This window comes from Grampus griseus, assembly GCF_964374135.1.
Source record: "Grampus griseus genome assembly, chromosome: X".
NCBI lineage: Eukaryota > Metazoa > Chordata > Mammalia > Artiodactyla > Delphinidae > Grampus > Grampus griseus.
Window position 1 is genome coordinate 18,258,591 of NC_138999.1, and position 72,089 is coordinate 18,330,679.

At 39.3% G+C, this 72,089-nt stretch overlaps 1 protein-coding gene and 2 pseudogenes across 5 annotated transcripts; 1 reads left to right on the forward strand and 2 right to left on the reverse strand.

Moving 5' to 3' along the window:
• Positions 1–13,647: 13,647 nt before the first annotated feature.
• LOC309839469 (nudC domain-containing protein 2-like) lies at positions 13,648–18,835 on the reverse strand (annotated as a pseudogene). Its single transcript has 2 exons — positions 18,673–18,835; positions 13,648–14,159 (listed from the first exon to the last, which is right to left on the reverse strand). The product of its transcript is annotated as a nudC domain-containing protein 2-like (transcript).
• Positions 18,730–58,034, forward strand: LOC309839192 (membrane-bound transcription factor site-2 protease). Of its 3 annotated transcripts, XM_082680840.1 has the most exons (12): positions 18,730–18,908; positions 21,758–21,906; positions 23,658–23,883; positions 33,431–33,534; positions 35,245–35,372; positions 43,380–43,498; positions 43,928–43,984; positions 44,426–44,606; positions 52,945–53,039; positions 53,405–53,600; positions 55,112–55,187; positions 56,536–58,034. In XM_082680840.1, the coding sequence occupies exons 1-12, from the start codon at positions 18,834–18,836 to the stop codon at positions 56,756–56,758; spliced, it is 1,629 nt and encodes a 542-aa protein (XP_082536966.1). In that variant the 5' UTR covers positions 18,730–18,833; the 3' UTR covers positions 56,759–58,034. The 3 variants fall into 3 exon arrangements, with proteins under 3 accessions (XP_082536966.1, XP_082536967.1, XP_082536965.1); XM_082680841.1 differs by lacking the exon at positions 43,928–43,984; XM_082680839.1 differs by lacking the exons at positions 43,380–43,498; positions 43,928–43,984; positions 44,426–44,606; ... (2 more) ...; positions 55,112–55,187; positions 56,536–58,034 and adding an exon at positions 38,006–39,593.
• Positions 28,203–29,891, reverse strand: LOC309839412 (heterogeneous nuclear ribonucleoprotein A1-like; annotated as a pseudogene). The gene is made up of 2 exons: positions 29,887–29,891; positions 28,203–29,115 (listed from the first exon to the last, which is right to left on the reverse strand). The product of its transcript is annotated as a heterogeneous nuclear ribonucleoprotein A1-like (transcript).
• Positions 58,035–72,089: the final 14,055 nt, after the last annotated feature.

A 72,089-nucleotide genomic window follows, 5' to 3' on the forward strand; every position in this document is an offset into this window, starting at 1 on the left:
GTGAGCTGAACTGCCACTAACCCACAGACCCGAGAGCATGAAAATAATATTTCTTTTGGTAAGCCACTGAGATTTGGGATTGTTATATGGCAAAAACTGACTAAAATACAAAACCATGGCAAAGTTTTCCAGAGGGGAATGACATGGTCATCGTTATAATTTAGAACACTCCCTGGCTCCATTATGGAGAACAGACTAAAGGAGAGAGGACCAGTTGGAAGCGGCGTAGAGACCATTTGGGACATGGTTTTGTTAATCGAGAGAGAAATGATGGTGGCCTTGCCTAGGGTGTCAGTGGGAGGGGACAGAGAGAAGTGCTAATACCTGTTTAGTATTCCTTTTGTGCAGTATTCTTGTTTTGTGGGGCTTTCTCTTTCTAACATAAAACCTATTTTCCTCTAAGACCAAGATAAGCACAATCTCTCTAATACATTAGAGCTCAACAGCCTATTTAGCAGTCGAGCTTCATTTGTTCATTCGGGTATTCATTCTACTGCCATTTGTTGAATGCCTGCTGTGTGAATAATAAGATATGACATCCCTGCCATCCCAGCACCCACAGTTCAGGAAGCAGAGACAGACACGTAAACAAATAATTGCAATAATATGTTGGAAGTACTATAATAAAAGTGAGAATAAAACCTACAGGAACATAGAGGAGAGTACGATCCTTTACTTTATTAATGTTCCTGGAGACATTTATATTCATTCATGTGGGCAGGGGGTTTTGTCTGTTTTATTCACTAAAATATCTCAGGTACCTAAAAGAAAATGCCTAGCACCCATAATTAGTAGATGGTTAATAAATATTTGGGTTTTGTGCTTAGTTTCCTAGACTTTGGCTCAGATTCACCCTCTGTCTCTCTCCGGTCTGGACTACCTCAGATAGCATTCCCCGGGGAACCGAGTTGATGGTCAATAGTTGTGAGTAGCAAAGAGAGTGTAGGAGGAAAACTGAGAAGACATCGCACTGGGCCACCAGGAGGCTGCTATTGACTTTTGAGGGCAGAGTTTTGATAGAGTGCTGGGGTAGGAGACCACACTGTAAGAGCAAGTGTCCTCATCCTGCTTTCTTGGTTTTAAGTTCTCCATCAGTGGGGATTAGCCTACTCGCCATATGCACTGTAGATGTGGGAAGGAAGGTACACAGAAGAAGGGCTAGAAGGATGGCTACTCCTTAATGGCATTTACCTTAACGAATTCACCCTGGTCTATGTCTGGCCCTCAGTTGTTACTCTCTATGAGCTTTCTCTCAGAGATCCTGATTCATGCTAACCACAAGGGACTAAATATTATGCACTAATATCCTTCATGATTAATTTTTATTGAGAAATATGACTATTGTGTGGACTTTTTTTATTCTTAGCTGTCTGACCAGTATACTTTTTCCTTTAAACAAGCTATATGGGATGTCTGTTTGTCAGAAGGTGGCTTGAGGTATATGGAATTAGAGCAAAGAAAGAGGGTTTAAATGTTAAAATACAATCAGGTTTTTCTTAACCTGCCTTAATTTCATGGTTTGAAGTGTCAGACATTTTGGGGGGTATTTATTGAGACTCCCAGAACCTAAGGTGTACTAACGAGTACACAGGCTACAGCTGGCCCTAAAGCACTGTCGGCTACCCATCCTGAACACTGCTATCCAGAAAGAGCTAGGACTTAGTTTAGTGCACTTCATTCAGTAGGTTTTAGAGAATGTCTCCCCAGGACAGTGCATAGAAAGGCACTGCCCATGTCTACCTAGCTCACCCTGTTGTTTTCTAGGCTCCATTGCTGGCCACCCTTGTTTCTGATTCACACTTGGGTCTCCATGAAACCTCTGTAGGGAATTCACTACATCAAGGCCATGGGACCTTCCCACGTGGAATGTTTTAATACAGCAGGGTAGAATAGGCAAATACAATTTGTTAAGAAAGAAAAACAAACAAAAAAACAGCAAGTGAAGTAGTGCTAAATAAATAAAATTTGGCTGGCTCTTCTTATAAAGCTGGTCGTAGTACTACAATAATGGCACACTGATTTTAATTGGGGGTTACACCTCCATGACAAGGGATTAGGGAAAATTTCACAAGTATTTGTTTGAACAATCTTTGGTCTTCCAATGAACCACAAAGTAAGAAATCATTCTGTCAGTGGTGTATTCACCTTTACATCTCCCCCAACTAACCCCTAATTAAGCAGTTTCAAGATAAAATTACATGGCACTGAATAAAATGTAAGCACAAGCTTACATTTTAAGCTTATCACAATAAGCTTTGATTCTTGTCAAAATCAAGGTAAACAGTATCACTATAGATCACTCTTTTTGTCGAAAATCAGCCTAACCCAGGCACTTACTGCTCTACAGGTTATTGGAACAGAGTAGCTGTTTTCTTTTCTTCCCCCCCACCCCCGCTGCATTGGGTCTTGCTGATGTGCGCGGGCTTTCTCTCTGGTTGCGGCAAGTGGGGGCTACTCTTCATTGCGGTGTGCGGACTTCTCACTGTGGTGGCTTCTCTTGTTGCGGAGCACAGGTTCTAGGCGCCTGGGCTTCAGTAATTGCAGCATACGGGCCCTAGAGTGCGGGCACTTCATTAGTTGTGGCTCACGGGCTCTAGAGCGCAGGCTCAGTAGTTGTGGCACACGGGCTTAGTTGCTACACGGCATGTGGGATCTTCCTGGACCAGGGATTGAACCTGTGTCCCCTGCATTGGCAGGCGGATTCTTAACCACTGTGCCACCAGGGAAGTCCCCAGAGTAGCCATTTTCAATGGATGGTTACATCAGAATCAACTGGTAGAGGGAGAACAGCTATCTCTTACAACTTTTAACACCCTAACCAGAAAAGGAAGTCCTTTCATATTTGTTTAAATCCCTTGGTTTGTTAGTGTTGCTACTAAAATTGGTACATGGTTTCCAGTTTGTCGTTTTTCTTTTAAGGTATCTGTCTTCTTCAGATATCTGGTTATTTTGGCCTATGAACGTACATTCCCTTAGAGGTACTAGCTACTTGGCCTGGTAATATCTACAGGTAATGACTGAAGGCCAGCCCCTAATCTGGGTCAGCTCCAAAGTTCAAGGGAAGTAGCAAAAAAAAAAGTACTCCCTATAAGCAAAGCCTCAAGGAAGGCACTAAATATATTATGTGCTGGGGACAGGATGGTGAAATAGAGTCAGTCGCCTGTTAACTCTCGTCCCACCAAACAAATTCTTGGGCTAGAGGTACACCTTTGAACCCACTTGGAGAAGGCAGCCTCCATCAGCTATGAGGGTCTGTAGGGAGTGCACCCTGCCCTCAGCCACTCCGCACCCCAGAAGTGCCTCGGCTCTACTTAAATTACTCCCCTGACCCCACTGCAACCACAGCTGCATGGCTGTGTGTGTGTCCCTCAGAAGTCCTGCGTTTGCTTTTTTTTTTTTAACATCTTTATTGGAGTATAATTGCTTTACAGTGGTGTGTTAGTTTCTGCTTTATAACAAAGTGAATCAGTTATACATACGTTCCCAAATCTCTTCCCTCTTGCGTCTCCCTCCCTCCCACCCTCCCTATCCCACCCCTCTAGGTGATCACAAAGCACAGAGCTGATCTCCATGTGCTATGCGGCTGCTTCCCACTAGCTATCTATTTTACGTTTGGTAGTGTATATATGTCCATGCCACTCTCTCACTTTGTCCCAGCTTACCCCTCCCCTTCCCCATATCCTCAAGTCCATTCTCTAGTAGGTCTGTGTCTTTATTCCCGTCTTATCCCTAGGTCCTTCATGACCCTTTTTTTTTCCTTAGATTCCATATATATGTGTTAGCATACGGTATTTGTTTTTCTCTTTCTGACTTACTTCACTCTGTATGACAGACTCTAGGTCCATCCACCTCAACACAAATAACTCAATTTCATTTCTTCTTATGGCTGAGTAATATTCCATTGTATATATGTGCCACATCTTCTTTTTTTTTTTTTTTTGCGGTATGCGGGCCTCTCACTGTTGTGGCCTCTCCCGTTGCGGAGCACAGGCTCCGGACGCACAGGCTCAGCGGCCATGGCTCACGGGCCCAGCTGCTCCGCGGCATGTGGGATCTTCCCGGACCGGGGCACGAACCCATGTCCCCTGCACCGGCAGACGGACTCCCAACAACTGCGCCACCAGGGAAGCCCGCCACATCTTCTTTATCCATTCGTCTGTCGATGGACACTTAGGTTGCTTCCATGTCCTGGCTATTGTAAATAAGAGCTGCAATGAACATTTTGGTACATGACTCTTTTTGAATTCTGGTTTTCTCAGGGTATATGCCCAGTAGTGGGATTGCTGGGTCGTATGGTAGTTCTATTTGTAGTTTTTTTAAGGAACCTCCATACTGTTCTCCATGGTGGCTGTATCAATTTACATTCCCACCTGCCAGGAGCCCTGAAAGTGTCCCAGCCTGGGCCCATCTCATATACTAATTTCTCAGCTGGGGGTGGGGGCTGCCAGACCACACAACTAGTGTAAATACAGAAAGAAAACCACCTGAGGAAAGGTGGTGATTATTAGTTCCTATGGAGCTTCTACATGTGTGGGGTTTTTTTATACATATATGTGTATTTTTTTTTCCTCCACTCAAAGCTCAGGCAAGGGCAGACAAGCTTCTTTGTTTTCTGCCTCAGCTGATGGATGGCTTTGCTTTCTACTCCACTGTAGCCTAATCAGGGTCCCAAGTCTGTACAAGGTTTTTAGTTCCAATTCCCCATCTTGTCTGTGCCCAGAGCCTTTTCTCTGTACCCCAAAAGCTGTTAAAACCCAAACCCAAAGTTACGAGTACTTGGTTACAAAGATGGGCGTACTCTCTTCCTCTTCCAGGAAAAATGAAGTGTCAGCAGCCACTCACCATGGGCAACTGTAGGTCTGGCTCTGATTTTGGCCCTTCAGTTTTTCCCTTACTATCCTAACTATGCATTTAAAAGGATGCTTGCCTTATTTTATCTGCCACTTCTAGGTGGATAAAAGGGATAAAAAAGGATAAAAGGAGCAGAAAGGCTTGCAGATTATCCAAACTGCCACATGGCCGAAATGCAGGTGGTGTCGAAGCTGAGGGAGCCTGTAAACATGGGCGTGTCCACACTCTATCCTCAGAGAGTCCCAGTCTTGCATCCGGCCAGGGGCCAGGGTCAGGGGTACTTTGAAGACACACCCCCACACCAAGCAATTCTGGTGTGTGAACCGGCTTAAGAACCACTGGAACACAAAATCACAAGCTTGGATAATCATATCATGTGAGGAGACTGTTTATATTTTGCAGGAAAACATGCTTTGCCTATTTTTCAAAAGAAATGAAAAATTTATTGGCATCTACAAAGATAAAATGCTTTTGCTACAGAGGATTGCCTTTGGGTGGTTAGTTCTTTTTACAGCCAGTTGGATGCAGAAGACCCTGTTGGAATTATGTATCATTATATAGTGTACAATTCCATTTTCTAAAAGGGTAAGAAAAAATAGATGTTTACCTCATATTTCCTGCTTGAAAACTCCTTGGCCAAAATTTTGCTGGGCTCTGAGAACATTTTAAAACTTTTATAGCATTTGCTTTGCCCTGTCAATATGCTGAAAACCAGTATCAGAGATTTTGACCTTTGGCAGTGTTTTAGCTGAATGAATAATAATTCAGCAATTTTTAATTGTGTCACAGATAAGATAACTAATTAGATGAAAATTTTCAAGTGCCAAGTACAACTGCTATCTAATTTGCCGTTCTTACCAAAACCCATTAAATCTGAATAGATAAAATGTCCACTGTGAATATTGTACAGAATATTGTACAGAATTTGTACAGAAGGTACAAATGAAATTTTTCAAGTCACCTATCAGAATTATTTTGACACAATTTATGCTTTATGTAAAAGTAATAAAAATCTAAATTTAAAAATTAGCTTTCTGTAAATTTTATTAGTTATCAAAAAATATTAGAAAATAAATGCAGAATTTTCTTCTCAGTTATTTTATGCTGACAATCCTCATTATCATATCTAAGCAATGTGTTCTTGCCCCAAATTGAAGCAATCAGAAATCTATATTCCATATACTATGTGTTTTATATATGATATCTCATTTATTCCCTGCAAGAACCCCCTGCTCATATTATCCACATTTTACAAATGAGAAATGAATTTGCAAGACCGCACAACTAATAGGTAGCAGAGTTGCAATTTGAACCCAGGCCACTGAACTCTAGAGCCTATATGCTTAACAACAAAACTGCATGGCTCTTAAATTTAAAAACTAAAAAACAAAAACACACAAGCAAGAAACCTACTTAAGGAACATTCTAGGATCACAGTGTTTAACATCAAGTTTTGTAGGCTCGATCCCTCCAAATATATCCCAAATCCAATTACCTCTCACTGCCTTCACTGCTTCTCACTGGGACATTTCAGTAAGGGACCTCAGTGGCCCTCATGGCACAGTGTTGGTCTTGGGATCAGGAGTATAGACATCACCTGGAAACTGGTTAGAAATGCAGATTCTCTGCCCTCCAAGTCCCAGACCTGCTGACTCAGAAAGTCTGGGGGTGGGACTGGCGAGCTGTGTTTTCACAAGTCCTCCAGTGGAGTTTGATGCGCCCTCAAGTTTAACAACTGGCTTAACAGAATGATGCATTCGTCCAGTCTTCTGACAGCTTTGCCTACTTCAGACGGTCTCTACTGAACGATCCATCTTCTAAGAGAGAGAGTGTTCTATCTTTATGGAATAAAGTTTCACCTTCAAGAACACAGTGATCTTCTTGAATTCTTCTCAAATATGTTCCTCCTGCAACAGCTGAACTGGATCTGCACACATCCAAAACCTCAGGCCTCTGACCCTGATAATTTCCAAGGCTTCATGTACCCAGTCTATGCATAGAATCTTTTATACTGAAGCAGAGTTTAACACCAAAAATAATTTTAAAGGATTTCTGATGTCTGCTTGTGCCCCTCAAAGAATGTTAAAGGTGACTAAGATTAAAGGACTGAAAATATCAAGTCCGTACATGTCAATAATATACAATAAATTTGGGGGAAACATTTTTTTAATTTTAAAAATATCAAGTCTAGACAAGGACAGGGAGCAGCCAGAACTCTCTTGCATTGCTGGTGGAAATGTACATTAGTACATCTGCTTTGAAAAACTGTTTGGCAACAAATACTAAAGATGGAGATATGTCCACTCTAGGATCCAGTAATTCCACACCTGGACATATACCCAACACAAATGCGTGATTACGTCCACCATCACATATATACAAGAATGTTCATAGCATTGTTATTCGTAATAGCCAAAGACTAAAGACACCCAAATGTTCATCAAGTATATAGTCCAGAAAAATAATTTGTGAAATACTTCACAATGGTAAAAAAATAATAACCTGCTTTGCTACCTACAACAATATTGATCAGTCTTACAGATGTAATGTTGAGTGAAAGAAGGCAGACACAAAAGAGTACCTACCATATGATTCCATTCTTATGAAGTTAAGTAAACAGACAAAAACTAATCTATGGTGAGAGAAAGCAGAAGAGTGATCATTTCCTGAGTGCTGGATTGGGAAGGGGATGAGGAAGAGCTGTGGGGCGCTGGTATGTTCTGTATCTTCATCTGGGTGGTGGTTACACAGGTGTAGACATATGTAAAAATTCATCAAGCTCAATCCTTAAGATTTGTGCGCATGACTGTATATGAGTAACATCTCAAAATAAAAGAAAAATGTGAAATCAGTGAAGATCATGAAAGTGGATCCAGATCATAATTGACAGCAACAGCCCTAGAGTCAGCTTTCCTCTCCTCCCCGATTCCCTCACACACATACTTGCTACAGTCCCTCTGACTGACCAAATCCCCAACCTCTCTCTGACATCCAGCCCTTAGTTTGTCCTTTATCTCTCCCTTCTTTTAACCTTAACTCCAGGTTTGACTTGGCTTTCTACTAAATCCTTTTCTCTTGTCGATCTCTCAGGACCATCCCTTTCTAAGTCCATCTCGTTCTCCCAATTCCGCATCCTGAAAAATCTGAAATAGGACAGCAAGGACAAAATTCTCTTTACTAGATAGTTACAGGGAGAGAAGTAGAGAATGCTCAGCCAGTAATGTATCTTTTCCTCTCTCACACCCTCAGTTATGAAGTTAATTGAACTTTCCTAGGGCAGGAATACCACTGAGTAATTATTTCTTTTGAATGATAGTGGGCACCAGTACAAACAACTGGCTTCTCACGTAAGAGGCAGTAAACTTTGGTCTTGCTCTTCTTAGCAATATCTACTAGCCTATACCAGGAATTCCATGCAGTGTGTTTGTGTGTGTTTGTTTGTTTGTTTGTTTTGCTGGAGACTGTAAAAGTAAAGTTGGGAATTAGCATGGCTTCTGGAGAATAGTAGAAAAGCCAAGTTGCAGTTTCCTAAAATATGAATATTGGCAGCACATGTCAACTTTGAAAGGAACTGGTCATAGGCACAGAGTACAGAGGTAATCAATAGCACTTCCCTGGTGTAAGTTCCCAATGTTAAATTTATAGTCTTAGACCATTTTTTTCTCCCCCTGGTATCTGAGAATATCTGGGGTTTGGCAAATATATTCTCAAAGGTCTGTAGTAACTTATCCTTTTAGAACAGGCCCACAGGAGGTAACCAGGAGCAGGGGGCGGGGGGGAGTAGGGAATTATTATTTAATGGGTTCAGAGTTTCTGTTTCCGATGATGGAAAATTTCTGGAAATAGACAGTGGTGATGGTTACATACCATTGTGAATGTACTTAATGCCACTGAACTGTACACGTTAAAATGGTTATTTTTTAATAATATTTATTTATTTGGCTGTGCCGGGTCTTAGTTGCAGCACGCAGGATCTTCGTTGTGGCATGTGGGATCTTTAGTTGCAGCATGCGGGATCTTTTTATGTTATGTATATTTTACCACCATTTTTTAAAAAAACTGGTCCATAGGGACTTCCATTTCCAGCAATATAGCATATTAGTCATCCTGAAAAAACCCTCCTGGGACAAAAATACATAAAGCATTGGATAAAGTACTGTAAATATTTCATAAGTGTGTAGTAGAGGTAGTGGAAAGTAAGGGAAATCCTCAGAGGTTTTTGTTTTCTTTTTTTTAAAGGCAAGATGAAAAAACATAAATCCAGAGAGGTGAGATCTAAAGTTGGTGTCTGCCCTGCTGTCATCTGCTGACCTTAGCTATATGAGTGGGCCTTCAGTAGGGGTAGAAGATAAAGCTCAGAGACTTGGAAACTGGACCCTTGGTGAATGAACTAGAACAGACCAACCACTCCCAGAATGTGACCTTAACGAAACTTGCCTCTCTTGGCCTTGGCTATAAATAGAGGAGAAAAAAAGTCTCCCATGTAGTTTTCTGATTACAAACTGGACTCTAGTAGGTTTGAAGCCCATACGTCTTGGTCATTCCTATTGCTCCCAGATCAGTCTTCTTTTCTACCACCTTTTTTAAAATTTGAAAAATTATCATAGATCAATTTTTGGGGTAGAACACCCCAATTCATTCACCTGTTCTTCATATGATATATTTTTCAGACCTCTTATCCCCCTAACAGTATCCCTTTGGGTATTTTCTAGCTTGTTCCAGTATCTCCTTAAGGAGATAGTCATAATGGAAAATAGTAACAGATTTAGCTCAACCGACAGACTAGAATGGAACTATTACCACTCATGATTGACATTTTGGTTATCTACCACTGAATAACAAATTAGCCTAAAACTTAGTGGCTTGAAATGACAACAGTTATCATCTCACTGTTTCTGTGGGGCAGGAATTTGGTTGTGGCTTAGCTGGGTCCTCTGGCTCAGGGTCTCTCACAAAGTAGCAGTCAAGTTGTTGGCAGGGGCAGCAGTCATCTCAAGGCTCAACCAGGGAAGGATCTGCTTCAAAGCTCACTCTTGTGGTTTTGCATAGGATTTAGTTTCTTGAGGCTGTTGGTCTGGGGGCCTCAGTTCCTTGCTGTCTGTTGGCTGGAGGCCACCCTCAGTTCCTTGCCACGTGGGCCTTTCATCAGAGCAGCTCACAGCATAGTAATTTGCTTCATCAGAGTGAGAAAGTGAGGAGAGCCAGAGAGAGAGAAAGGAAGACAGAAGTCACAGTCTTTTATAACCTAATCATGGAAGTGACATTCCATCATTTTTACCATATTCAGTTTGTTAGAAGCATGTCACTAGGTCCAGCCCACACACAAAGGGAGGGGATTACACAAGGCGTGATTACCAAGAGGCAGTGACCATTGGAAGCCATTTCAGAAGCAGCCTACTACAACTGGACATCAACTTCTAATCTGAAACCTAAAATTGTGACCTACATTAAGGATTTAGATTTAAGTGACCCCAGGTTAGTGAGGTCCTTAGGTACTTGGAAAAGTAAATGCCAATTATCTCTGGAGAAACTTACCTCAAGCTCAGGTATTAAGTACTTCCACTAGATAGAGTTCCAACAAACATGAGTTTGCAATAAAAAAGAAAAAAAATGCAAGTCACCATGAATGACAATTAGCAGAAACAAAGAATCAGATCTGCCAATGCTACAGATACTGCAATTATCAGATACACAGTATATAACAAGCATGTTTAATCTGTACAATTAAAAATATGGCTAAGGAACAAGAGAAAGCAAAAAATAGTAAATCAGATTTGAAACAAAAACAAATATAATTTCTAGAAATGAAAAATAAAATAAAATAATTGAAATCAGAAAATCAATAGATGGGTCAAAACAGCAGATTAGACACAACTGAATGAAGTAAGATATAATGAACTGAAAGATAGATTTCAAGGAATTACCGGGACTTCCCTGGCAGTCCAGCAGTTAAGACTCCACACTTCCAATGCTATCCCTGGCTGGGAACTAGGATCCCACATGCTGTGTGGCACAGCCAAAAAAAAAAGAAAGAAAGAAAGAAAGAAATTACCCAGAATGCAGCAAGGTAAAGACATGGAAAATGTTAAAGGAAAATAGACATGGAGGATAGAGAAGCTGTTACATCCAATCAGACTTTCAAAATGAGATGAACAAGGGAGAGAGAACATTCAAAGAGAAGATGGCTGAGAATTTGCCAAGTTTGATGAAGATGACAAATCTTAAAATTCAGATGACAAATCTTAAACTGTGCTGGTCTTTCAGCTCCACACCCAGGCTTCTATTCCCTGTAAGGCAGCACTGGGGTTGGGTGTCCACAATGCTTTTCCAGGCTCTTCTAGCAGCTGGCTTCCTCCTAGGTTCCACCAATAAGAAATGCTGGTATGTGATCAAAAGGTAGGAGGAGGGTAACAGCAGGAGTTCCTCTTTCTCTCTCTCTCTCTCTCTCTCTCTCTCTCTCTCTTTTCTCTTCCTTTTACTCCTTCTGGTCCCAAGCCCTTAGCAACAGCCACCCATCCATCCCCAATAGCATAGCTGTTCCTGAGATGGTGGCCACCTGCTCCACCCTCCTAGGTTCTGGTAACATAACCTCCTCCTTTTGGTGCCTTGAACCCTAGGGATGTGCTAGCTATTAACACTTTCTGCTTTCTAATCTCCAGGCTACCTGACCTTTGTTCCTCTTTCAATCTCCCAATACACGTGTAGCCGATTCCCTTATCAAATCCTCTCTGTTTTGAAGTACCTAGCAGGGCTTTTGTTCTCCTGCCTGGACCCTGATTCATATGACGAATTCCAAGCAAGTTAGACAAAAGAAATCTACACCTAGACACACCAAAGTCAAACTCAGATCAGTAGAAAGAAACTAGAAAGAAGACAGATTGCCTAAAAGAAGTGACAGTTGGACTAACAATAGACTTCTCAACAGCAGCAATGGAAGCCAGAAAATAAGTCACATTCTCAAAATGCTGAATGAAAACAACTTTCAGTCTAGAATTATATGCCCTATAGAACTATTATCTACAAATAAGAGGGAAATCAAAATATGTTCAGAGAAGCAGTAAGAGATTAATTTTAGAGCCTGCTGAGTTAAATAACAGGGATGTACTTATGTTTAGTTTACGCCTTGGGATTTGGGCCCTCAACTTTGCCTTTGGAAGTCCAAAATAATAGACTTTATGAGAAGGCTTTAAGAAGAGAATTCCTAGGACTTCCCTGGCAGTGCAGTGGTTAAGACTCAGTGCTTCCAGTGCAGGGGCCGCGGGTTCGATCTCTGGTCAGGGCTGTGCGGTGCGGCCAAAAAAAAAAAAGTAGAGAATTCCTTATAGTTCTATGTCTAGGGAAGCTAAAATTAAAGAAAAATCTTATTGACAGTATCACTACAGACCACAAATCAGCATGCTTTTTCCTTTAAGGACCAGATAGTTAATATTTTAGGCTTTGTGGGCCATTAGGTCTCTGTCACAACTACTCAGATCTGTTGTTGTGATGCAAAGCTGCCAAAGGTAATGCAAACAAAGGAGCATGGCTGTTTTCCAATAAAACTTTATTTACAAAACAGGCAGAGGGCTGGATTTGATCCCCAGGCCATAATTTGACAATTCCTGCTACAGACTATGAACTATTTTCAGTAGTTGAAGATGATGGATTTTTCATATTTGCTGAAGCTATAAATCCTAGTTGTTAAGTTCCTTCTAGAAAATATGGTATTGAAAAACTTCCTGAATTGTATTCTGCTATGAACAAAAAGGCAATAGTATTGAATGTGCCATTATACCTTGGACATCAGACACTTGGATATGCAAAAATGACTATAAATCATATTTAAGTCTAACAGTATTGTAGATTAATAATGAATTCAACTCTGATTCTGTTCAATTGTTGAGAGATTGTTGAGGCCTCCCTCACACAGCTATCAACAGAATGCATTCTGACTGAAAAACTACTTGTAGGGTGGAAAATCAGTTTCAAAATGTGTCAATTGTTATGGATAATAGAACAAGCATGGTAAAGGCTAAGAGTGATTTAGGAATCATAAGCATACAGTGTTTTGTTCATATAACCTTCAGTACTGTAATCTGAAAGCAATTATAACTGTCTATAAGCAGAAAGATAGTGGGCCACTGCCTCATACTTCAGTCAAAGACAAAAATACATGATGTACAAAGGTTATTTTTTTTTCCTAGAAAAGTTTATTGAACATTATTCCTGCATCACACTTATTGAAAGAAAAACTTAATTTTCCCTGAAGGCACCCTGTCATTTCACATGATCTATACCCTAAAGTTTCTTGTATTAAAAATACAGGTTAGGGCTTTCCTGGTGGCGCAGTGGTTGGGAGTCCGCCTGTCGATGCAGGGGACACGGGTTCGTGCCCCCGTCCGGGAAGATCCCACATGCCGCGGAGCGGCTGGGCCCGTGAGCCATGGCCGCTGAGCCTGCGCGTCCGGAGCCTGTGCTCCGCAACGGGAGAGGCCACAGCAGTGAGAGGCCCGCGTACCGCAAAAAAAAAAAAAAACAAAAAAAAAACAGGTTAAATATGAGATTAGTAAACCGCAGCATATGAAAGTTCATGCTGAGCAAAAACAAGTCCAAAAAAAAAGCTACCATATATCAATAGAATAGTTCCTACAGTATTTGTTTCCTATGTAAATCATATTTGAATGCAATTTTCAGAACCATATTTAAATATATTTTGCAATTTGTTAACTGTAGGCGTCCACATTTTTCTTCCACCACATAATCTGTTCCTTTGATTAAGCTGGCAACATTTGCTAGGATCCACAAAATGCAGCAAGTTCACAGATATTTCTCAAGATTTGAGAAACCTGGTCCACCTTTAGTGTAGTTTCCTGAGATTTCTGCTCCGCTGAAGTTAAAACGAGGATTTTCTTTCTGGAAGCTTTTTCTGCATTTGGTCTTGCACCCAAGGATCAGCTGCATACTCAGATTCCAGAATAGAAGTCCAACAATTTGCTGCATCTCTCTTTGTAAGAACAATACGGACCATTTTTCTACCCTCCAGAGTCCACGGGTTCCCTCATCAGCTATTGTAGAATCAAAGAGTTTGCCCTTGAGGATCTCGTGGCCACCCACGGCCAGCGCCACATGCCGGCTCTGCGGGCCGCACTGGATATCCTGAGCGCGAGTGCCTGGCGACACCTGAACTTCAATGAACACCTCCTCCAAGATCTGGTACCACTGGCCCCACGGCGTTCTGCATGGAACCGCCCCACTGCGCTCCTCAAACAGGGCTGACACACTCCAGTCGCCTCCTGGCCCTGGTGGCCATCCAAAGGTTTTTGAATCGCCTTGTCATATATTTAACAAGATGTTTAAACAAGATGGAATAGCAGCTACTACGTGTTTAAAAGCCATCTAGAGCAAAACTAAAATAACATGCTTTTTAGATGAAAACAATGTGTCAACTTATTAAAACTGCTTGCAGAGAAAAATACTTTGCTTTCTGGAACCTGAGGAAGAAGTCATCAAACTGATGACTTCAGAGTACAAGTATTTCTTACATGACAGTGGCTGAAAAGATTCTCTTATCATTCTACTCCAGGAAGATGCTGAGACTGGTGTACATGAAATGAAACTGAAATATAAATGGAAAACCCCAGATGACTGGTTTCTTGAAGGCCAACTGTATTGCTCCTTTGCCGCAGTTTTAGAACCAAGGTTTAAGGACAAATTTTATTCACATGACCGTGTAAAGCAGCAGTTGCAGGCAAATATTGTGTGTGTGTGTGTGTGTGTGTGCGCGTGTGTGTGTGTGTGTGTGTATTTGGAGTAAAAAATATAAGCGTGGATAATACTTTCAGCAAAGATTCAAAAAAAATTTTCTTCACCTGGGACTAGAAGCTTCCGTCTGTGGGACTGCTTCAACCAAACTGCACCATCATCAGCAACCACACCAAGCTGAGGATATAAAATAGAGATGAGGGACTTCCCTGGCCGTCCAATGGTTAAGACTCAGCATTTCCACTGCAGAGGGTGTGGGTTCGATCCCTGGTTGGGAAACTAAGATCCCACATGCCGTGCGGCGCGGCCAAAAAAAAAAACCGACATGAGCCTTTATCTTAGTTAGTTCCTATTAAAGAGAAGGGAAAGCTTAATAATTTTGTGGCAGCATCAATACTAGCAGTATCCCATAATGGCAGCACTAACCAAACATTTTCTGTTACACTGCCCTCCATAGATGAAAGAGAGCATCTATTTATGTGGTAGATGGCACTACTGTTCAGTTCCAGGTATATTTTTCTCTACTTCTAGGTATACGGAGGATTACACTCCTTCTGCCCTTTAAATTAGGAACAGCTATTTCACTAGTTTTGGCTCATGAAGCTGGAGTGGAAGGAACGTGTGCATGTCTGGGCCATAGCATTTCGCAGCCAGTGGTAAACACTCTAGTCCTCTCTCTGCTGCATTAAATCCTGAGCCTCACTTTGAGAACTGGGCATGATAAAATGGAGTCTCCATCAGTCTACCAACCCCTGTTGGATATGCAGCACAAACAAAAAATAAATCTTTCTCATTTTAAGCCTGTGGGATTTTAGGGCTTATTTCCTAAGCATAACCTAGCTTATCCTGACTGGTGTAAGTTAGTGTCATAAACATATAGTATAATGACCCCAGAAGCAAACTATCAGCTTACATTGATGAGAAGTAAATACTCCTGAAGGGGATGTCAAACTCTAAAAATCTGAATACTTACATTTTAACAACAAAATTATAATATTTTAATATCTAATTTTTATATTTCATGTTGATTCTGGTATCTCAGAAGTTTATTATATAATGGTGATATTCTGCTTCAGCCAAATACTGATTTTTAACATGTAGCTGGTTTTTGTTTGTTTTCAGCCGTGCCATGTGGCATGTGGCATCTTAGTTCCCTAACCAGGGATCGAACCCGTGCCCCCTGCAGGGGAAGCATGGAGTCTTAACCACTGGACAGCCAGGGAAGTCCCTAACATGTAGCTGTTTTGCATTCAGCCAAAATGTATTTTTGGTGCCTCTCTAAAAAAATATACTAAATAGGGCTTCCCTGGTGGCGCAGTGGTTGAGAGTCCGCCTGCCGATGCAGGGGACACGGGTTCGTGCCCCGGTCCGGGAAGATCCCACATGCCACGGAGCGGCTGGGCCCGTGAGCCATGGCCGCTGAGCCTGCGCGTCCGGAGCCTGTGCTCCGCAACGGGAGAGGCCACAACAGTGAGAGGCCCGCGTACCGCAAAAAATAAATAAATAAATAAACAAACAAACAAATAAATATATATATATACACTAAATAAAAATGATATGAATAAAAGCCTGGCTGTGCGTCCTTCAAGTTAGTTACTTGACAGAAACCTGAAACTATTTGTAAATTAGGTCACATTTCTTCTAAGGAGGAATACCTTGATCTTATGGAATACAGGTGTTTTTTGCTGCCACCTTGCATCCTAGGTCTCGTCTCTTCTGCTGCCACCAGCTGGCTTCCACTACTGATAAATTCCAGAAACCAGCAGGATTCTATTCAGTGTTTTTTTTTTAATTGTGGGGGAAGGGAATGTATTTTTTTTTAATTAATTTATTTATTTTTGGCTGTGTTGGGTCTTCGTTTCTGTGCGAGGGCTTTCTCTAGTTGCGGCGAGTGGGGGCCACTCTTCATTGCGGTGCGCGGGCCTCTCACTTTCGCGGCCTCTCTTGCTGTGGAGCACAGGCTCCAGACGCGCAGGCTCAGTAGTTGTGGCTCACGGGCCCAGTTGCTCCGCGGCATGTGGGATCTTCCCAGACCAGGGCTCGAACCCGTGTCCCCTGCACTGGCAGGCAGACTCTCAACCACTGCACCACCAGGGAAGCCCCAGTGTTTTGTTTTGACTGCTGGGTCCCTGATGAGAACACCAAGTCAGTTGAACAAGTAAAATTTTAGGTTGGGAACAGAAAAACACAATCAACTCATTTCCTACATATTTTGGGTAATCAGCCACACAGTAACTGGTTTTTGTCCCAGCAAGTGGTCCAGACAAGGCTTCAGGCTAACAAAAGAGAAGACATTTTAATTCTTAAGTAAATTTTCTCATCCTAGGAAAGAACAGTGTTAAAAGCTACAGTCATTATACAAGAGCAAACAAAGGTCAGTTCAAATACAATAGTGTACCAACAGTCTTAGTGTAGTTTTAAGCTTTAATAACTTCAGAAGTACAAACTCTATGAACTTACACAAAACATCACTTGAAAAATAAAATTATTTAAATTTCTTTCATGCTTCTTTGGTCTCGGGAATTTTTGAATAATAAATGTAATTCCATTTTTTGTTTCAGTCAACGTTTGCCATCCTCAGGGGGACTAAAAAATTTGAAATTTAAAATTACTTGAAATTCACCAAATTAAATAGTGTAAAAGAAATTTAAATAAATTTTCAAGTGATGCTTTATGCAAGTTTTCGGCATTTATACTTCTGAAAGTATCAAAACCTAAAACTGCACTAAGACTTTCGGGAAACCTGTCCATGGAAAACTGTGGAGTCACAGGGTGCTTGAATATAAACTTTTATAATTATACCTAGCTTTGTCCAAAATAAATTGAAAGATTTTAAAACAACACATGTACACACATGTAGGCAAGAAGATGTAAAACTGAGTCATAAGGTTTCTTGAAGCTAGGGAGATACGGTGCTAAATTATTAAAACTTTAGGAAAAGTATGGGAGAGTGAGGCAAATGAGTAACAGTATCTGTCATACAGGTTCCTAGTATGACACTATATTTTTACTTTGAAGAAGGCTGAGGGTGCAGTTTTATTTGGGATACTTGTTCTTAAGCTAGTATTATGTTCTCAATATTTCGGTATTAGTATTACTATTGCTAATGATGATTTTCCAGAAAAGTAAAAACAAATAACTTTTAAAGACTTGGGCCTTAAGAAAATGCAAAAAACAAAGAAACAACAAACAAACAAACAAAACTCCATAAATACTAGTTTTCCTTCAGTGGTTCTCAGTCTTGGCTGCACAATGGAATGACCTGAATTTAAAAAATACTGATGCTTGGATCTCATTCTGAAATTCTGATTCAAGTGGTCTAAGCTAGAGAACAGGCATCAGGAATTTTTAAAGCCCCCTGGTGATCCTAATGTTACAGCCAAGGTTGAGAACCACTGCGCCAGGTCAATATATGATCAGGTACACGTCAACAAAAAAATATGTACAGATGTTCAGAACTTTTTTTTAATGTAGCACCAATCTCAAATTTTATAATGGAAGAGGTTGAGAAAAGAACCTAAAGCTCAAAAAAATCATGTTGAACGAAATAAGCCGGACACGAGAGTATACTCATTGTATGATTCTATTTACACAAAGATTTAAAAATTAGAAAAGGGGTGATGGGAGGGCGAGGAGAGGATTAACCGGGAAGCGAGCGAAGAAAACTTCTGAGATGGAAATGTTCTCTATTTTTATTAGGGTACACAGATATATAGTTATCAAAACTCATCGAAATAGTTGAGATCCGTATTATGTTTTCGCTATATGTAAATTACGCTTCAATAAAAAGAACGAATAAACATAATTAACTTAAATCTGGATACCTATGACAGAGTCTGAGCGGCGGAGACGATTATTATTTGGGATTACCCAAACCCCACTAGATTAAAAGGAAGCGCAAACCCCAGACCAGAACCGGAGAATGGAGAGCAGACAGCAGGGAGGGCCATAGCCTAAGAAATCGCTAGAGGGCTGGCAGCCGCAGTCTAGTTGATACCTAGACAGCGGCGCCCGAGTGCCCCGCTAAAATAAGCCCCCACGCCCTTTTCCGGTGCGCACACTGCCGTTCGTGCGACCCACCAGAAGGATCCGGAAGGAAACGACGCCACCACGAAAAAGGAGCCGGTGGCAGCTGGGTTTCTGCGCAGATGCTGGGGCTGTAGGCGCCGCGCGGCCGGCTGGTTGCGGCTCGCAGGGAGGACGCCGGCGCTCGCCTTCCCTCCGCTGCCCCCGCCGCTGCCATGATTCCGGTATCGCTGGTGGTGGTGGTGGTGGGCGGCTGGACTGCCGTCTACCTGACCGACTTGGTGTTGAAGGTGAGGGCCTCGGGCCTAAGGCCCAAGCCCGCGGTGCCAGGGCCGGGGCGCAAGGCCCTAGGCCTTTTCTCTTCCCCTGCCTTGTGCCTTCCGGGCTGAAAGCCGTGCGACCGGAACCCACGTGCGGCCTTCCGCGTGGCGCCCGGTCCCATGGAGTAAATAAAGCACGGCTGGCCGCGGGAGGGGTGTGGCGGCCTGCGCAGCTGCCGCAGTATCATTGCGGGGCTTTGCAGGCCCCGCAGCCTTCGGGTCCTGCCCGGGAGGCGCCGGTAGTGGGTTCGGGAGGGGCGGGGCCCTGCCAAACCCCGCGGCGTTGCACCTGGGAGGAAATAAAATATCCTCCTGGGAAAGACTTTGTTTGCCCTCTTTGTCTTTAAGGCCACGACCCTCCAGAGACTGGTATTGGAATGAATCTAAATCAAGTTGTGATTTACATCAGTGGCCTCAAACTTTAAAGTGCTTATGACCATCTGGGGTTCCAGTTAAAATGCACATTCTGATTCAGCAGGTCTGGGGCGGGGGCCTAAGATTATGCATTTTTAACCAGTTCCCAAGTGCTACCAATGCTGCCAATCTACAGACCATACTTAAAAGTAGCAAGGCTTTAGATAACTAGTTTCTGACTACTCGAATTCTAATTTGTATCTTAGACGCCGTTTCTTCACACTAACCCCGCTTAATACTCCCACCCCCGCCCCCCACACACACCCTGGGTGCACGGTCCATTCTTATTTGGGTAGCAGATATTATGGACAGTTGTCTGACCACATGCTTCAGGCACCCTTTCGGAATTGCATACTGGGGGTGGGAGTATTGTATGCGTGGAATAAAATCATGTAAATTCTCAAATATTTAATGAAAATTCCAATTATGACTAGTAAAACCTTCATGTTATGAATACTGTTTTAAATAGAGTACTGTAGTTTAGTATTGTGTGGTTTAGGCTTAACAGCAAAATGATAACTTTTGTTGCATTCAAACTTGCAAAGTGAGGAGATTATACAGTTGAATCCTTAGAGCAGTCCTTAGAGCTGTGCTCTCCCACTTCCTATCCATTGAGAGCTTGGGCAGATTACTCTCTGTTCCTCCATTTCTTCATCTTTAAAATAGGCATAATAAATGTAAAGCTCTCCTGAGATTATAGAGAGGATTTCATTAATTCATCCACATAGAGCCTTGCTACTCAACCTGAGATTCAAGGACCAGCAGCACTTGGCATCATCTGGGAGCCTGTCAGAAATGTAGAATCTCAGGCCTCATTCCTGACCCACAGAATCCGAATCTGCATCCTCATAAGATCCCCAGGTGCTTTCTCTGCACATACTTGGCACGGTGCTTAGCATGTCATGAGCAGTACAGGCCACTGCTGGTTTAAACAGTGATTTTGTTGTTTGGAAAAAACAAAGCCGCGTGATTTCTTCATGTTGCATGGGTGACAAAAATCCAAAATAAAAATAATTTTTCAAATCTCTATAGTCTCTGGTCCAGTGTGTGAGGTGATCAGGATGTCACTTTAATTTCAGTAACAGCTCCTAACTTGCTAAGAGAGCACTATTCCTTGAGCGAAAGACGGATCTCTCATTCAGAGTATCCGCTTGGGGAATGGAGAGACCTCAGGTTTTAGGAGCCTGCACCTTCAGCTTCTCTGCTTCTAACTTGGTCTGCTGTTCCATCCTTGGTTTGTCTAGGATTTCCTCAGTAGACACCTGGAGGGGTGTGCCACTCTCCTTTTCCACGTCCTAGAAGACAAGCAGGTTTAATAACTTCACCTGAAGATTGAGAGCAGAGAGCATTATGGATCCAAAGGCAAACAGATACCTATATTCAGACTCAGGTCATTTTATGACTGTGACAGGGCTGAAATATCCTTCTAGATAAGTTTCTCAAATGGATGGGCATCTGTATGACAAAATACTTACCATACTTACTGTAAGAGGTAAGAGGTCAGTGGCAGTGTATGTAAAACAGCCTTATGTTATCCAAAATCTTACATTACTCAAGGACTTCAAACTTCCCTAAAGATAAAACTCTTTGCTAGGCTGCGAATAAGCAGCTATCTCCCCAACAGTGAAGAATGTAAGAAGTTACTGAGACCAAGGTGGCTTTAGATAAGTTTTGTACTTTTTCATGGTCAAATTCAGCCTAATTTCTTAGGGTTGTTGCTCAGAAGAGGATAGAAAGCACCAATTCCAGCTAACCTGTCCCCTCTGTTGGATTGGCTGGGGGTCTTTTTTAATTACAACAAAAGACCTCTTTCTCTGGTAACAAGGCTTCTAGACCTGTGCTGTCCAGTATGGTAGCCACTAACTACATGTGGCCATGTAGCATTTGAAATGGGGCTAGTCCGAATAGAGATGTGCTGTAAGTGTAAAGCTGACACTGAATTTCAAAGACTTAATGCGTAAGTAAGTAAATAAATAGAATGTGAGGTGTTTCAATATATTAATTATATTCTGAATGATAATATCTTGATATTTTGAGTTAAAAATACATTTAAATTAATCTCTGTTTCTGTTTGCCTTTTAAAATTCGGCTACTAGAAAATTAAAAATTACATATGTGGCTTGCACTTATAGCTCCCATTATATGTCTGTTGGACAATGCTGTTCTAAGCAAAGGCCAGCAAACTTTTTTGCTCGTGGGCCGTAGTTTGCCAGACCCTGACTTCAGCACATCAGCCAATCCAAGACTCTTACTTTAATATCCTGAAGAATAAACATAAAGCTTTAAAATTATAAACATTTGATTAGTCAGTATCTTGCTTTCCTGTAGAAAACACTTTTATTTTCTTAAGCCTTATAAATTATTCTTCAAAATTCAGTGATGTGGAACTTTTCTTTCTCTCTTAGTCATCTGTGTATTTTAAGCATTCTTATGAAGACTGGCTGGAAAACAACGGATTGAGCATCTCCCCTTTTCACATAAGATGGCAGACTGCTATTTTCAATCGTGCGTTTTACAGTTGGGGACGGCGGAAAGCAAGGATGCTTTACCAGTGGTATTCTTTACTTTCTCTTTTTGGTTTAAATTAATCATTTGTGATCATGAGAAATACTTGTTAAATGAACTGTTTCCATCATTTTCAATTTATTGAGTTTTAAAATGTTGACAATGTAAAAACTTTCTGGCTTTATATAAATTCATGGGATTGCATCATTGTGCTTTTGCATACATTCAAAATCAAGGTTCTGTGTCTTGATCTGGGTGGTGGATACATCGGTATACATATGTAAAAATTCAATGAGCTGTACGCTTCAGACTTAGGCACTTTGTGTAAGTTATACACCAATAGAAAGGCAAAAAGCATATGGAGCATTTTCCACCAGGAAAATAATCCTGGAGAATTCTCTCCCCCATCATGACACATAGAAACAAGGGTCCTGGGAGTCATAGGGCTCCCAAAAGTCTGCCGGCTTTCCTCTATAAGTCTTCTGTGATACCCATCCAGGGCAAGGATATTTAAAATACTTATCATCCAGTAAGGCATACACACAAACCAATCAGGAAAATGGCCAGCCAGGTTACAGCAGCAGGGTCCTGGAGCCCTCTGGCTATACCAGGCATATCCCTTTAATTTAAAATATTTTTAAAATCATGGTTTATAGTGTTTATGGTTAGGGGGTTTACAATGATCTCTGGGACACCCTAGAGACTGACAGTTTCTGTACTTGACAGAATTTCTAATATGGCAGTAGGGGGCCTTTGTCGAAATTCCTTTCTGTTAAAAATTTAACTCCAACTAGAGTAGGGCTAAATATAAACGATCAGGTCATCAAAAAGCAGAAAATGTAGCAGCAAATCAAAGCAAACAAAATAGAAATAATAAAGATAAGAACAGAAATAAATGAAATAGAAAGTATACAGTAGAGAAAATCAGCAAAGCCAAAAGTTGGTACTTTGAAAAGATTAATAAAATTAATAAAACCCTACCATGACTGATCAAGGAAAAAAGCAAACAAAATAACTAAAAATCAGAATTGAAAGGAGAAACATTACTATAGATTCTGAGACTTGTTTTATTTTATTTTTATTTATTTATTTATTTATTTTTTGGCCACACCATACAGCTTCTGGGATTTTAGTTCCCCAACCAGGGATTGAACCCACGCCCTTGGCAATGAGAGAATGGAGTGAGACTCATTTTGAAAAATGAAACTATTGTGAACAGTTGTATACCTGTAAATTTGACTATTTAGATGAAATGGACAAATGCCTTGAAAGACACAACTTATCAAAAAGTTAGAAAATATAATAGATTATTCCCAACTATAGAGGAGTGATTTCTAATTTCTAATTATTAAAACAGTAGAAGAAAGAAACTGTTGTTAAGTTTTACCATGTTAATATTTAAGCTCATTACAAAATTCAAGTAAAATAAAATGCAAACAAAAGAATCGGTAGATGAAAAAGAATGATGTCTATAATGTGAAAAGAGCTTTCATAACTACATGAGAACAAGATCAAAACAATGCTATGTAAATGAGCAAAAAAATATGAGAGGAAACAAACTTTTTATTGGGAACAACATTCAGCCTCTTCAGTTATGAGAGAATTGTAAATTATAACTGCTTAAAGAGACTAGTGCCCATGCTTCAGTCAAGTATCTGAACTTCAAGTAGGAGAAAGAAGCAGAGTTATTGAAATTTTTAGACATTGTTTTGAAGCTATGAAAGGTGGCTGGTTAATGAATTTTTTAGGCCATGAATTGTGAGGAATTGTACATTTATGTAATTTTTTTCCTCTTGACAGGTTCAATTTTGGAATGGTGTTTGGTGTAATTGCTATGTTCAGCTCTTTTTTTCTTCTGGGGAAAACGCTGATGCAGACTTTAGGCCAAATGATGGCTGACTCTCCCGCTTCTTATTCTTCCTCCTCTTCTTCCTCCTCTTCCTCTTCCTCCTCTTCCTCTTCTTCCTCCTCCTCTTCATCCTCTTCCTCTTCCTCACTTCACAACGAACAGGTGCTACAAGTTGTGGTAAGTGCCTTCTTATTGCTTTAAGTAGCTTTGTTGAAACATAGATATAAGAAATTTCTTCTGGATAGCATAATTCCTATCCATAATATAAATATGAAATAAATGAAAAGTCTCACAATTTCTCAAATTACTTGCTTAAACAAAATAATTAGTAAGAGTATAGCAAAGAATTGTTGCAATGTGTAGTAGTAGTAGTAATAATAGAACAAATGGACCACCACTAAGACTGTCAACAGTTACACAAGTATTCGATTTAATTCATGTTGTCTTTTTTTTCAGTGCAAGGTTTTTTTTAAATTGAAGTATAGTTGCTGTACAATATTATATAAGTTGTGGGTGTACCATATAGTGATTCGCAATTTTTTAAAGTTATACTCCGTTTATAGTTATTATAAAATATCGGCTCTATTCCCTGTGTTGTAAAATATATACTTGTAGCTTGTTTTATACCTAACTTGGTAATTCATGTTGTCTTCTTGAGGTGTTGAATAATTGTTACTGTCAAGGAATAAGCATACTGATTTAAGATCTCTATAATGTAGAAATAAATTGCATCTTAATCCTATGCAAAATGTTCCCGTTTCTTCTTCATGGCTTTCAGATTCTTAAGCAATAATATCCTTTTAATTAAAGGTAAAAGACCTTTTGAATGATCACTGTGATTTCTTGATATGAAGAATAATGTGCTGAGTTGTACTCCTTTGACTGTAAGCTACTTAAAATAATTCCCACTTTAAAGCACATGTGTAGACCAATACCTTATCAATTCATGTTTCCAGAGTTTGAAAGGGTGCTTTACCACTGACTAACTTCAATTTTAAATTTTTTACGTTAATAGTTTCCATTTCCGTGAGTCATGGACGTTATGTTTTTAATCGTGTTCTTATTAATGAAATAGACTATATGAGTTAGTGACTTTTTTTTAAATTGAAGTATAGTTGATTTACAGTATTATGTTAGTTTCAGGTGTACAGCATAGTGAGTCAGTATTTTTGCAGATTAAATTCCATTGTAGGTTATTACAAGATAATGGGTGTAATTCCCAGTGCTATACAGTATATCCGTGTTACTTATCTATTTTACTTTATTTTATTTTTATATCTTTATTGGAGTATAATTGCTTTACAATGTTGTGTTAGTTTCTGTTGTACAACAAAGTGAATCAGCTATAAGTATACAGATATCCCCTCCCTCTTGAGCCTCCCTCCCACCCTCCCTATCCCACCCCTCTAGGTGGTCACAAAGCACCAAGCTGATCTCCCTGTGCTATGCAGCTGCTTCCCACTAGCCATCCACTTTACATTTGGTAGTGTATATATGTCAATGCTACTCTCTCACTTCATCCCAAATATACAAACTGTATAGTAGTTTGTATCTGTTAATACCCCTTATTTGTCCCTCCCTTCTTCCTTTTCCCCTTCGATAACCACAGGTTTGTTTTCTATATCTGTGAGTCTGCTTCTGTTTTGCATATACATTCATTTGTATTATTTTTTAGGTTACACATATAAGTGATAGTATACAGTATTTGTCTATCTCTGTCTTATTTCACTAAGCATAATATTCTGTACGTCCAACCACATTGCTGCAGATGGCAGTATTTCATTCTTTTATGTGGCTGAGTAATATTCCAGTGTATGTATGTATATGTATATATATATATATATATATATGTATGTACATCTTCTTAATCCATTTGTCTGATGGGCACTTGGGTTGTTTCCATGTCTTGGCTATTGTAAATAGTGCTGCTATGAACATTAGAGTGCATGTATCTTTTCGAATTAGTGTTTTTGTTTTTTTCATATATATACCCAGGGGTGGGATTGCTGAATCATATGGTAGTCCTATTTTTAGCTTTTTAAGGAACCTCCATACTGTTTTCCATAGCGGCTGCACTAATTTACATTCCCACCAACAGTGCACAGGAGTTCCCTTTTCTCCACATCCTCGCCAACATTTGTTATTTGTAGACTTTTTGATGATAGCCATTCTGACAGGTGTGAGGTAATACCTCATTGTGGTTTTGATTTGCATTTCTCTAATAATTAGCAGTGTTGAGCATCTTTTCATGTGTTAGCTATCTGTATGTCTTCTTTGGAAAAATGTCTATTCAAGATTGACAGATTTTTTTTTAACTCATCTCTTTGTGGCCTCTACTAGCTGTGGCACTATGGGAAGATTACAAGTCATTTGTAGCAAAACATAAAGAATCTCTCCTATGGTAATAGCTCTTTCTTAGAGGTTAGAAGGATTCAGGTGGGTGAGGCCTCAGACGAGATGATTTATTTCTTCAGCAAACATTTACTGAGTGTAGTCTGCCTACTGGCCTTGTGCTTAGTCCTGCTTATACAGGGAACAAAATCCAATCCTAGCACTTACAGAGCTTTTAGTCTAGAGGGAGAGCTGCTATGATTTTCTGCAGTTGGACAGAGTACAAGGTGCTGCGGGAACAAAGACAAGCCCTGCTGAGGTGTGCCTGGTACTGGGAAGAGAGTAGAGGAGAAGGGAAGGGAAGGAGAGTCCACATAGCCTGGGAAAGGAAGATGGCAGTTGAGCATGCCAGAAACAGAGGGAACCATATAACATGGAAAGGCAGAGGGAATAATAATACTAATAATAAAACCTAGTTAGGGGCTTCCCTGGTGGCACGGTGGTTAAGAATCTGCCAGCCAGTGCAGGGGACACAGGTTCGAGTCCTGGTCCGGAAAGATCCCACATGCCACGGAGCAACTAAGCTCATGCACCACAACTACTGAGCCTGCGTGCCGCAACTACTGAAGCCCGTGCGCCTAGAGCCCGTGCTCCGCAACAAGAGAAGCCACCGCAATGAGAAGACCACACACCGCCACGAAGAGTAGCCCCCGCTCGCCGCAACTAGAGAAAGCCCGCACGCAGCAACGAAGACCCAATGCAGCCAAAAATAAATATAAATTAAATAAATTTATTTTTAAAAAATACTAGTTAATATGCAATGCTTCCCATGTGAGGTTTTTTGTGCCTATTTTATTTTATTCCTGCAGCAATGTAGAGGTAAGCATTGTTGTTATCCCTGATTCACAGATGAGAAAACCAAGGCACAGAGCTGTTAAGTCACTTGCCTGTGATCACAGCTAGTAAATGGTGGGTCCATCACTCACCCACCACTGACCTCAGAGCCTGTGCACAGTATGCTCTACTCTCTTAAAAAAGACCAGTAATTCCTCAAGGAACTATAAAGTAACTTTGACCTGTATCTAAGAGGTATATGGTGGAAGGTATATGGTGTAGGAGATAAGATGGGAGATATAGGTAGGGTCTGTGTTATGAAGGGCCATTCTAAGAAGTTTTGATTTTATCTGTAGATAACAAGTCTATGCAAAATGGACTGGAGTAGGGTTTCACCGAAGATGGGGAGACCATTTAAGAGAGCATTTGGAATAATTCATGTTAGAAGTTATAAAGATCTTAACTAAATTAGTGGTAAGGAGAATGAAGGGGCTGGATTCAAGGGATCTTTTGCAGTGGAGTTCTCAGACCTCAGTCATTAATTGAATGTGAGGCTGGAGGGAGAAGAAAGTCGAGGATGACTCTCAGGCTGCATGGCTGTTTATTGTTTGCCAAGAAAGAGGATAGTAGAGAAAGAAGCAGGCTTGGAGAAAATATGATCACTGGCCTGTCTGCCTGCTAGGATTAGAATGGCAAAAGGGTTTTTGGGGGGTTTTTGGTTTTATTTCAGTTTAACAAGTTTGTTTGTGTTTTTGTTTTTTTTTTAAAGACACATTTATTCAGTGTCACATTTATTCAGACTATTACATTTAGCAGTCAACAGCGTGGGTACAAAGAAAAATCTATATTAAAACGCTTTGTTGGAATGCTTTACACTTTCCACAGAATAGAAGCTAAAATAATCTATTATACAATTAGTCACAAATATAGTCCTTGGGGTATTTTTGCCCATACACAGGAGTATTGTCTAAAACAGGGGTACCCAACTCCTGGGCCGCGGACCACTACTGGTCTGTGGCCTGTTAGGAACCGGGCCGCACAGCAGGAGGTGAGTGGCAGGCGAGTGAGCGAAGCTTCATCTGCCACTCCCCATCGCTCGCATTACCGCCTGAACCATCCCCCCCCCCCACAATCCATGGAAAAATTGTCTTCCACGAAACCAGTCCCTGGTGCCAAAAAGGTTGGGGACCGCTGGTCTAAAACATGTCTTTGTAGCAACTAGGCCCTGCCACCTCTGTGCTTGGCTGAGTTCCCAAATTTGTTGTAACCTGTAGCTTCCCTGTCACTTCTCTGGCTCTCCTCTCCTGCTAAGCTTTGTTTCCTGGCAGTAATTAAAACCTCCTGCCATAGCCACCTTGGTTTCGTGGTTTGGCAAAGTATTGGCCTCATCCCCCATAGGGGCCAGAACTTCTGCCTCCAAAGTTTCCTCCTTTCATGGGTCCAAAATTTGAACATTGATTGTTGTAATTGCCAAAATCATTGTAGCTTCCGCCGCCTCCAAAATTGCTTCCGTCATTACCAAACAAACCCATTATAGCCATCCCCACTGCCACCATATCCCCCACCACGGCTGCCACCAGAGCCACCTCGGCCACTGAAGTTTCCTCCACGACCAAAGCTGTCATTCCCACCAAAACCCCCTCCACGACCACGACCAAAGTTTCCAGAAACACCTTGCTCTCTTTGGCTGGATGAAGCACTAGCCATCTCTTGCTTAGATAGGGCTTTTCTTACTTCACAGTGTGGTATTTCTGAATGACAGTCTTGTCTGCAGAGTCATGGCCATCAAATGGTACAAAAGCAAAGCCTCTCTTTTTGCCATTGCCTCAGCCAGTCACTTTTTTCCCCATACTATTCAAAATAATCTCTTAGATGATGTTCTTCAGTGTCTTCTTTAATGCCACCAACAAAAATCTTTTTCACAATTAAGTGGGCACCAGGTCTTTGAGAATCTTCTCTTGAGACGGCCCTCTTTGGTTCCCCAACTCTTCCATCCACCTCGTGTGGCCTTGCCTTCATGGTTGCATCCACCTCCTCGACAGTGGCATACATGACAAACCCGAAGCCTCTGGAGCGCCTGGTGTTTGGATCCCTCGTTACCACACAGTCTGTGCGCGTTCCCCACTGCTCAGGTGGCTCCTCAGACTCTCACTGGTTGTTTCAAAGCTGAGACCTCCAACGAAGAGCTTCCACAGCTGTTCGGGCTCTTTGGGAGACTCTGATTTAGACGTGACAGCAGTGGGGCTGGGGAGACTTTAATGATGCTTACTCAGCGGCGTCCACGAGCAGAAACAAAGCTAACAAAGTTTTTAAAATTTTTTTATTTGATAAATTTGACATGTTACTGTTTGCAAATTTAAGGTGTACAGCAATGTACACCTTATGTACTTTCATACATTTATTGTAATATGATTGCCATTGGAGCAATATTTATCACATTATAGTACAATTTTATTGATTGTATTCTTTATACTGTGCATTAGATCTCTGTAGCTTATTTACTACTTGTTACAAGTTTGTACCCTTAAATACCGTCACTCATATCCATCCCATCCCCTGGTAACCACCATTTTACTCTCTGTTTTTTAATAGATTTGACTTTTTTAGATTCCATATATAAGTGATATCATACTGTACTTGTATTTCTCTGATTTATCTCTCTTAGCATCATGTGCTCAAGGTCTATCCATGTTGTTGCAAATGGGAGGATATCTTCCTTTCTCATAGCTGAGTAATGCATTGTTTATGTACATGTACCACATTGTTTTTATCCATTCATCTGTTGGTGATCATTTGGGTTGTTCCCATAATCTTGGCTATTGCGAATAATGCTGTGATAAACAGAGATATGCATATATCTCATTGAAATATTTTCATTTCCTTTGGGTATATACCCAGAAGTGGAATTGATGGATCATACCTTAGATGTATTTTTAACTCTTTGAGGAACCTCCATATTGTTTTCCATAGTGGTTGGACTAATTTATATTTCCACCAGCAGTGTGTAAGGGTTACCACATCCTTGCCAGCACCTGTGTTGTCTCTTTTCTTCTTGATGATAGCCATTCTAACAGGTGTGAGGTGGTATCTCATTGTGGTTTTGATTGGCATGTCCCTGATGATTAGCGATGTGGAGCATCTTTTCATGTGCCTTTTGACCATTTTGCTGTCTTCTTTGGAACTACTAAATAGTAGTTCTGTCCATTTTTTAATCAGATTGTTGGGCGGGGGGTTGTTTGTTTTGTTAGTTCTTTATATGTTTTGGATATTAACCGCTTATCCAGTATATGGTTCGCAAAACTTTTCTCCCATTCTGTAGGCTGCCATTGGTTGTTTCTTTTGCTATGCAGAAGCTTTTGAGTTTGATGTAATCCCATGTGTTGATTTTTGCTTTTGTTGTTTGTGCTTTTGGCATCATGTCCAAAGAATCATTGCCTGAATGGTAAAGTGTTAATTTACAGAAGAAATTATTTCTTCTGTTTGCTTTTCAACTTACTCATAGAGCTTACAAAATATTGATTCAGTTAGGAGAGCCATGCTTTGGAACCATTAAGAAGTCAGCTGCCCTCTGTATATCTACCTGGCATGTTTTTGTTTAAGTTTGTTGTATCTCCTGACTTTGATATGAGCTCTTGTAGCTTAGAGCACATACTTTCTGTTTACTCTATAATTCCCTACAGCCTCATTCAGTATTAATTCCCCAAAACCTGGCACTCTATGTTATTGAGAGATCAGTATTTTGGTACATCTAATACCCTGTGTGATCACGGCTGAGACAGATGGGCAGTCGAGTATTGTTGCCAGCAAATAAGACCTACCATCTGTTGGTGTAGTCACATGGTCAAATCCTTACCTTATTTCATTATTACATCACTGAAATAATAAAGAGAAGAAATCAATATCCTATTGGATCAAGGCTACTGATTTTTTTGAAATAAAGGTAAGATAACCTGAATACTTTGTGATATAGAGGGAATGTATGAGTATTAATCTTAAGTACATAAATTTAGAGAGGAATCAGAGAAAAGGAAACTACAGGTCTGAACAGACAGATGCCTGACAACATGGGAATGGAGCAGATATGTAGAAAAAGGTACACTGATGTTCTTGAAAAGAGTTGCTTAGTAGAGTCTGAGTAGAGAGAACTTCAGATAATGAGCATCATAAAAATATCCTCTGACCATTTACTTCCACATCTGGGACTCTAGGTTAAGGAAACACTTCCAAATTATAGAAAAATTAGTATTCATCAAGCTGTTTATCCTAACATTTATTACTATGAAGAATTAGAAACAACCACAATATGTAATTGAAGAATGGTTAAATTATGAGATTGTCATTCAGTGAAATGTTATGAACACATTAAAAATGATGACTATGAAAGCTAGTTTCATAACTAGAGAAAGGACTCTTGGAATCAATGAATTTAGAAAGCAATCCAGGCAGCATGGTTTGAATCTCCTCTTCAGTTACTAAAAAAGGCTTAAAAGTGAAATTCCTTTGTTATACACAAAAATAAATGTGCAGTTGAATTAAAATTAAAATGTGAAATCATAAAAGACCTTGAAAGAAATAAAAACAGGTTTCTATTTATAGGAACACAGAATGAGAAAGACATATGCATAAAACTAATGGCAGAAACCATGAATATTGATAGATTTGACTACATAACATTTTTTATATAGCAAAAAACCAAAAGCAAAATAAAATTGAAAGGCAAAACTTGGGAATGCATCTGTAATGTGTATCACAGAGAATTAATAATTGATACTTGAAGCGATCTTACAGACAATAAGAAAAACATGAACACTCTAAGGAGAAAAAAATTGACAAGTCAGGAGTAGGCTACTCACAAAAGATCTATCAGTGGTCAAAAAGTAGGGGGAATATTCAGCTTAATAATCATCAAAGAAATAGAAATCAAACAATGGGATGCTTTTTATTCCTCTCAAATTGCAGATTTGAATAAAATGAGCTTACCCAAGGTTATTGAAGTGTCTGCCTTTGGAGAGCAGTTTGATATGTATCAAAGTCCTTTAAATTTTGTGTATAATTACCCTCTCTGTTAGGCGTAATGTTAAACAGTGGACAAGGATTATCTCCTGTAATCCTCAGAATTACCCTTTTATGTAAATGTGGTGATTTCCATTTTAATGATGGGGAAATTGAAGTACTGGAGGAATAATCCAAGGTTCTTCAAGGTCCCTTAGCTAGTTATGATGGAGCCAGAACACCAAACCCAAATGATATGTCCCCAGAGCCTGAACCAACCGTGCTTGTGTAACAATTTATTCCCTCCAAATATTTGTGTATATGTGTCCAAATATATTTATCACAGTATTTTATAAGAGCAGAAACCTTTAAAACAATTAAATGCCCAACAATCTACTCCATGAAATACGATGCAGCTATTAAAAATCATGTTGAACCAGAAATACTCATGGGAAAATGTTTGTGATACTATTAAGTGAAAAGGGTGGATTTCAAAACCATATTTATAATAAAAGAGTATAATTTTTTTTTAATATGTGTACATGAAAAGATTGGAAAGACATGCATTGAAACACTGAGAATGGTTTTTTGTTTTGTGTTTGGGGAACAGGAACGGTTTCTATTATTCTTTGAGTTTTCAAGTTTTCCTGCTTTAAACATATTTTGTAATTAATTTAAAATACTAACTAATGAAAGAAAGACGAACTTTCCTCCAGAAGGATACCTTTAGAGTCCCACTGCCTGGATTGTGAGAAATAGAACTTAGGAACGATTATTTATCTTGCAAGAAGATTCTTGGGTATCTAAAAAAATTTTACTGTGCAGCCTTTAAAATAGCAACCTTAAGTGCATAACAGTGGAGCACGTGGGTCCTTAACATGTCTGTATGTTCCAAATGCCTTACTTTCTGCATTAAATTTCAATTTTAGTATAATATTTATGTATCACTTTGATATGATTTTTCTAACCAATGTTCTAGACAAACTGATAGAAGAAACGAAGGGCCTGGTGCTCCCACACCAATAAGGCACTTTATTACACTGCCTTTAATGATCAACTCTCATATAACTTGATAATACTAAAATGAAACTCATTGAAGGGGGGTGGGGACATCCTGTATTACTCACATAAGTACTTGGAGCCTTGCAATAACACTTAGCGGAAGGAATGGGAACTGTAACAAGAATTCCCAAATCGGGCTGCCAGCCCTCGAGGGTGGATCAGCTACTGACTCCTTCACTGCCACTCTGCCTTCCCTGGCACTATGCCAGGCTCCCTAATTCTTTCCCGTGGTAAAGACTTCAGGAAGCTAACGTTTCAACTTTTTAACCTGGTGTTTCCTATTCTCTTTAGATTGGTGGTGTGCTTAGCTCAAAAACTGCCTAGTTCAAAAAAACTGACTGGTGTTTTTATATTTATTATGATAGAAATGGAGAAGTGGACCATCAGTTTTCATATTAGTTTTAGCTTACCGAACACTGAGTTTGGAAGGTTAAGTTTTAGTACAGAGTGAACATCGTGTTCTCTTGGTGCCCAAGTGTGTTTTTATCATTGTGTCTGTGAACAGGTTCCTGGCATAAATTTACCCGTCAACCAACTGACCTATTTCTTCGCTGCAGTCCTCATTAGTGGTGTTGTACATGAAATTGGACATGGGATAGCAGCTATTAGGTAATGATATTTACCTCTCTCTCTATATTCCATGCAAAGAAGCTTTTCATTTAGGAGTATTTATTACTAAAATCTGCTACATTTGATACTTTTTCTTTCTTTGGATACTGCCCAGTGCATATCCACCATTATTATTTTAAGGTAACTTCTCTTTTGTAGAGATTAATATATTGATGAATATGCTCAATTAACTATGTGCACATCTATAATCTGGGTCTTTCTATCCTTTGTCCTTTGCCAGCATGGTTATATCCTCATGGTTCTTCACTATTTTCATCCAATCCTGAAACCTAATCTTTCTATTCATCACTGGATCAGAATGATAACCACTGCACTCAAATCAAAGCCCATCCACCTGCCTTCTTAGTACTTTCTTTGGCTCATCATCTGAAATACTTTCCTGCTTCTACTCATGGCCTCTGCTGGCTACAGCAAGAACACTGAAAGCTCTGGGTTTGTTAACAAATATTATAGCCTATCTAGAAATCCAAGTGGAAGAAGATAAGGGAGGATGAGACCTGGGACTTGCTTCAAGTATCATGCCATGTTCTTGTCTTGACTATCCAAATGTATCATTGTAATTATACCTGAGCATTTTAAAGACTCCTAAATGTGTAAAATCCTGATGTGGGGAGAGATTGAGTCACAACTCCCCTTCACTCCCACATAATGAACACACATACTGATGGCAATGTGTTTCATCCTTTGGGTGTGTGGACCAGATAAAAGGCTTTAGAGGAGAAGATTTAATCACTTCTTATTACTTTCCAGTTGCTTATGAACAAGAGTCTATTGACTGGCAATAAACCCTCATCTTGACAGAGCATATACTGTTACACAGGTGTGCCATGTAGTGGTTTAAGTGGTCGGCTACTTTTTTCTTTTCTCTCTTTCATCTTTACTTCCACCTTAACTTTGCAGCTTTTAGGGTTTTACATAGAAAAGCATTGTTATTACAGTTTAATCATTCATAATATGTTTGTGAAATAGTTTGGGTAATATTTTATAAAATCCCACTGCCAAGAAAAAGTGAATTTTACAGTCATCTTATATAGTTAATGCTAGGTGACAGCACAATATATTTAGATGATGCTTTTTTTAGAGTAGCTGTGTGGTCTTACGAGGCTTTTAAATGTAATTCCAGTTTTAGAGAATGAATTGATAAAAAATAGTTCTCTTGAGGACAGTCTGAGCATTATGCATTTTTAAATGCAGTACTTATTTTTAACATTAATTCAACAGGAATACACTTAGATAAACCTCCACCTTTATAATGGCTAAGAGAAATATAAATATTTAGATAATTTACTTGAATTCTATTTTCTACTATCTCCTTCCCTGAAAATAATTCAGAATAAACCATAAAAATGTTTTTCATTTAGTTTCTCATAGAAATATTAACTATTTCTTTATACAAGTGACTAATTTTAAGTTATTTGCTCAGCATATTGGTTTCTAAAAATTTTTGAAGTTGTTAAGTCTATTTCAGAATGCCCTGTTTTACAAAATGCAATTTCACTGGTAACTAAATCTGTATGCTATTATAAAATTATGATGATATATATCATATATAATTTTTTGACTCTCCAGAGAGACTTGTATTTTAAGCAAGAATTTGAATTACAGTGGGAAGTTTTAAGATTACATGCATTATTAATCTGAAAAATGCAATACTAGTAGTAAATTCCTTTTTCTTATGTGATTTCTTAGGGAACAAGTTCGATTTAATGGCTTTGGGATTTTTCTCTTCATTATTTATCCTGGAGCATTTGTTGATCTGTTCACCACTCATTTGCAACTTATATCACCAGTCCAGCAGCTAAGGATATTTTGCGCAGGTAAAAGACTTAAATTTCTTTATTCATCTGTGTGTTATTAGTGGTTTTATGGAAAGTACATCACAACTGAAAACACCTCACCTTTTGGTTGATAAATTCAGTTTATAAGACTCTCAGTCAGGGCTTCCCTGGTGGCGCAGTGCTTAAGAATCCGCCTGCCAATGCAGGGGACACGGGTTCAAGCCCTGGTCCGGGAAGATCCCACGTGCCACGGAGCAACTAAGCTCGTGCACCATAACTACTGAGCCTGTGCTCTAGAGCCCGCGAGCCACAACTACTGAGCCTGTGTGCCACAACTACTGAAGCCCACACACCTAGAGCCCATGCTCCACAACAAGAGAAGCCACCGCATTGAGAAGCCCACGCATCGCAACGAAGAGTAGCCCCCGCTCGCCACAACTAGAGAACACCCATGCACAGCAACAAAGACCCAACGCAGCCAAAAGTAAATACATAAATAAGTAAATTTTTTTAAAAAAGACTCTCAGTCAGAAGTGGTAGAGCAAAATAATTTACATTCCAGTTTTTTTCATTTTTTTAACATGAATTATTTTTAAAAGATTGAAAAAATGAGAACATATCATGAAAATATGACTAAAGCATTAAATTAGACATAGGAGATCACTTGATAATCATAAGGAGTGTAATCCACAATGGAAATGTAATCGTGAGTCTTACTGAATAAAGTAACACATCATCAAAACAAAAATGGGAAAAGTACAAGGAAAAAACAGAAATGTAATAAGGGAGGCTTATCTCATCTCTCAACACATAGCAGGTTAAGTATGAAAAAGTTTCAATCATCAAAGCTCTAATTAGCAAAGTCAAAATCAACAGTTATGTCAAATCCTATACCATGACAATTTCTTTTCAAGTGCCCATGAAACTTATAAAAATTGGCCAATTTAATTCAAAACCATAATTGCAGTATGTTTAAAAATGATAATGAAATAATGTGTAAAGTTTTGCTAAAAGGAAAAGTCACTGCCTTAGGCAATTATTATGAAATAAGAAATTAAAGTAAATCAGTTAAACTGAAGAAGTGAGAAAAGAACTATAAAATAGGTAAGAAATGATGTAATTAGCATGCATATAGGCAAAAAATAATAAATTAGAAAAAATAGAACTGTTAAATAAAAGAGTTCTTTGAAGAAAAAAAAAAGATTAAATGGGAGAAAGCATTTATAGACAGAATTAGCAGTCAGATTGGGGAATGACAACTGATAGAGAAATTTTAAACAATTATAAAAGTGTTCTTTGTTCATCTCTGCAAAAAATTTTCACAAACCTGGATAATTATCTTTTTTTTAAAACAGCCGAAATTAACCCCAGTGGAGACAGAAAAAAAATATAAATAGGCTAATTACCATGGGAGAAATTAAGAAAGTTTAAGAGTGGTCCTGAAAGTTTCATAGGTAGAATTCTTTCAAGTCTTGAAGGAATCTTGAAGGAAAAAATTTTTCGTTTCAATTCCAATTTAGTATAAACTTTCCAGGTCGCATAGAGAAGGAAACTAAGAATTTTTTAAAAGTCAGTGTACCACTGATACTTGTAAAGCACAAAAAAAATTCTACAGACGGTTGGTGTATCTAAACAGTGCAAGGATGGCTTAAAATTAGGAAATCTTATTTGAATGTGGTAAACATTAATTACTCTTAAGAGAAAAATATCCTCATCTCAGCAGATATTGAAGTCGGTATTTAACAAAATTCAACATCCATTAATGGCTAAAACCCAAAAATCTTTAGTAGAAGTACTAAACAGAAATAGCTGGTTACTTCCTAATGGTATAACACTTAGAAGCATTCCTATTAACGGGCAGGACAAGCATTCCACTGATACTGTTAAAAATGGCCTGTAAATGTGGGTCAGTGCAATCGAATAAGAAAAAAAAGAAGCATAAGTATTAGAAAGGAGTAGGCCTTCCCCGCCCATACTATTATATACCTGGCGGGGGGAGGGGGAGGGACAAAAAAGTCAATGGAAATGAAATACAGAAAAATTCTGTAGAGCCTGGTTGCTGTATTCAAAAAAAACAATAGCTTGGCGCGCTGAGCAAAGAGGCACGCAGTGGCAGGAGAGCTGGCGCACGCACGAGTGTGTGAGCGTGGGCATGAGCATGGTCCTGCGCTCTCCTGGGGTGCCCCAGCTTAGAAGCGCATGTGCGGGGTGCCCCAAAGCACATGTGCGGGGCGGGGTGGGGGAGTGCTCCAAAGCGCATGTGCAGGGTGCGCAAAGCGCATGTGCCGGTGGTGCCCCAAAGCGCATGTGCAGGGGGGAGTGCTCCAAAGCGCATGTGCAGGGTGCCCAAAGCGCATGTGCGGGGAGGGGGTGGTGCCGCAAAGCGCGTGTGCGGGGTGACGCAAAGCGTGTGTGTGGGGTGACGTAAAGCGCATGTACGGTGGGGGGTGTGCCCCAAAGCGAACGTGTGAGGCGGGTCCAGAAGCTTCCACGTCGTCTGCGTTTTCCGCGTCCCGCACCGGAAGCGCCCTCTCTTTCCTCTGGAGCTCGGACTTTTCTCTCACAGCCTTTCTTTTCCGCGGCCGTCTTGTCGTTCGTTCGCTGCCCAGTAGCCAAAGCCTCAGAAGAGCCCTCGGCCATGGCCTCAAACAACATTTTCTACATCATGACAGAAAACTCGGAGATGTACGCAGATGCTGTGGAGCTGCACCAGATCCCTGTGGAGACCGTCCCTGTGGAGACCGTCCCTGTGGAGACCGTCCCTGTGGAGACTGTCCCTGTGGAGACCGTCCCTGTGGAGACCGTCCCTGTGGAGACCATCCCTGTGGAGACCGTCCCTGTGGAGACAATGGCGGTTGAGGCAGCCAAGGAGTACGAAGACATCAGCGGCAGCTGTGTCCACGATGGCCACCACCATACGTCTCTGCTCGTGCTGCAGCCTCTCATTATCAGCACCCCAAACCAAGGGGACTGCAACAAGGAAATGATCATGATGCAGATGCAGGAGGAGGTGATGGGCTACTACCGGTCTGAAGACCTGCAGGTCACCAACCTGGAGAACAAGACGGCCATCCTGGCCGACGAAAACAACTGCTTCCAGGAGACCCTGGCTCCCTTGTCACCACCCTCCACGTCCTCCTCGGCCTACAGCCACAGCAGGAAGGACAGTGGCCAAGGCACAAAGGCCAGCGATAAGAGTAGTTACGCCGGCGGCAAGGCCGGGGCGGCAAGCAGCTCCGAGGTGGGCAGCGAGAAGTGGGAGCAGGAGCAGGTGCACGTCAAATCCCTGGAAGGTGTGTTCGCCGTCACCACGTGCTCCACGTGCGATGAGAGAGGCCACGAGACTAGACAGGCTGCTGAGAAACGAACTCTTGGTTATTCAGAGTACCTGACGGGGAAGAAGCTGCCTCCTGGAGGAATTCCTGGCCTTGACCTCTCAGATCCCAAACAAGTGGCAGAATTTACTAGAAAGAAGCCCCAGAAAACCAAAGAAGAGCCCCCGAAATCAATAGCTTGCCCTAGCAAAGGCTGCATGAAGATGTTCAGGGATAAGTCTGCTTTGAGAAAGCATCTGCACACCCATGGTCCCAGAGTCCACGTATGTGCAGAATGTGGCAAAGCTTTTGTTGAGAGCTCAAAACTGAAACGTCATCAACTGGTGCATACGGGAGAGAAGCCCTTTCAGTGCACCTTCGAAGGCTGCGGAAAAAGCTTTTCCCTGGATTTCAATTTGCGTACCCATGTGCGAATCCATACCGGAGAGAGGCCCTTCATATGCCCCTTCAATTACTGTAATAAGACATTTACTCAGTCAGCTAACCTGAAAACTCATATCTTAGCACATGCTAAGAATAAGGATAGACAGTAAAAAGGAGAGAAGAAACTTCTCAGGCTCGGAAAGCATCTTCCAATAATGTGATGGGAAATAAATATGCCTCTTTTTTGTGTACTGTTTCTAGAAAAGAATTTTTTTAATGACTCTAACACGTCTAAGGGTCAGGTTTTGATAGGTTAGTAAAAGTAAAATTTAAAAGATAAAAAAAGTAATTCTTTATATAAGATAACATTGTTAAGATGTTCTGTCTTGTTCTGTAATACAGTTTGAAAAACGTTATGTTTTTGTAACATTTGGTCACAAAAGGACAATTCATGAAGCTCACATCAAAAGACTGTTGTTTATACAACTGTGCTAAAAATGGGACTTTTCACATTCTTTTAAATATCAAGTTCGTCTATTTATGATTTTAAAGTTATGGATTTTCTAAATGTTCACATTTATACTTTTAAGAATACGTTTAGTAGTTCTATATATGGTTTTTCTGGAAGTAGATAACGTTGGAGATTTTCTTTAAAAGAAGGACAGTTACATGCATCTATAAAGTATTTTCCTGTTTAAAAAAGTTATATAGGTTTAGTTTGCCATCTTAATTTTGGTTGTATTCTTTGACATTAGCACATTTTGCATAACTACCTTTTAGATGCACTGGATTGTGTAGTATTGAATATTGGATGGGACGTAGTAGTCGATTTAAACCTGTTTTAGTCTTTTTATTTTCCCCCAAATACTACCAGGTGCTGTCTTTTAGTGTCATTTCTTTGCCTGTTTAGTTAAGGAGTGGTGCTCAGTTGTGGAATATGTTGTGTGTGTATTGACTTTTTAATACTTGGTACATACATCCCTTGTAATAGAAAAAGCAAAAAATAAAATACCTGTTCTAAAGAAAGAAAAAAACTTGCCTATATAAATGTTGTACCTAGAAAATAGAGAAAACAGGGAGGGTACGACTGGCATCTGGTGGGTAAAGGCCAGGGATGCTGCTAAACATTTTACAGTGCACAAGATAGTCCCCCACAACAAAAAATTATCTGGCCCAGAATGCCAGTAGTGCCACTGTTGAGAAACCCTGCTCTAGAGAAAGTAAAAATTGTAACAAAAATTTGTTTGGTATACTCAAAAAGCAAATCATTAATGAACAAGAGATTGTTTAAATAAAGGAAATAAAGGTACCTGCATTGCAATTTAGCCATCATGGGCAAATCTGGAATCCAACAGGGTGGTCTGGTACCAGCTGCATCCCTGACAAGAGATAGGAGAGTCCAGCCCAGAGAGTCAAAGAAGCAGTGCTGCTGTGTGCCCCTCTGACTGTTGCTTGGATGAGAAAAGCCAGGGTCGTATGGTGGTGTCATCCTGATAAGGGAGAGGTCGGGTGCAAGCTTTTAGGCCCTCCTGAGGGGTTAAGGGGAAAGTTGAATTTAGCACATGGTAATGGTGGCAAATATAATCAATGGGGCTGGATTATTTTGTGAAATTGTCTTGGGACTAGCAACAGGGTGGTGGGGTGGTATAGCTGTATTCCTAATTAGTTTCACTAGAGTAAATTCCAGTGGGTCAAAGAATTAGAGATTTTTTTCTGTTTGTTTTAATTTTGTTTTTTAAATGATGCTAGGGACTTCCCTGACCATCCAGTGGTTAAGACTGTGCTTCCACTGCAGGGGGCATGGGCTCAATCCCTGGTGGGGGAACTAAGAACCCGCATGCCTCGAGTGAAAATTAAAAAAAAAAAAAAAACCTATGAAAACAATACAAGAAAACACAGGTGAGTGTCTTCTGTAGTCTTGAACTGGGAAAGGCTTAATACAAAAGGAGACATTTGACCTCACCAAAATTTAAAATGTCTGCATAGGCAAAACTATAAACCAAGCCAAACAAACTGGAGGAAATGATTATAATACCTCGTACAGAAGAACAAATTTCTCAGTGTATGTATTACAAATAATAATATATATAAATTAGTTTAAGAAAAAAAAGACAACCCAGTCAAAAAATGTAAACTGATAGTGGATAGAAGTAAGCAATTCTCAGACAAAAATACAAATAACCATTTAATAAGCATGAAAAATGTACAAGCTCACTCATCATTAAAGAAATAGAAATCAGAATGAGATTTTACCTTTCACCTAGCAGATGGCACTCTAAAGTTATGATAGCATCCCATCCAGTATTGTTCAGAGGGTGGGGAAACATATGCCACTTAGAATATAATGCAAACTTGTTGGAGGTCAGTTTTAATGCATGTATTTTTTGACCCAATAATTCCATTTCTGTGCAATTTTCCATACCTTCAGATGCATTCTTAATTAGATGCATAACAATATGAGCAAAGCTGTTTGTTGCAGCATTGTATGAAAAAGTTAAAACAGCCTAAGTGATCATTAGGAGGGAACCTTATAAATAAGTCAATGTTTTTTTTTGAAATGGATTACTCTGTAGTGGATATAAGAAGTGGGTTAGATATGAATGTGCAGGTGAGGAAGAAGTCGAAAATATATAAATGAAAAAGCAAAATATAGTTTGTGATAAATAGCTTGATACCATTAGTGTTTTTAAAAGATCTTTCTGGGGCTTCCCTGGTGGCACGGTGGTTGAGAGTCCGCCTGCTGATGCAGGGGACATGGGTTCGTGCCCCGGTCTGGGAGGATCCCACATGCCGCGGAGCGGCTGGGCCCGTGAGCCATGGCCGCTGGGCCTGCGCGTCCAGAGCCTGTGCTCCATGGCGGGAGAGGTCACATCAGTGAGGGGCCCGCGTACCGCAAAAAAAAAAAAAAAAAGATCTTGCTGTGTGCAAAACAGAAAATATTGTTTACCCAATATGTCCTGGACTAGAGGAACATTTTACATTGTGAATATGATCCATATTAGCTAGGTATCTGGCTGCTGTAAAAGCTAAAAATAGTAGTGACTTAAACTCTCATAAAACATTGCAAATGTAAGTAGTTCAATGCTGATATGATAATTCTATGATTTGGGGGACTCAGACTCTTTCTGTCTTAGCTCTACTATTCCCAACATGCAGCTTCTGCGTCATGGACTCAGGTTTAGCTCCATCATAGCTACATTCCAGCCAGTAAGACAATCCCCATCACTTCCACTTGCATCCTTTTGCCGAAACAGTCATATGGCCATACTCAGCCTCCTGAGAGTCTGGGAGATGTCTTTTAAGTTATGTTTCTATCATTATAGAACACTGGTCCTCAACCACTGGTGCTATCACCCTCCTGGGGATATTTGGAATGTGTGGGGTGAGGGCAGTTGTTTGCTTGTCTCAGTGACTGGAGAACACTAATGACTTTCAGAGGATGGAGTCGGGAATGCTATATGTCCTGTATTGTAAAGGACAAGACCTGCACAACTAAGAATCACACTGCTCAGAGAGTGGGTAGTGCTTCCACCCTGCCTTATGAGAAAAACTGTACTAGAGGGCAAGGATCGGTATGGGAGGGGGGGTAATCTAGAGGTATGCTAGTGAATGTTTAACATCTAGCCCTGGAGGAGAGGGTGGAGAGCTCTGATATGTAGCATTTGCTGGTTTCTGTGGTGTAAATACTCCCACCGTGGCCAATTTCAAAGCGCCAACTTGAAGTTCCTGAAGGAGGAGTTGGTTAAAGAGGCCCGGTCAACTGTGGCAAGCTGGTAGGAGCAGGCTCCAGCACACCACTGGGTTCACCTAACCATCTCTTCAGAGATGGCAGAGATAGTTATAGTCTTGATGTAAGATACATACCCCAGTTCAGCAAGAATGTTTTTTACTTCATCATAACTTTTATTTGATAGCTCTGAAGTTCCTTTCAAAGATCACAAGTATGTTTTTTTTTCACAACTATGTTTAAATTAATATGTATACATTTTCTGAGAAAAGAGTAGTAAGTAGAAGATATTCTATTCATTATATACACACACACCTTTACATATATAATAGAGGTATGTATGTAATCGAATATAGATTCTAATAGTGTTAAATCATATTAGCATGTGGTCTTCCTAGTATTGTATTAACATGCTCATTTTAGATTTTAATATCTGAAATGGAAGAAACCTCTAACTGAACATCTGTCTTCTGTACTAATAAGTAGATCTATCTGCCTCACAGCTTCTTCTGGTTACTTTACTAATTTATCAGAATGCCTAAGTATTATGAAGTACAACTACCTGGAATGATATCATTCCTGCCCCTGGTTGAGCTTATTCCTTTTTTTCCCTCTTTTCAGGTATCTGGCATAATTTCGTCCTTGCACTCCTGGGTATTTTAGCTCTTGTTCTCCTTCCTGTAATTCTCTTGCCGTTTTACTACACTGGAGTCGGGGTGCTTATCACTGAAGTTGCTGAGGTAAATAACAGATTACTTGGGGTATTTTTTCGCCAGATTTTGTGATGTAACACTTAGCATTTTATGTCAGGAACTTTTTTTTTTTTAAGGAACTTTTATTCAAACTGTTCTCATGTACAGAATGCTCAGTTTCTCCTGAAGAAATTACTGTAATCCTTTCAAATCAAAGAAATAGTTTTGTGAACTACATTGGCTCTTTTAAAATACTGAAAATTGTTTCTGTTCTGAGTTACAAGGATAGTATCAAGACTTTCTAACTGTAGTTTGATTAAATGCATCATTTACCTTTACTGTTTATTTTTATAACTCTGCTTTTGAGTCAGATGTCGTTACTCCTAAGAAGTAAGAAAGATGGAACCTAGGCTAGCCAGCAGAACATTTCGTGGGAGTTTAAATTAATGTCTTCAACTCTGTATTTCACTCCCTTAGACTACTATGATGGTATCAAGTCTTCTCTTCACACTTTGGGACAAGGAAAATTACCTTGTGAGCAACTGCCTCATGTACTCATGTGTTCATTGTGCTGACGGTATTGTCTGCATATTTGGGACTGTGTTTAGATAAGTCTTATAATTTTATCCATTGATGATATAGGACATTGAAAGCATTCTGATGACTACTTTCACAAAAAATTTTAATTAGCAGTTTGGGAAAAAGTTTATCATTTTAATCTTAACTGTTGGCAAGTGGGGTTTGTTTGGTTTTCATTTGTGAAAAATTCAAAATTTTAGTGAAATATGAAAAGTATAATTATTGGGTGTTATTTTGTTAATTTTCTAGGACTATACATCTTGGATTCAAAGCTGGATTATTTTCTACATTATTCAAAATAGTCTACTTAATTAAGTCAGTGTCTTTATTATTTGCTCAGATTAATCATAGCTTGTCTTCACACATTATCTGATTTAATTCTGCCCTCTTCCCAAGGACTCACCTGCCATTGGACCCAGAGGCCTTTTTGTGGGAGACCTTGTCACCCATCTACAGGATTGTCCTGTTACAAATGTACAAGATTGGAATGAATGTCTCGATACCATCGCCTATGAGCCCCAAATTGGTTACTGTATAAGTGCATCAACTTTACAGCAGTTAAGCTTCCCAGTTAGAGGTGTGTATATTTCCTCAGTATAATATAATGCTTCAAGCAGCAGTACTTGCCATTTGCTAATTCTTAGATCATGTTTGTAGATTTATTTTGTCCTAACTTATTTAAAACAAATCAGTAAAGTAATAATAAGCCTAAACTAGTAAACATTCTTCTTGGTAAGTTAGATACTAATATGTATGTTTTGTTTATTATATATTGTTGTTGAACTTCTAATAATTTCATATTTGATTTTCAGAACTCTAGTATCTAATTCTTTCAGCATTTAAAAAACACTTGTGTTAAGTCAGCATTCAAGCTCAAACATGACCAATTAACTAAATTCCAGCAATTAAATACCCTTGTGCTGTATGGATGGTGGCATGTCCAAAGCTATTTGGGGTAGGGTTTTTTTGTGTGGCAGTCATCCAGAGGAAGTCATCTTGGTGTCCGAAAATACCCACTGAAGTCACATCTGTTGTTCTGTGTCGTAGGCGACAGGGTGAAGCAAGTTTATTCTCAGAAGCTTCCAAATTTATTTTTAGCTCTTCCAGCTCTGAAAAACCAGTCTGCCAACTCTTCATACAAAATTATGGGGACCCAAATTATTGAAAGTGCTGGAAAGCACAAATTATGCTCACAGACTACATCTTTAAGTCAAGAAATGCCTGGATACTTGTCTACATCTACTGGGGTTAAGAAATATGATTAATTATCAAGAATAACTATATTAAAGTACTGTGTACAACAGTGACAAAGTAGTAAGAACTGATTTAAAATTTTTTTCAAATGTAGTCTTCCATGTATAACCCATTTTTAAGAATTTTTTTTATTGTAAACATTTTTCAAACATACATAAATGTCAAGAGAGTAGTACAGGGAATTCCCTGGTGGTCCAGTGGTTAGGACTCCGCGCTTTCACTGCTGAAGGCATGGGTTCAGTCCCTAGTCGGGGAACGAAGATCCCACAAGTCATACAGCACGGCCCAAAAAAAAAAAAAAAAGAGAGAGAGAGTAGTATAAATGAAACCTCATGTATCCTTCTCCTAGCTTCAGCAATTATCAACATTTTGCCATTTTTTTTATCCAGCCTGTCCACTTTTGAGGGAAGTATTTTAAAGCACATCCCAGGTATCCTGTCATTTTATCCATAAACTTCAGCATATCTTTAATAGATGATGACCTTTTAGACATGACCACAGTACTATTATCACACCTAACAAAATTAACAATAATTCCTAATACCTGCACTCTTCTCTGGTTTTGTTTTTATAGTTGGTTTAAGTTGGATGGTATGCCTTTTAAGTCTCTTTTAAGTTGTAACAATTCCCCCTGACTTTTTATTTTTAATATCATTTATTGAAGAAACTGAGTCATTTGTTTTGTCAAATTTATCATTAACATGTTCGGTATCCCCCAAATTTCCTATAGATGGTAGTTAGGTCCAGAGGCTTGATTAGATTCAGGATCCATTTTTGGCAGGGGCAGAAATACCTCGTAGGTAGCACTCAGTACTTCACATTGCATCTCATGTTTTTCCATGTATCGCATCTTTTCAGTTGGGTGTGTAATCCACAGTGTGTTCTTCTGTAAGAGAAATAATCCATAATTTCATACTTCTTAAGTCCTTTATCATTTTCCTCAAGTTTCTCTAAACTTGGTACAATCTGTATTGAATTACAAAAGCCAAAATGACATCGTAATCAAATAAAGCTCTCTCCAGTAGGATTGTTTTATTTAGAATATCTGCATTTCAGATGTTTAAGCTTTTGTCTTTATTCAGGCAGACAGAATGGAAGTGAAATTTTTCTTGAAATACTGTGAAACTCTTTCCTTATTAACTTTTTGAGTATTTCACTATTATGGATCATATGCTATATTTTGGAGGTATTTGTTTAAAAACCCAAAGCAGATATTACTCTTCCCACACTAATAAAAAAATCAATCCCAAAATAATAATTCTTCAATATATGTCTCATTTCCTTAGGAGCGACTGTATTAGGATACTTGCTGATTTTACATGATGACTGTATCTGATAAACCCGTACCTCCATTTAATCATTTTTAAATGGAGTACATATACTCAGCCAGACTGTAGAAATCTTAATGACTGTAAATGTAACTTAAAATATATACTAGATTTTTTTTTTTTTTTTTTTTTTTTTGCGATACGTGGGCCTCTCACTGTTGTGGCCTCTCCCGTTGCAGAGCAACAGGCTCCGGACGCGCAGGCTCAGCGGCCATGGCTCACGGGCGCAGCTGCTCTGCGGCATGTGGGATCTTCCCGGACGGGGGCACGAACCCGTGTCCCCTGCATCGGCAAGCGAACTCTCAACCACTGCGCCACCAGGGAAGCCCTACTAGATTAATTTTAATGGCAGACTTGACCAAAGTGGCTATGGACATTTAAGAAAACTACGGGGCTTCCCTGGTGGTGCAGTGGTTGAGAGTCCGCCTGCCGATGCACGGGACACGGGTTCGTGCCCCGGTCCGGGAAGATCCCACATGCCCGTGAGCCATGGCCGCTGAGCCTGCGTGTCCGGAGCCTGTGCTCCGCAATGGGAGAGGCCACAACAGTGAGAGGCCCGCGTACCACAAAAAAAAAAAAAAAAAAAACAAGAAAACTATGGATTGATATTATTTTACATGTATCTAGGGACCTTTGTTATCCTACATTATGAGTAGATGGCAAAGATATAGCCAAATATGGTAATGCAAAGTAGCTCATAATCCAAAAGTGATTCATATTCAATTTAGAGTAGAATTCAATATACATAATTCAAATTCTGAAAATTTATACCACTTGAAAACAATAAAGCCACCTTAGAAAGATCTGACCCTGAAAGTGCTCATAAACTGTCCCAGCCAATCATTTCTGGCCTCATTTCATACCCTGACTCTCCCAGGTGTAATTTTAAATTTTTAAAGATATTCCCTAAGATATTAATTAATTACGGTATTAATTAAGCAGACTAGATGTTCTCCTTAAAATATTAACAGGTATATTTCTGACAAATTAGAAAAATGTGGTTAATCAACATGAAATGACTATTCATTTTATGAAATTGTTGGGAACTACTTTTTTCTTCTGTCAGTCCTTTCGTTTTTGATTTTTAAACATTAACCTGCTAAACTATGAGCAGCACCAACAGAACCAAGGCTGGTTTAATTACACCTCTGCCCTTGGTACATGGGGCAAGAAGCCTAAGGAGCTTGTCCCACACACTCCTTGCAGATTGAATGGCCTTTCCAGGAAGCCCCAAAAAGGACACTGGGTGAGGCTTAGAGCCCTTTGTACCTGGAATAAATCTCTGGTTTCATTCTGCATCAGAACAGAACAAAGTTCCCCTCTTCATATTCAAGCCTCTGCTTAATTTAAGATTGCTCTGTGTCCATATGCCACTTAGTGATTTGAATGAAACTAAAAGTTACAGACAAGAACTAGTTTGTTTCTTTTTGGGGATTATTTTCTAACAAGTAGCTTGCATCCTCTTTCTTTAGTTTCAGGAGACACTCTTCATATATGCCTAAAGCTAAATTCCTTTTTTTCTTTCTTGGAAGCATTGTCTTGAATAAGAAAGACTACTAAGTCCAGCATTTGAATGGCATTTTAAAAAGAGTGAGATTGAATACTAAAGGCAACCGCTCCCTAAAATGAAGCTATGAGTCCAGACACAGGCATCCCCTTTGAATAGCCTATATTCCTGTTCAGAGGAGATGAGGGTATATACCTGTAACTGCCTGGCACAGGGAGTATTGTCCTATCTTATGCATCTTTAACTGAAGTGAGAAAAGGCCGTTCCTGACTTAGTTTAAAATAGTAAAAGGAAAACTCTGGAAATCTTTTCCACATAGTTTGAGTACCCAGATTGTTTTTATGCTCAAATCTTCTCTAATGTTTAGAAAAAAGTGTCTGTTCTCCCATTGTGAATATCAAGGTATCATCCAAGGTTTCTTTGCTCTCACCAATTGAAGAGAGAGAGAGAGTTTATAATTTTTTAACTACTTGGTACTAGGTGGTGCTGGTATAAATTCTACCATAGAACTAAGAATAAAGGGACTTCCCTGGTGGCGCAGTGGTTAAGAATCTGCCTGCCAGTGGAGGGGACATGGGTTCAATCCCTGGTCCGGGAAGATCCCACATGCCGCGGAGCAGCTAAGCCCGTGCGCCCCAACTACTGAGCCTGTGCTCTAGAGCCCGCGAGCCATAACTACTGAAGCCCGCGTGCCTAGAGCCGGTGCTCCACAACAAGAGAAGCCACTGCAATGAGAAGCCTGCGTACTGCAACGAAGAGTAGCCCCCACTCGCCACAAAAGCCCATGCACAGCAATGAAGACCCAATGCAGCCATAAGTAAATAAATAAATAAATAAATAAATAGAATAAATAGGTTTGCATGCCTATATTGGAACTCTAGTTACATTTATATATTTATTAAACTAGGGTAAGAAAATTGTTCAATTCATTTTAGTGATGTAAAAAGTAGTGAGTACTGTGAACTATAGATTGAAAAAGTCTCTTCCTTCCAGCCTTATTCCAAAATTACCTCTGGTCTAGACCATCCTTTGAAGACTAGACTATTTCTACAAGTATCTTAGGGCCCATCTTAGGGTACATTCAGAATATGCAGGTTCTCCTTGTAATGGAATTATGAAACTGTTCTGGTCTTAATTTCCCTAATTCTTTCCCAGTCTGGGGAGATTTAAGGGAGAATTCTAATTTCCTAGAGTTAAACTGAAGCCATGAATGCCTCTGGGACCTCCCATTGCAGTCTTTTTTTTTTTTTTTTTTTTTGCGGTACGTGGCCCTCTCACTGTTGTGGCCTCTCCTGTTGCGGAGCACAGGCTCCGGACGTGCAGGCTCAGCGGCCATGGCTCACGGGCCTAGCCTCTCCACGGCATGTGGGATCCTCCCAGACCGGGGCACGAACCCGTGTCCCCTGCATCGGCAGGCGGACTCCCAACCACTGCGCCACCAGGAAAGCCCTCCCATTGCAGTCTTGAATGTGCCTTCCAAAGTAGAATTGGATTGGTCTCTCATGTTGATAGCAGTATACTAATGTGAAAATTACCTCTGGCATACCCGTCTTATAGGTTAAGAATTGAGTCACAGAAATTAAGTGACTTGTCCTTTAATGTGATCCAGTAGAAAAGATTCTAAAATAAAATACATTTTTAAATGTACAACTTTTTTTAAATTGATAAACAGAGAAATATCAAGTTTACTTCTCACATGATAACAAAATAATGGGAAATTCTGTATGTCAGGAGGCACTTCATTTTGTCATGGTAGCCATAGCCATCAGTTTATGTTTTAATTGGATTAATCACCATAGGAAGAAGCCATAACCTAGAGGTCACAAATTGGTGGTAACCTAGAGGCCAAATCCAGCCAGCCTTGACAGATGTGTATGGTTTGGCTTGCACAATATTTTTAAAATTCTTAATTGGCTGCCAATATTTAAGAGGTTTCGGGACTTCCCTGGTGGTCCAGTGGTTAAGACTCCACTGCAGGGGGCACGGGTTCAATCCCTGGTCGGGGAACTAAGTTCCCACATGCTGCACAGCACGGCCAAAAAGAAAAAAGAAAAGGTTTCACATGAGGGTCCAGACTTCTTTCTCATGGAATAAAATAGATGATCTCTTGACTCTCGGCCCCAAGTTGAGTGGCCTAGAACAAGGTATGTATTCTCTAATTCATCACAACCCCCACCATTTCCTATTTTTTCCACACACTATCCACTTCATTTATTTGATACCTGCTTGGCCCCTTTAAGCTGTTGTATTATCAGACATGCTATATCAACAGTGATATCAAATTCTTGACTTTTCAATTCTGTGTTGCATACATTCCTCCAGGAAAAAATAAGAATCAAGCATCAGATGTAAATTTTTAAAAATCATTACTGATACAAAGGCAAGTGGCATAGAACACCATTTATGTATTCAGTGCATATTGAGTTATTCACCTTATATAAGATACTGAGAAACTTTTCCCTCAAAGACCTCACAGTCTAATCAAAGAATTAGACCATGCCCACATTACGGTACAAGGTTAAATATAATTAATGACAAAAAGTATTGGGAGTTGTGAGAGTTGATGGCAGTCAGTCTTGACTGAAAAGATGAGGACAGGCTTCATAGCAGCAGCTCTTGAGCTGGGCCTCAACAGTGAGTTTAATTTCAGGAGACCGATATAAATGAACCTCGGCGCCACAGACTAGAAGTTGGTCAGGGAACTGCTAATAATTTGGTTCAGCAAGAGAAGAGTATGAGCTAAGGTGACTAAAAAAAAAAGTAGAAGTCTTTATGTTTTAGGCTATGGCATTTAGACTGTTTGGGAGCAGCACAGAGTCTTTGGATATTTGGATTAGAAGAGCTACATTCTCAGAGTTCTACACTGGAAGGTTAATCTGAAGCATTCAGTATGTAGGACAAGTTTGCATATGAGAGCTAGGTGGTAAACTAGATGCGTTAGTACTCTCTTCAAATGGGTCAAGTGAGAAAGAATTGGAGTCTACCCTTTAGTGAGAATAAAGAGAAAAATAATGAGAAGGTAAAAATTGGTGCGACTTGGCAACTGATGAGAAAAAATACTGAGGGCTTTTGCCTGGATCTTTTTTTTTTTTTTTTTTTTAATCCTAAACACCTTTTTACCTTATAGTTTACCGTTAGGGCTGATGAGTGATTATAGGCACAAGTTTGTGCCATTAGATGTTCACAGTTTGCTTTCATATTTTAAATATTACTCATCACCCAGAATTTAAATACCCATTCAGTTATGGTAAGAAAACAAGGCAAAACTACCCACACAGCTAGCCATTGCAGAGGAGAAATTGATGCATCTGTTAGTTTATTTCACCTCTGTTTTGTTCTTCGCGTTGGCAACAGTGCGTGTTTAAGGACATCCAGTCTAACCAAATGATCTAGAAGAAAAAAAGAAAAGATTTAAAAACAAACAGAAACCTTTGCCTGAAATATAAAATCCTTATAAAGTCAGATTGCATATCAACAACCATTTTCACGCCAGCACTCCTAAAGGCACTCTTGTTAATAATGCTTTTCGTAGTATTGGAAATCGGGGATAACTTTACTTTCTCTTCTTCAGCACATATGAGTATGGTAGTAGGTATATAAGATTCTAAGTTTAATTGGTCCTTGCCACACATCAATTTTTTTTTCTCTCTTTTTTTTTTTTTTTTTTTGCCACACCCCGTGGCATGTGGGATCTTAGTTCCCCGACCAAGGATCGAACCTGTGCCCCCTGCAGTGGAAGCTGGGAGTCTTAACCACTGGACTGCCAGGGAAGTCCCCACGCATCGATTTTGCTTTACAGGTTTGATGTGCTGAATGCAGGAAACCTTCCAAAATAAATATATGGAAAAAAATTTTTGTCCCAGCTGTAACAGTGATTTAGCTTCCTTATTCTACCCTAGACACAAGAGAAGCAGTCTACCAAAGAACTTGAAAAAATAAATGAATAATGGGGATACTTGCCCTGTTTCTGTTATCTTCCAAAAATGGTAACTGGATTACTAGTATGCAGGCAAATATGTGCATATCTGTGGGGTCCAATTGGGCTGCCCTGGTTCTGTGGGGAAAGCCTCAAGATAAGCCTGGAGGTGGGAGAGATATTTGATATGATGTCCTTAGGGATGAGAGTCTCTTAGGCATCCTCTAGCTCAGTGGTCCCCAACCTTTTTGGCACCAGGGACCGGTTTTGTGGAAGACATTTTTCCCCAGGGTAGGGGGCAGGGGTGGTGATTCAGGTGGTAATGTGAGTAATGGTTCAGGCGGTAATGCGAGCGATGGGGAGCGGCAGATGAAGCTTCGCTCGCTCGCTCGCTCGCCACTCACCTCCTGCTATGCGACCCGGTTCCTAACAGGCCGTGGACCGCTACCGGTCCGCGGCCCCGGGGTTGGGGACCCCCTGCTCTAGCTCACTGTGCTAACAGCACAGCACAGGAGTTCAGTAGTGAAATTGGATCAGTGGATCAGCAGCATTAGGACATCTAATAGTGGCTCATTAAATATTTGTGCTTGACCACCTGGAGTTATTGCAAAACCTACTGAGACCCTGGAACTCCAGCTTTACGAGTGGGTAAGTTTATATGAAGACAACTAACCTAGGGTAATTGATGCTTCTTGATTTCAAATTGGATGTATCTCTTTTTATAATGTAAAATCAAACTCTGCAGTGAGTAGCTGACAAGCTGAACTGTCAATTATACAGTTGTTTCTGAATTCATATGCATTTTACTTAATTATTTTTGTCTTGAAAGCAAAATTCTTATTACAAATGTACTTCTGTGTAATGGATTCTTTTTTCTAATAACAGATTTTAATAAACCATTTCTCTTCAGCATACAAACGGCTAGACGGTTCGACTGAATGCTGTAACAATCACAGCCTTACAGATGTGTGCTTTTCCTATAGAAATAATTTTAATAAGCGTTTGGTAAGTTGTCCCTGAAGCAGTCTTGCTTGCCTGATATAATTATTACAAAATAAGCATATAGAACTAAAATGGAATCTACAAAACCATTGCCCTTTTGCTTTGTATAATTTTATTAAAATCTCTACATTTCACATGTCATATTTCATCTGAGAATCTTTAAAAATTTTATAATGGTAATATCTTATTTGGCCAAAGTGGAATAATTGAATCTAATTTATAGTAGATACACATAAATGGCATTTCCTTTATGTGAGCTTCATTCCTAATATGCTAGGTGACATGAAAGATATTGAAGTAATGTAACTTGGTGTTTTTCTTGTTAACAAGTCATTTTTAATATTGACTAATTAATGTTCTATCCCTAGCATACATGTCTACCTGCCCGGAAAGCAGTGGAAGCCACCCAAGTTTGTAGAACCAATAAAGATTGTAAAAAAAGCTCAAGTTCAAGTTTCTGTATAATACCTTCTTTGGAAACTCATACTCGCTTAATAAAAGTGAAACACCCACCTCAAATCGATATGTTGTATGTAGGACATCCACTGCACCTTCACTACACAGGTGGGTATTATTGTGGTAGACCCTCAGAATATCGCTACAATGGCATATATTCTCAGTGGTAGCAACTCAGTACACATCTTGCATTAATTTTATTTATTATATTTGATCACTTTTCAAAGTCTTGTTAACTTGTTCTTAAGCACGAAATGAAATTTAAGCAGTAGGAAAATAATCTGAATTTATAAAGCAAGATGGAGCTGAACACCATGTCTGCCTATGGAGAGTGACACATGACGCATTTTTCCTTCACTACCGTTTATATCACATAGATGATCTCTAAGATATTCTCTGAGCGTTTATTAAATTTATCCAAGCTCCCAAAACAGTAGCAAGAGCAGCATATGTCAAAGAATGCCTGGAATCATAGTGATACTACACTTGATCTTAGCCAAAAGGCCGAGAAGCGATTGGAATCACAGTGATAATGATGATAAAGTAATTTGTGCATGACACATGAATTTTATATGAATATAATTTCAAAACCGGGCCAACATAATTGTTTTAACAGTGGCAACATGATTGGATTAAACATATAGCTTCTCCATATGGCTGAAGATCATACAGTCTAACTTATTTTGTTGTACAAGATTTTTTTTATGTTCCTTTTTTTTACCAGTTTTATTGAAATATAATTCACATATCATACAATTCACCCTTTTAAATTGTACAGTTAGCTGGGACGAAGTGAGAGAGTGGCATGGACATATATACACTACCGAATGTAAAATAGATAGCTAGTGGGAAGCAGCCGCATAGAACAGGGAGATCAGCTCTGTGCTTTGTGACCACCTAGAGGGGTGGGATAGGGAGGGTGGGAGGGAGGGAGATGCAAGAGGGAGGAGACGTGGGGATATATGTATATGTATAGCTGATTCACTTTGTGATACAGCAGAAACTAACACACCATTGTAAAGTAATTATACTCCAATGAAGATGTTAAAAAAAATTAAAAATAAAAAATAAAGTGTACAGTTCAGTAGTTTTTAATATATTCAGAGTTGTGGAACCATCACCACAGTCTTGTTCCAGAATATTTTCATCACCCCAAAAAGAAAGCCCATACCCATTAGGCAGTCATTCTACTTCTCTACACCCACCCACCCCCAGCCCTTGGCAACCACTAATCTACTTTCTGTTTCTGCAAATTTGCCTGTTTCTGCACATTTCATATAAATGGAATACTTTGAAAAATATTTTGAAAAATATTTTGTATTTTTAAAGTCAATCTCTGTATTTGGTAGTCATAGTTGGTATATAATCAGTTTTATCATATTCGCACCTCAAAATATAAGTACACTGAGACATGAATTTCTGTATTCCACTGTTTTTATTAGATGTTCTAGAATTGCCAATTGCTTTTATATGTGGGCCATAGAGCCTGCCTGCATATGTTTGGGAAGGGCTTTCTCAATCAATTTAATAGGCTAGCCCAATTTTTAGTCATATGGTAAAATTCATAATGCTGTTGCTTATCTGTATAAATAATATTATTTCTTATTTTTCTTTTTTAGTGAGCATCACCAGTTTTATTCCACGTTTCAACTTTCTAAGCATAGATCTGCCTGTGGTTGTGGAGACATTTGTCAAGTATCCTTTCTGGCGTGAAAGATGTTTTTAAAATGTGCTACTTGGGGGCTTCCCTGGTGGCGCAGTGGTTGAGAGTCCGCCTGCCGATGCAGGGGACGTGGGTTCGTGTCCCGGTTTGGGAAGATTCCACATGCCGCGGAGCGGCTGGGCCGGTGAGCCATGGCCGCTGAGCCTGCGCGTCCGGAGCCTGTTGCTCTGCAACGGGAGAGGCCACAACAGTGAGAGGCCCGCGTACCGCAAAAAAAAAAAAAAAAAAAAAGTGCTACTTGGAACTTCATTAGTTTTACCTTGATTAGAGAGCATGAACAGACCTTACAAGTATCAGTTAACTGCTAATACCAAAAATAGAGACTTTAAAGTTGAAAAAGATCAGATTGTACCTAGGGAGGAAGAAGTCAGAGAAGAAAGATTGATTGGGAGGAGAGAAAGGTTAAGATGTCGAAGGGAAGGAACCTAGAATACAAATTGAGAGTTGAATTTAGGGGTATAAAACCTTTTAGTACGTTTATAAAGGATGAACGCTTCAGCTACTGATGCGGTGATGAATTCCACCCCTTCTGAGCCTGTTGGCTCTGATCAAGTGGAGGAATGCGTAAGGGAGATCAAACTGGTTTCCAATACTAAAATAGCATTCAGAGGACAAAATCTCATGTGTTCTTTAGCATATTATATTTGCATGTAAAAAAAAATTTTAATTGGTTATTATATAGAATTTCAATAAACTGAACAGTTTGGAAAGGTTCTTTATTTTTGTCACTTTTAAATCTTTAATTTCTTTCCTTAATGATTTGCAAAAAAAAATGAAACAAAACAAATGAGCAAATTAGTAACAAATTAGTTAACAAATGAGTTACTAAAAAATGTGTACAGTCAAAATTGTACCTTGTAGACTACAGCTTTTTCTCAGAGATATTTACACTATGACCTTACAGATGATAGTAAAATAGAGTTCAAGGGGCCAAAATCTTTATATATCTAATATAACGTATACTTCGTAAGGATCAAAAAGTAATTTTCCCTTATTTCTTATTCCTTTCTCTTGATGTATAATTAAAGAATTAGAAAGAGTTAGTCTTCTGAAGGAGTTCATTACAGATTGTCTTGGTCTACAAGTGGTTGGCCTTTATTTTTCTAGTCAAGGTTTTTGAACTTCGAAATAATATGTCATTTGTTTTAAATAGTAGAGATCTAAGAAGCAATGGTGTATACTGGTAAGCAGAGATTTAAAGAAAGGAAGGAAGTCACCTGTAATCTCAAATCCAGTCCTGGTAAAATGCCTGCTTCTGACTCCCACAAATGTGCTTTGCCCTCAGACCTCGCCGTAAGCTCCTTAACCGATTTTAACCAGGTACCTGATTTCCCTCTCGGGAGCTCTGGCTATTGTTAATGCAGTGCCCTGCTTTGCTTTGGACGGACAATGGATTTTAAACTCTTTCCTAGATGCTACTCTTACCTCAGTGATTGGAGACAATGATGTCAAAGATCTGATAGGATTTTTCATCTTGCTTGGTGGCAGTATACTTTTGGCTGCCAATGTGACCCTGGGACTCTGGATGGTTACAGCACGGTAATATCTGCACTCATTTGATAGAATCTCTGAGTTACAATATACAGTATTGAAAACCTTACTTGGTGTGAAATATAAAGTGTTTCCTTAAAATTACATTTTAGCCAACAACTTTAAGTTCTTTATCCAGAGTATCCAAACTATGGGATAAACAGAAGAAATGAAAGGCATAGTCCCTGATTACATTCTAGTTTTAAAGACTGAACCTACAACCTTCAGATGCTTGTGGAACAATTCCTAAACAAGTGCAAATTCATGTTAAACCATTTTTGTGTGGCTACGTATCATGTTGAAATAATGTAAAGGAAAACAGAATTGGGTAGGATTAATTGGGAAAAACTTCTTGAAAAAGCATCATTAATCCAGATTTGAAGGAGACCAGACTTTGGCCAAGTGGAAAGGTGAGCATTTTCTTGGTCTATATCTCTTGTCCCTTGTCTTGTTTGAAAAGTATTTTTAAATTAAATTGTGTATTATTTTGTACTCTGACAACTGAGGTCTGATTACAATTAAATTAATAAAATTCTGTAAAAGAATCCGCTGACATGAAAGGGAAAATCTTTGTCAAATGATGCCAAATAAATGAACAAAGAGGAAGTAGGGTCTGTAATAGGGTGAGACATGTTTTGCCCCACAAGAGTTGCCTCTTTGATAATATGTCCCTATACTCTCATAAAGCAACACTACCCTTGACATTCAGAGTGAGCTGCAGAAGTATCTGCCACCTGCAGTATGTGAGCTGAGACAGTTAGGGGTGAACCTCAGAAATGAGCCAGGTGGGTCTTGCGGCAGGTCACAAGACAGATCACAGGACCTTCTGCAGTCTGGGTTACTGTTCTCTACAGAGCTTCAAAGCTTGGAATCCTTCCAGGGTAGGTATTTTCTCTTGTGCTGCTGGAGCTATCTGGGGCCTAGCTCCTAGGTCCCTGTCTTCAAGAAGCAATTACCTTAAAAAAAAAAAAAAAGAAGCAATTACCTTAAGCCCTGAACCATACTCTGTCCTCACCAGTGGCTCCGATGTTTCTCTGTGTTGGGTAATTAAATATGTAGTCCTTGCTTTCCATCTTTCCCCTAAGCTACCTCTGTGGGTCCACGAAAGACTTGGTAGTAGAGTGAGTATGGCTGCATGTGAGTACAAATGTGGATTTGCCAGTGCCCGGGAACTGCCTCTTGAGCCCAAAAGAGCCCTGCCTAGTTTGAGATCTTTTGGACTGGAGATGCAGCCCTGGAAGATCTGGGAAGTCAATAGGCCAGTGTGAAGCTGTTGGTATTAGAAGTATATGAGCAAGCTCTTTCTTTGATGAAAAATATTTGCTTCTCTCATATACTCAAGAACATGACTAGTCATGTATCCAAGTTTTTCATTAATTGAGGTATTCGTGGGGTTCACCTCTTTCAGATCACTGAGTTGCTTTTTAGGCACTAAAACTTTTTAACCATTTTTAAGGAAACTTTAGATTGTATTATAAATCTGCCTGCCTTCTTAAACAGAAATTATATATTGAATATAATTTTAATATTTTTAATGACTCAAGGTCATCAGTTATTACCACTACTTAAAACTGTACAAATTATTGGTTTATCCTAGGAAAAAGGCATTTGTTCTGTTTTTAGGCAGACAGTCTTTCAGGATTAAAGTATATTAACAGAGTGATACGCAGACCTGTTCAGGTAGTAACGTTTGGGGAATACCATGAAATACTTACATAATTAATTCTATTACATGAACTAAGCAGTTTATTAATGGAAATGCTATATATGTGCAGGTCAGTTTTTTAAAACTGAGAAAAAAATTTAATAGATGAAATCCTACCTGTAAACTTCTTTTTCTGGGTGGAAAAAAAACCCCAAGCATGTCATTTTCTTATGGCTTTTAAACACCTTGGTCTTCTGCTACACTGGGTCAGGATTTGGCAAACACTCTATTAGGATATTGAGCACATCAGTCCCATTTTTACAGAAATGGCCTCATTGTGTAAGAAAGGAAATGTTATGTGTTGTTTCTTCAGCTTGATTGTGGGCACTTCTAGAGCGAGGACCATGTCATACTCATCTTTGCATCCCTGGCACAGTGCATGAGACATCAAAAATACTTAATAAATGTGGTTGAATGGATGATGATTAGTGTTATTTATGGATTAGAAAAGCATGTTTCTATTTAAGTAAGCTGTAAAAAGTATTATTGAATATACTGTAAATATATAACATAAAATAATAACTTGGAAGGTCTGTGTCCCTGATATATTATCATCTTTATGAAAATAGTCCATTTTGGTTTCTGTAGAGCAATTAGAAAAATGAATTATTTTGAGGATTTGAAGAAAGTGTTGTGTTGGCAGTTGTTCAGCAGTAAAACTTCATTTTCAGTGTTTCTATTCTGCACTGTTTACATTTTTCAGGGTTGTTTTTAATCACTTAAAATCCGTAAAGGATGTATATATTCTTTTTAGCATTTCAGTTTGAAAAGACATGCAGTTAAACTTGACCTTCTGATCATCGCTCTTACAGGTCACTATCTGTTCTAACAGTAAATTGTAACCATGCACTTCATGGATATGTGGCTCTTAGTCATCAGTTTGTCCTGTGGTATTTATTGAATGTCCACATACTAATGGTACACAGGTATTTTTTTTCTATAAATCTTTCAACTGAGCTGTAATTCATTCTTAGGCTTTAACTTGAAGATATCGTAGTTGCTGGCGTTTAATGTTTAGCAATAAAAGAATAAATGTGTACCAGCACTCTATGTTTTATCATCTATGTGTTGTCTTTTTTTAAATTTGTATTCTTTTCTGTCAAAATTTTTCCCTTTACATACAGTACCATCTTAGATGTTTTAAAATTCTTGATTCTAAAAGCAGCCTCAGTTTTCACTCAAGCAATCTGTATATGAAAATTGTTGGTAGGCCACAGAAAGAAGTCTTTTTTAAATGAAATCCCTGTACTCTCACTACTGTTTTGGAAATGGCCTGTTCATGGATAAAGAAAGAAGACCATCATGTTTCGTTAGTGACTGATAGAAGTCTTCTCTAAGTCTATGTTTTTAGGAATTCGTGAAAGAAAGTGTTTCACCTTTTGCCCTAGCACTTCCTCCGTTGTCCACAGAGCCAACCTCCCTCCTACACACACACACACCACACACACACACACACACACACACACACACACACACACACACACTCACATTCTCTTTCCTTCTCTCCCCCTCCCCCTCTTCCTCTCTCTTCTTGGTTACTAAGGGCCAGATAAAATAGGCTGGGAATTTACCGCAGTTCCTGACTGACTAGTAGCCCCATCTCACACCTCCTCTTTGCCTCTGATCCCATTATACTACAGTTAAGAGCCACAAGACTAGATGATTGATTATCTATCAGCTTTACTGAAATATAATTAAATACCATAAAATTCACCTGTTTAAAATGTACGATTCAATGTAAACCAGTTTTCTTTTAATGACTCATCAAACAATAGTATACATACGCTTTAGTATAATCTATCCTTTTAAGTACATGAACACGTGATCAATGATAGAGTTAAGTAACAAATTTATTTTTAAGGGAAAGCATGTGGATATACTTTATTGAAACAGTAAGCCTTTTTAAATCAGTGCATATGCAAGCTACTCTTGCTGTTTAGGCCATACTAATTTGAATAATCCATTGTATATTTTATCAGACCATGGCAAATGAATTCAATGAGGGGAAAGCCTCTATTTCAGAACCTAATGCTACAATAGGTTATATTCAGGGTGGAGATAGAAAAAAATGGCTAAAGGAAGTTGCAGTTCTAATTACCAAGCAGGTTATATTGTGTAATTTGATTTCCCATTAAAGAAAGAAAAAAAAACACCCTTATATCTTAGTTTTATTTAGCTAAAGATTGATGGATATTCAATAAATGTCCCTTATTATCTGAATGCTTCTCAGACTTTTGTACTGAAGTGCTCCTGACACTGTAGAGAAGGGAAAACCCAGAAGTATCTAAGAGTAGAACCCTGTAATTGGCTCTCCATCCTATAAAGTTGAATCTCACTTTATCTTAAATTCATGTGAATTTTACATTCCATTAATCAGGGATCATAAAGCCAGTCCTCCTCTTAAAGATATGAAACTCTAAACTGTAAAAGAATTAAACCCTATGAATACTAAGATTTTTCTTCATGTCTAAAACACATTGGTAGAGGGAATCCCTGGCAGTCCAGTGGTTAGGATTCAGCACTTTCACTACCATGAGCCAGATTCAATCCCTGGTCCAGGAACTAAGATCCCGCAAGCCACCCGGTGTGGCCAAAAAATAAATAAATAAAATAAAATAAAACACATTGGTAGAAAGTATATAACAGCTGGTCTGTAGACTAGTGACAGCCTATGTTGGTGTTTTTGGATCCATAGTGAAATAAAGATAATGTGTATTATCTCTAATTACAAAATAAAGATAATGTATGTGTGTTGTTAAAAGGTTGCCTGCTGCCCTTTATCAAAGAGCCCTCCTTTATTTGGAGTATGGAAATGCAATAATTTCACTTAGCACTTAAGGGCTCTCTGTAACTGAAATTTATTCATTGGCAAGGCATGTGGGTTTCATGTTTACCCGCACCCTTACCTCCACCTGAATTACCTGACTTCCATGTCCTGACAAATCCCTTAGGTGCAAAATGGCATTTTCTTTGAACTTGCATTTCTCATATTATTAATAATATTGCACATCTATATATTTGTTTAGCCATTTGGATTTTTCATTCTGCCAATTGCTTATTGATATCCTTTGTTCAGTTTTCCATCAAGCATCCTAAATTTTTCTTATTGATCCATAGGAATTTCTTGTATATTCTAGATTAGGGATCAACAAACTATAGCTTGAAGGCCAAATCCTGCTCACCAGCTATTATGGTAAATAAGTTTTTATTGAAACACAACCATGTTCATTCATTTATGGCTGCTTTCATGCTACAACAGCAGAGTTGAACAGTTGCAACAGAGACCATATGGCCCATAAAACCTAAAATATTTACTATCTATTTACAGAATAACCCAAGTTCTAGATATCAACTCTTGTCCATTTTAGATGTTGCAAATAATTTTTCCCAGTCTATCATCCATCTATAAATTTTTATTTATGAGGTCCTTTGTTGAACAAGGATTTTTAGTTTGATGTAGTCAAATCTATTAATTTCTTGATTCATTGTTTGTATTTTGTGAGTCTTACTTAAAAAGTTCTGTCCTGTCCCAAAGTCACAATAATACCCTATACTTTCTTCTGTTTGCTTTAGAGTTGTACTTTCACAATGTGATCTTTAATTTCTAGAATATATTGTGTGAGGTAGGAAATCCAGGTTTATTTTTCTGTATAGAATGAACTATCTTTAAAATAGACATAATAGTATTTTCCTTTATAATATTGTTAAATAAAACAGTTTACCTAAAGTTCTTAATATGGCACCTGACACGCTCAAGTTACTATTATGTACTCTATTTACTTTCAGAATGCAGAATTATAACATAAATTTTCCCTCATATCTCAGTCCACACTGGCATTAGATCTTGCCTCCATTTGGTATGCCTTTTTGGCTTCCAGTGCTTTTGGGCTAGCTCTGGTTTTCCAGAGTGTCTCCCCAGGCCTTGACCCTTTTAAATATTTTTTCCTGCAATAAAAATGGACCTAAAATCGTATTTAAGGTGTTGGCTAAGGATTTTGCTCACTGAAACTATTCAAAATAATCTGTGTTCATGGGTGTATTCATTGATAGTAACATGGGCATTTGACCCAAACTGTCTTAATTCAGAAGGAAGCACTGTGATGAAGCAATGTAGGAGAGAATTTGGGGCAGGATGAACTTTGAGGACTAAATCAGACTATAGAAAGCTGTACACAGTCTGGGATATTGCATTTCAAAGTAAGCTCTTTTTTTTTTAAACAAGTTCATTTTAATTTGTATTTTTTTAGTTAGAAAAGAGGCTAAACTTTTTTTTTAATGTCTGTTGTTTTGTAGATCTTTTTTATCCACATCCTTTGCCCATATTTCCCTGCAGCCATTATCACCTTCTTACTGCTTGTCATCATTCAAGATTCACATTTTCACAAAGGGTTTGCAAATATATTGGACCATATCTTAACTTCTTTTACCTGCCCTTGACCTTCACGCTTTATTCCTAGCATTCTTATCTTCCCTTTCAGCCACTTTGTTTCCATCCTTTAATGGCTTCCAATTTTCTTCCTAGGCTTTCTGTATCACCAGCAATCTACAGTGGGAGGTAGCACTTAGCAATTTACAGAATTTTCATTCGTCCAGTTCAGGCCATCCCCTTTTCTGTTACGGAAATAACTGGGAAAAAGAGGTTGGTTATCAGGAGTTTACTTTGGGAATATGGAATTGGAACAGAAAGAGACAGATAATGTAATTTAGGGGCCTTTATAGAATATTTCTTACTAGAAAAGAAAGGCAAGTTCATTATAGAGAACATGTTAAATGAAAGTAAATTGTAATATCTTGAAAAAATAGCATTATATTATAGATAATTGGTAAGCTACCTTCTAAACTTGACAGTATATTATAAGCACTTTTCAATGTTATTAATATTCTGGTGTTATTTTAATAGCTGTATAATATTGCAGTGTTAAATATGCCATAAGTTAATCAGCCCCTATTACTTCCAATTTTGCAATATTATAAACAAAGCTGTGAGGAATATCCTTATAACTACATCTTTTTGCATATCTATGATTTTGGGTAATTCTAGAAACTTAATACTAAAAGGAAAAATTGCTATCTTGAAATTGAACAAAGTTTTATATATACATATTGCCTTGTTGCATTTACATTTTTTTTTTTTTTTTGTGCGTGTGTGTGTGTGTGTGTGTGTTACGCGGGCCTCTCACTGTTGTGGCCTCTCCCGTTGCGGAGCACAGGCTCCGGACGCGCAGGCTCAGCGGCCATGGCTCACGGGCCCAGCCGCTCCGCGGCATGTGGGATCCTCCCGGACCAGGGCACAAACCCGCGTCCCCCGCATCGGCAGGCGGACTCAACCACTGCGCCACCAGGGAAGCCCGCATTTACATTTTTTTCTGTTAATTGGGTAAGGTAAAATGGCGTCTCATTTTAATTCGCATTTCTTTGATTAGAAAAGAGGTTGAATACTAAAATGTATTTATTGGCCATTGTATTCTTTTTGTTTATCCCTATCTTTAGCCCATTTTGCAAGGGAGTGATTATTGTCTTCTTACTGCTTTTCCTCATAAGCTCAGCTCCATCATTTGATTTGTTACTTGCAAATATATTAAAACATCACTTAAGTATAATGCTTATTTTTATGTTTTCATATATCATGGTCTGTCAGTCTTTACCTTATGCTTTCCACCTTTGATGATATGTTTTGAAAGTCTCCTCAAGATTTTATAAGTATTCACATTTTCTTATAATATTTTTATTATTTTGTTTTTCAAACATTCAAATCATTAATCTACGTGCAGTGTATTTTGATGTTGGTGCAAAGTAGGGATGTAACCTTGTGTTTTGTTATCCCCAAATGATTAACCAGTCGTCTCAAAGGAGATGGTTTAGCCTTAAGAGATTTTTCATACCATCCAGGAAGAGGCATAAATTTATATACCTTGGAGAGAATAGATATAATAAGTGAAATTATCTCTCATTTGATAAATCATTCTTATTTATATAGGAAGCAACTATTTATTATTTTACTTTTTCAATTCATTAATACAATGAACTGAGAGTATGTATCTCATGTGTTTTAATTGAATAGAGTGCTTAAATAATTTATTTTCCTTAAGGTAAGTTTTTCGGGTTTTTTGGTTTTTTTTGAAATAGTGTTTCTCATTCCTAAACAATATAGATTAGCAATCTGGAGATTATCCTTAATATATATCATTATCTAAAGGTACTGTTTTCATCAACTTCTTAATTAAAATTTTTTTTGCTGAGATTTTCAAACATTAATTCCTCTTTCTGTGGAATTTTAAATATTAGTCTTTAAAGCTTAAAAAAAAATCTGTCTTTGAAATAGATGTCCTGATTTTAAAGTAAGTATCTTCATCTGTTTTAGTTATATAATGATTAAGTATGGAACACTGCATTTCTTGATTACTTGTTCAAATATATGCGTTAATTTTAGTCATGGTTTAAAATCAGGAAAATGAGAGGTTAGGATACTATGAATTTGTATTTTATTTCTTATAAAAATTTAACTTTTTCTATTCATAATAAATGATCAGTTTAAAAGAAGTTGGTTAAGTGTGCTTCCCCCCCCCATTTAAAATGCTTCTGAGATCATTGTACTTGTTTTTTTAACTTGCCAGATTTTAGAGTATGACACTGTAAGTACGCTACTCTAATAGATGCTTATTGGATTAAAAATGTCCCATTTTTTCTTGCTCATCCTCATTCTGCTGTCACTAGAACTGATACATATATTCTTTCCTTCATTTAAGAAATATTTATTGCATACCTACTATGTTCTGGGCAGTGTTCTGGGCTCTGAGGATGCTGCAGTAAGTAAGACAATTTTTCTCTTTTGTATTTTGAAAGAAAAAAATGCTATTTATTTTTAAAACAGTAAGTACATGCTGACTACTACTAAGTGTTGTAGGCATGGGGTGGCAAGAGATTAAAGGTTAGCAGAGGGACTTCCCTAGTGGCGCAGTGGTTAAGAACCTGCCTGCCAATGCAGGGGACACGGGTTCGAGCCCTGGTCCGGGAAGATCCCACATGCCACGGAGCAACTAAGCCCGCGAGCCACAACTACTGAAGCCCGCAGGCCCTAGAGCCTGCGCGCCGCAACAAGAGAAGCCACCGCGATGAGAAGCCTGCGCACTGCAATGAAGAGTAGACCCCACTCACCATGACTAGAGAGAAAGCGCATGCACAGCAACAAAGACCCAATGCAGCCAAAAAGAAAAAGAAAACGAAGGTTAGCAGAGGCCAAGTCTTACAAATATGATAAGGAGACTGTGGACTTTAACCTCATTAAAAATGGGAAGTCATTGAAAGTTTCAAGCAGGAGAGTGCCATAATCAGAATTACATTTTGTATGGATCACCTTGGCTGAGGGTAAAGCATGGATTGGAGGGAAGCAAGTCTGTAGGCAACAAAACTGGTTAGGAGACTATTTCAGTAATCTCAGCAAGAGATGATGATGATATAGAATAGAATGGTGGCATGGGACTTCCCTGGCGGTCCAGTGGTTAAGACTCCGTGCTTCTACTGCAGGGGGCACGGTTCGATCCCTGGTTGAAGAACTAGGATCCCACATGCTGCACAGCATGGCCAAAAGATTAAAAAATAATATAAAATAAAAGAAAGAGAGAATGGAATGGTGGCCGTAAAGACCAAAAGAGAGAAGAGGACCAACTCAAAAGTAGAATCCACTATATTTGATGGTTACACATAGTTTAGGTTCAGGAAGGAGTCAAGAGGACTTCACATTTCTGGCTTGGATAATTAAATGATGGCAGTGCCATTAACAGAGCTAGGGAACATCAGAAAATGCACAATTCAATTTGGAACTCTTGAGTCTGAATGCCTGAGAGGACTTCAAGTGGGCCACTGGGTATACAGGTCTGGAACTCAAAAGAAATTAGTTGGAGATACCATGCAAACCAAATATGTAATTGAACCCATGGGAGTGGATAGATAGTCCAGGGAGAATGTAGAAAAAGGAAAAGGGAAGAGAAGGTGTCCTAGAATGGAGCTCTCAGGAACACCAGCATTTAGGTAAGAAGGGTACAAGGAAGAGGAAACAGAAGGAGCTTCAGAAAAATTAGTAAGAAAATTATAAGTGAGAGTTTGGTATTAGAGAAACAAAAGGAAGAGCATGTGTCAAGAAGGAGGTGTCGATAATATGAGATGTGGTTGAGAGAAGCTGCAAAATGTCCATGGGATTAGCAGGAGTTCATAGATGATCTTAAGAGAGCAGCACCAGTACAGCAGGGGAAGCTGAGCCAGGTTGAAGTGAATGGAGGAATTGTGGGGACAGGGGAAGGGGGGGCGTGCAGATAGAGACTGCAAGTGCAGAAAATGCCCTCATGAAGTTCCATTTGGAAGGGGTGGGGAGAAAGAGTGAAGGGACTTGGTGAAGGATGTAGGGGAAAGTTTTTAGTGTTACTGTCGTTGCTTTAGCAATGGGAAGTTCATGAGGCATGTTTTTGGTGCTAATGGAAAGAACCCTAGAGAAAGAAAGACCATCAAGGGAGGAGATGGGATCCAGAGCACAAGCAAAGCAGCAAGAGGGATGCCTTTCTAAGAGGGGAGAAAGAGGAAACACGGATTCAGGTGTGGTTATCTGTGGGTTTGATGGAGAACCTCAGTTGAAGTTCTCCATCAAACATCATCTGAGTCTTAAGTGTCTAGAACAGTGCTTGGCACGGAGTAGGCACTCTAGAAATCTTTGTTGAGTAAGATAGTCCTCACATAGCTGCAAGAAGCAGCCTAGCCAAACCCACTTCTAGGTAAGACCTGCCAGCAGAGGCACTTGAGGAACAGGCACACAGTGCTCAGCTCTGGGATAACAGCACTGAATTTAGTGATTTCAAGAATGTTTTGTGTTTACCTAAATTCTCAGGAAACACAGGGCTGAAGTACAAAAGTCGAAGAGGTCCAGAATAAGGCATTGTGGCATAAAAATGATTTTGAGCGGAAGGCATTTGAGTTCCTAAAACCCTCTATCTGCCTAAAAGCAGAGCCTCCCAGAAGAGCCTAATTATCATAAAGTGCCTCCCCAGGTGCACCTCTAATCTTCTCGAACATTGTCACAAAACTACCGTATCTCCTACCTATACTCCTAAGGGCCCATTTATCTTTCCAAAAAGTCATTTGTTTTTCCTAAGTGCCCTTTCTCCCCTGCTTCTAAGAAGTCATTTGTTCTTCTAGAAGTGCCCCTCCACCCCTTCCCATCCCCCATTCAGATGTTAGATAAGCCCTAAATTCCAGCTGCCTCCTTGAGTCACATTTCTTGGTGAACCCCTGTGTTATATATGTAATTAAATCTGGTGTGTTTTTTTTCTCTTGCTAATCTGTCTTTTGTCAGTTTAATTTGTAGGCCCCAAATCATTAACCTAAGAGGGTAGAGGAAAAACTGTTTTCTCTCTGACAGAGTAAAGGGGCATGATCCTCTCAGATGGTTGCGAGAGAGAGGGAGATGATAAAGCAAATATGGCAGAATATTAACAGTTATTGAATCTGGAAGAAGGGTATGAGGCAGTTCTTTGTACTCTTCTTGAGACTTTTGTATGAAATTATTTCAAAATAAAATGTTTTTTTAGAAAAGAACCAGCTTCTGCATTTATTGATCATCTCTGCTTTTTTATGTTCTATTATCATCTATTTTCAATATCAACACCTTTTTATTTCACAACTTCCTATGAGTGGAAAAAATGAGGAATTTGAAATATGGAGCTACTTTGAGGTTTGGGCAAATTATATCTCTGTGTTTTAATTCCTTCTTTTTGAGGATAATACCTTCAAAAATGTTGCTATGTAAACTGAGATAGGCACAGAGTAGGCACACAATAAATGTTATTCTCTACCCTTCCGGTACCAGTTCAAATCTCATTGCCCTTATGAAACCTCCCCTCATCACCCCCACGATAACAACTTATTTTGTATCACACCATATGTTTAGCTAAGTGGCTAAATTTCATACATTACCTCTTTGATTTCTCCTTTACAATCATTTTCTCTGCCTTATAGGTTGGGACATTTAATGAAGCTAAATGACTTGGCTAGATATGGGGCTAATCCAAAATATCTAGACAGTTCATACAACTCAACATCAGAAAACAAACAACCCAATCAAAAAATGGGCAGAATGGGGCTTCCCTGGTGGCGCAGTGGTTGAGAGTCTGCCTGCCGATGCAGGGGACACGGGTTCGTGCCCCAGTACAGGAAGCTCCCACATGCCGCAGAGCGGCTGGGCCCGTGAGCCGTGGCCGCTGAGCCTGCGCGTCCGGAGCCTGTGCTCCGCAACGGGAGAGACCACAACAGTGAGAGGCCTGCGTACCACAAAAAAAAAAAAAATGGGCAGAAGACCTGAATAGACATTTTTTGAAAGAAGACATACAGATGGCCGACAGGCACATGAGAAAATGCTCAACATCGCTAATCATTGGAGAAATTCAAATCCAAACCACAATGAAATATCACCTCACACCTGTCAGAATGGCTATCATCAAAAAGACCACAAATAACAAATGTTGGTGAGGATGTGGAGAAAAGGGAACAATTATACACTGTTGGTGGGAATGTAAATTGGTGCAGCCACTGCTGAAAGTAGTATGAAGATTCCTCAAAAAAGCTAAAAATAGAAACACCATATGATCCAGCAATTCCATTCCTGGGTATATATCCGAAGAAAATGAAGACACTAATTCAAAGAGATATTATACATGCACCCCAATGTTCTTAGCAGGATTATTTACAATAGCCAAGATATGGAAGCAACCTAAGTGTCCATCAACAGATGAATGGGTAAAGAATGTATATTTATATAAATACACACTGGAATTCTAATCAGCCATTAAAAAGAACAAAATTTTGCCATTTACAACAGGGATAGACTTGGAGGGTTTTATGCTAAGTGAATAAATAAGGGCAAAGATAAGACTGCCAATCTTAATTAGTCAAGGATTTTCTTATGGATTCAAATCTGTCATTTATTCTGATTGTAATGAGGTTTTTAAATTGTCCAGTTTGAAATGCCACATAAATCATCCAGATTGAAAGTAGAATTTATAAATAAAGCAGCTTAGAAGTAGTTTCTGTAATATCTTAGAAAACCTAGCTATCTGACCTTGTATTTTTCTTAATAAAACAGGAAAAGCCATTGACTGATAAAGTATTGTCGTTCACAGGTAATTACGTAATGAACAAATCCATTGTTTTTTATCGAGTTTGCTAGAAAACTATCTTCATTAACATTTAGATTTACTGTAATTTATATGGGACCCACACATTTGATTTGCAGATTTGGAACACTTTATACTTAGCAATTGATGTCCATTTTCCTTTTCCATTTATTTTGCTAAGACATATATTTTTCTCAAAATGCATCAAATCAAGTTGAATAAATGAAATTAATATAAAAATATCTGTTAAAGCATGTTAGTGTCCAAGCTCTTCATCGTTTGCCATCTGTTACTCATCTGGACATAATCAGAGCTTATCAAATACAATTAATATACCATATGTACCACACAAGTGATTCTCAACTGGGATGATTGTGTCCTCCAGGGGATATTTGGCAATGTCGGGAGACACTTTTGATTGTCACAACTGGAGAATTAGCAGGGTGCCTGTGGTATCTAGTGGGTAGAGGCCAGGGATGCTGCTAAATATCCCACAATGCACAAAACAGCCCCCCAAAACAAAGAATGATCTCCAAAGTATCAATACTTCCAGGGTTGAGAAACTCTGGTCTACACCAAGCACCCTGATGTTTAAAATACAGCACAAACTGGTTCTGAAACCTAGTCCACCTAAAACTGAGTTCCTCTACCGAGTTTATGATTAACTTTTCTATCCAAAACTTTATTCTCTTTCTTGTCGGACACCTGTTCCCCTCAAGATTGAGGAGTATCAAAGAAGAGGGGCTTAAAACCAAGCAGGACTCTGCAAGGCCCTGCGAGGTACAAAGCCTTTCTGTGTCCGCTCTTTCTTCTTTGTACGAAAAAGGCTTCAGCCTCCTAGACCTTCTCTGAGTTCCGAAGGGTAGATTCAAACTAACTAGGGAAGTGAGGGAATGCAGAAACAAAGGAAAAAGAAGAAACAAACTCGGACTTTTTCATTTACTTTGGCCTCACTGTACATTGGGCACATGAACTTGGGTTCGACAACAGTTCTTTGTTCACTAGAATTCCTATAGAGGAAAGAATAGATTATTATCATTTTAAAATCATTTCAACATTTTCTCAGGGGAAGGCTGGATTCTTACAAACTGTAAAACATTAGGTTAACATTCAGCTTGTATGTATTGTGTGTTTTGTATGAGAAACTCCTTTTGATGTTATATTTTCTTTCATGCAAAGACAAAACTGATAAAAAGAAACAAGTCCAAAATGGAGTCATTTGCCTCCACAACAGCAAACCAAGACTTACTTGCACTTTCAACCTCTCCCAGGAATGTGACCTTTAAGCAGACAATCTGAAATTTCTTGATCAACACTAGTGAGGTCATCTGCATGACACAGACCCCTGCTGTTCCCTTCCCCAAAAATTGTATGGTCTCACCTGAAACAATCCTTTCTTTTCTTTTGCTCATACCTTCTTGCTCCACCCTCCTTCTGCCTATAAAAACCTTGCGTTTTGTACAACGCTTCACAATACCCTTCTGTTTACTAGATGGAATGCTACCTGAGTCATGAATCATTGAATCGAGCCAATTAGATCTTCAAACTTACTTGGTTTAATTTTGTTTTTTAATAGACTTGTTGGCAGTGGTGGGATCCAAAGCAAACTTATGATGGCATTCGGGGACAACAAGAAACACAGGCGTGGTGCCCCACAAACACTTTTGAGTTCACTGTTGTTCCCGCTGTTTCTGAAGGCCATTGGTAAGTTCCTCTCAAATTTGAGCTCCACTCTCTTTGCATTCATGCTCCCAAACTAACTGGCTTTCCTTTTTGGGGCAGGTCAGCTTGAGCTGGTAGACGATTCTGCCCAGAGCTCAATCGAGCTAGCAGATAGTTCTGCCCAGAGCCAAGCCCCTAGCCTTTCTGACCACAGTTCCCAAGTTTTTTAATGGAAAACCCCAGCCCTTGATTCAGTTCCCAGATTCCACATTGGGAACTGCTGATCATTTAGTCTGCAATCCCCCCATTTGTTTGGAATCCTTCCCCAGATTCCACATTTGGCACTGTTGGTGGCAGCTGCAGTTCTCCATTTTGTTTGGAATCAGTCCTCAGTCCCCATTGTTTCAGGTTTGCTGGTTCAATCCTTCCCCCATTCAAGGGTCCACAGGAATTGTTGGTCGTGTGCACTAGGCCATCTTTCAGCCAGGACACAGTAACATCTCTTGGTTACTGCCAATATCTTCATGTATTTGCTTGACTTATTTTTTGTAGACAAAGGCTCACTGCTAATGGGATCCTTTACATCCAAAGAGTTGAAAGTTCAACTCTAAAATAAGCACACCTGCTTATTATTATATGTTTGAGAACTGTGATTCTGGAAGCTATAGATAGTTACAAAAATGGTAATATCTTGCTAAGCTTGTTCTGTGTCCTAAGAGCTTAGCTTGGTAGCTGAAAGGGTAGGGGCTCCAAAATATGGCCAGCATAGAAATGGGGGTTAAACTCCATTTGCAGCCAGGAACCTACCAACCTGCTGCCAG

Excerpts from the sequence above, each read along its gene's own strand:
- LOC309839192 (XM_082680839.1), top strand. The coding sequence starts at position 18,834 with ATGATTCCGGTATCGCTGGTGGTGGTGGTGGTGGGCGGCTGGACTGCC. Across the intron at positions 18,909-21,757 it reads TGACCGACTTGGTGTTGAAG|TCATCTGTGTATTTTAAGCA; the intron begins GTGAGGGCCTCG and ends TTTCTCTCTTAG. Across the intron at positions 23,884-33,430 it reads AACAGGTGCTACAAGTTGTG|GTTCCTGGCATAAATTTACC; the intron begins GTAAGTGCCTTC and ends GTCTGTGAACAG.